The following is a 72,089-nucleotide window of genomic DNA, read 5'->3' as shown; positions in this document are numbered from 1 at the left end:
GGTGTATTCTAAGATGTTCGTGCATATATAATATCCGTAAAGTTGCTAAAACTAAAGTCTCAAACCCAAAGAGAGATATTTACAAAAGTTAAGACTTGTCCCCACCCACTTAAAATGCATCATTTAAACACGGCCCCACAAATCGTAACATTTCTGTGACATGCTTGGGGTGTTCGGCAAACCACAATGCACTGGATCGCTGGCCAATCACAGCACATCGTTATTTTCAGAACAATGAGCTTTGTAAAAATAAATGCATTTCAGAAAGGCAGGACAGAGAGGAGCATAATGTACAGAATGTGGAAAATAAAACCACATAAACACATTGCATTACACCGAATACACAAAATAATGTTATTTTTAGCACCAAAAACAAAAATAATTATAGACACAAAAGTAAGGGAACCCAGATGTCCCATGCAAAACCAAGGCCACTGCACTGACAACAAGGCCAAAAAACTACAACAAAAAAACAAAGTTATTTCCCTCATCAGTCCCTTCTCTTGGCGCTCATGAGTAATAAGCATATTGTGTTTGCTCTCACTAGCTATTTTAGAAGTTCAAGCTGTCTGCTCTGCATTGACAACCATTAATCAATTATGAGCCCTGCTAGTGCCCCTCATAAAGATTTACTACCTCATGTTCCTTTAATTCAGTCTGGCTGCACACTCTAACATCAGCGTCCAATGAAAGCAAGAGCTCTTAGTTTTATGGCTTCTCAGTAACTTTAAACTCTTTTCCCAAAACTCAAAACAAAGCAACAGCGAAGTACCCACTGAGTTAGGGACCATTATAGGTTTAGATTTGCTGAGATATTTTTGTTTTCCATGCTTTCATGCAAACAGTTTGCCAACCTGTGAGAACCTCTACATTTACATAAGGTTCTTCAAGATCTTAAAATTTTGAAGGCCTAATTTAGGTGTCCTTTGGTAGAACTTGTGGTCAACACTTGATTATCTTGTCAGCCCTTCAGTCTTTCACTCCCAGGACACTGTAGAAGCAAAACTGTAAAATGTCCTTGTTAGGACTTAAAAATCAAAACAAAATGAAAGATATCTTCACTTCCTTGTAGTCATGCAAGCCCTAACAAATCAAGTTAATCATTATAGTGTTTTAAAGAACATCATACTATGCTGGGAAAATCCAGGCCATGCTATCTTATAAGATGGTCAAGCTGGATTTTTAAACATGGAAGCTGGTTTAAGTGTTCTACCAGGTCAAAACCAGGTCCATCAGCTGACTAACCAACTTAGACCATTTAGAATCAATGTAAAACCAGCTGCCCCATGTTAAATAAAAGTTCACTGTATTAAAAATAAATAAATAAATATTAGTACACTTGAACTCATCTTTCGTACACTAGTACACTCAAGTGAAACTAAATACATTTTTTTAAATACAGAGATAGTATGTTAATAGCACATTTTAGTTCATATTAATGGTGTCCCAAAATAGCACAGTTGAGTACATTCAGTTGATCTTAAGTACTGAAGAATAATTTTTCGTATATTAAGTACAAAATCAGTGTGCTAATGGAAGTGTACTTTTTTTTTTAAACCCAGGAATACTTGAAAGGAACTTTTCCTTTTCAAAATAAAAAATATAATAATATTAAAAAAGTTTAAGATCAAAGAACATTTCAGTAGTGTCATTATTCACTCAACTCAGTGTCGTTGTAAATTCTTGAGACGTTTTTTCTTCTGTAAAAGAGGATTTTTAAAAAAGAATATTCTGACCATTCTTTTTTGTATATAAGTAAAGTGAATGAGGACTGATAAAATGCTCATGACTCCTGAACTATTCCATGTCTTCTAAAGCCATCTCGTGCTTTGAAACTGACATTTAAGTTGATAACTAAAATCCTTTATAAATAATTCTTTAGAATTTCTTTTCAATGAATCATTCACAGGTTCCCTAAATTTTACTGTGATTCAATCATGAATCAAATGCAGTCAATGATTTGTTTCTTGACTCAATGATCCAGTATGAACAAACCACTGGTGTGTTACGTTATCAGTGAAGATTGACTAAAATTTCCTCTTTCAAAGCTTCAGAATAGCTGGAATATAGCGAATAAGTTGTATTCACTGCTTTTATGGCACTTTTGCATCGATTTTTAAGCATGACAGCCCTGTGTCTCATTTACAATCAACCATAAACAACAAAGTCACAAGGGTTTGGAACAACATAAGAATTAAAATTTTGGGATGAACTATCCCTTTTAAGCTGGTTTTGTCATTTGATTTGATTTGATCTCTTTCCCAGAAGGGTAGGTCTACTTTTTTAGCATCTTTGCTGTGTAATAAAGGATGGCATTTCCATTTATGTGAAGGCATTAATCCTTATTCACTGCTTCTTATTCAGTGAAATGTGTTTGACAGCTTTCTCTTCAAACCTGACCTCCTGCTCAGAAAGGAATGCCTCTGCCCTTCAAAGCAGCTTGATGCGCTTTCCTGTGTCACTCAGTTATGTCCTTACCTTTGATCTTTAATCACATCTTCCACTTTCAGCAGCGGCCTGCACTGCACTGTTAAAATGTATTCTCATCCATTTACTTTATTTCGCTTGATGAGATACAATCAGTAAAAAATAAATAAATAAATATAAATCTCAGCCTTTTACAATGGCAGGAGTTCATGTGCAGTTCCACATTCTCTTCCTGGATCAGCACGGTCTTTGTGTAACCTTAACTGGTAAGCCGGTCTTGGACATTGCCTGTTTTATATGCACCTCAAACCGCCCCTCAGATCCTGCTAAATCCACTGACTTTACCCACCAAAGCACAAGGGGCCTCCGGTCCAGCCCCTTCTAAAGCTAATAGAGTCTTCATAAGTTTAAAGAGATACTTCACTCTGTGACCTTGTAACCTTTAAAGACAGACATGCAGTGCAGTTTATTTAGTGTTTTATAGATTTCCCACCCCCTCCAGAAAATCCTTCAATTTATTAGGCACATGAATGTTGAATGATCAGAGATAAATATGGTGAATAATTTAGCATGGACGCATGGCATGCACGCCTGATTTAGATGAACTCAGTCACTCGCTGATGAGGTTCACGACACCCTTGTGAGGTTGCTGGTAACTGCTGAAAAATTCATCCCTTCCATGAAGTGCAATTAACTCAAGTTTCTAGATATTTCTATGTTTGTGTATTAGTAATGAGATCATAAAGCCTCTTTGTTAGTTATTATTGGCTGTACCAGCATACTATTTTTCAAAACATTAACATTCATCTGATCGCTCTTGGTTAATTCAGTCTTTTTAAAATTACAGTGCCTTTCAATATGCATGTAATTCATGAACAAAGTGTGTGATTAAATCTAGGCCAGGTTCCTGGAGACCCTTTATCTAATAACCTTAAATAAATCACAGAGCAAGATTATTTTAGGCCCCGCCACTGTAGTACGATCGGATGCATGCATTTATTGTTGGGAGAATGTTCACTTTGATAATGTGAAATTCTAACAAAATAAATGTTTAACGCTATGAATAATTTAGGCCTTTCTTATGAAGAGCTAAGTTTTTAAACACCCAGGACACAGTTATATATTTGTAATTTTAAACTGAGGAAGGGATAAGGAGCTAAAAGATAGCATGCCCGTGTGGCTTGCATAAGTTCTGACAGCTGAGAGCACTAAAACAAGAAGCCTTCTTTGAAAATCCCTGGACTGAGAATTATTTGATCACGCATAATAACTTCAGCCATAAATGGTATTAAAGCTTAAAATGCATATCCTTTGGATAGAGAACAAAGCGTGTCGAAACACAGGCGTGATAAATTATTCAGATCAAACTTGTCGAACTTTTCTCCCACCCCATGTTTGAAAGTGCATTGTGCAGAGACGCTTCAAACTCTCATTCTCCTCCCTTCTCTTTCTCGCATATATAAACTGTCCACCCAATTGCACACAATGTAGGGTGATATGTATTGTAAACCCTAAAGAGAGTATTGTGGCTAAATGTGGTAACATGCCAAGGATTATATATATATATATATATATATATATATATATATATATATATATATATATACACTGTATATATGTGTTTGTGTGTGTGTGTGTGTGTGTGTGTGTGTGTGTGTGTTCATGGCTGTGTTACTTGGGGTGTGTGATTTACTGTTTCTAGATAAATTCATCCTTCATAAGGTAAAGAACATTCTGTTAAAATGTTTGAAAAACATTCAAATCATAGTGAAATTAGTGGTTGAAATCAAACTTTGATGCTGGTTATTTCATTATTAGATTTTGAGACTTCAGCCTGGATTTCACAGAGAGAGTCACACACACACACACACACACACACACACACATACGTTTGTTTTTGTGAAAAGTGGGGTCATCCCATCGGTGTAATGGTTTTTACACTGTACAATCTGTATATTCTATGGCCCTACACCAACCCTACACCTAACCCTAACCCTCACAGGAAACTTTTTGTATTTTTACTTTCTCAAAAAAAAAAAACTCATTCTGTATGGTTTATAAGCGTTTTGAAAAAATGGGGTCATTGGTTATGTCCTCATAAGTCACCCTCTCCTTGTAATACCTGTGTATACCCATGTCATTATACAAAGTTGTGTCCTGATATGTCACAAAAACAAGAGCACACACACATATAATGTAACTTACATGGAAATTTGAATACTCAACCGAAATTGGATCAATAACAAAATTAATATCTTCCCTATGTCAGAAGCCTGTAGTTCCCTCCTACACTGAACAGTGACGGTCTTGCTAACAATTTTGTCAAGGATTAAGTGGTCCTGCTTAAGGGGATTGTGGGATTTGGCAGATTACTGCTCTGACATTTGTAAATAAATAGTGGAATTTCAGTTCTTCAGATCCTGACTTGTAATCAGCAGGATGGATTAACTAAGATGCTCTAATCAATTAATTAATTAAAACACGCTGACTGGTGGTACTTTCCTTGTCTTTTTTATTTTATTTTTTACACATATCCTGTTTTTTAGGCTTACGGAATAAAGACTATGGGAACTGTCTACAGTATATTGCCTTATCGTTGCATCATTGAAGCACAAGGTACAGTTTCTGTATGGGTGGTCGGCCCAGTTTTTAAGAGTTTTAGGCAAAGGATATAAACAATCTTGGGAGAGACAATGCTGGCCAGCTTGTCATCAAGTCCTGGGCTGATTTATAAGCTAATACAAATACATTTGTGCTTCCCTGCACCCAAATGTCTTTTTGAACTGTTAGTCCAAGCAAACAAACTGGCAATGCATTGTAGATCAAACAGAGCTCACAATAGACTCCATTAACCATATTTGGGGAATATCATGTGGGAGCTAGTTTTCTAATTTGCCTCTGCTAAAAGGTTTTATGAGATTTTTTTTCTTTTTTAAACCTAGAACTATGCTTTTGTTCAGTGTAACAGCTTTTGCAGTGGTTTTTACTTGCTGTTTAGGGAAGACGTGAAACATGATGGGTGTTCAGAAGATGAACATCTGGTTATGCCAACCCACAAGCAATTTGTTCAAAGGTATTTTCAGCTGCAATTTTCATCAAAATCTTTTGTACCATGTTATCTCCCAGCCTTTCGTAAGACTGTTGTTATATATGCAAGATAGGATTGTAAGATCGTCTGTTTCATGACCCTTTTTTGCTTCTGTGAGGGAGTTGCCTGTGGCTTAGTTACAAAGGAATCTTTTCCTGAGGATATATAAATCAGCTGTGTTTTACAAAGGCTTCGCTCTTCAAAGTCTAGAGCATTGGGTTGTTTTTCCTCTTTTTCCTCCTCCTTTCTATAAGATTCAGCTGCATGCATCAAAGTATGTCTGTTTATGATTGTGCTTTATTAATTTTGCAATATGATCCATACAAAGACTTGCTAGCTCTAGCGCCTCTGTATACAGACAGGTCACTAAATGACAATCCATAGAGATGATGCTTTTTATAGTCTCACATTAATGTTTAAATATCAAGCGTTATGAAACGCTCTAGCTTGCCTCTTGTTTGCTTCTGGAAGTCTCTTCTGAAATCCAAATTTGTGAATGACTGGGTTGCCACTTCTAGAGCATTATGTTTGTATATTTCATGTTTTCTTTTCTTCCTTTTTTTCTATCTCATTCTTGATTTGTATTTATTTCTTGATTTATAAGTATTTTAAACACAGCTCTACTCTGGGTCCCTACTCTGTGTACACTGCTCCCTACACACTCAGCTGGGGATATCTGTAGTTCACTTCACTTGCCAAATTTTTTAATTCCAGGCAATGCCCTACATCATCATCTAGAGTAACACAGAAAAACTTGCATAATTTAAGTAGATGTGGGGTTTCAACTATGGCATAATAATTGTAGAAATATAAATATAAAGATATCAATGAATATACTATAAAAGGGTAACTTAATTTTACTTAATTAGGTAACTTAATTTTCTTCTCATTAAAAGTAGGGTAGTTGTTAGTTTAGGTATAGGGTAGGATTGAGGGATCTAAAATATTGTCATGCAGAATAAGGCATTAAAATGTGCTTTATCAGTACTAATAAACAGCCAATATGATAGTAATATGCATGATAATAAGCAACAACATGTCTTTAACATAGTGTTATAAAATTATGGTCAGCTTTAAGATACTTATATGTACCCTTTAGGAGTAAATAATAAAAAATAAAAAAAAACTTTTGAAAAGATAAAGCTTTTGTACAAAGCTTTTGAGTGTATACCATTTGCAGAGAAGCTATTCGACTAAATGTAAATGCTCCCTATGGTTTAAATGTTCAGTTAAAATGGGCAAATTGTCTAAGAATTCCACTTTGCAGGGCACATTTGGGTGAATGGAACATACCTATTGTTTTCAAGACACAAGCTGAGAGGAGTTGTGGCGAGACAGTGCTGCTGGCAGTTCATAATAAAGTGCACCTGATGCTTGTTCTGCCTCGTCACCACTGCCATAAATCCAGCATTGTGCCTTTTGCAAAGATTTGTTTACCCATGTATGTCCCAGGTGTTGTCGAGGTCCACATATACTGTAGTGTAGCATCGGGACACAAAAAAATGGGATATGAATAGTTAAAAGGAGTTTCAATAAAAACAGAAAATGTATATATATATATATATATATATATATATATATATATATATATATATATATATATATATATATATATATATATATATATATATATATATATATATATATATATATATATATATATATATATATATATATATATATATATATATATATATATACAGTACAGACCAAAAGTTTGGACACACTTTCTCATTCAAAGAGTTTTCCTTATTTTCATGACTATGAAAATTGCAGATTCACATTGAAGGCATCAAAACTATGAATTAACACATGTGGAATTATATATGGAATTATATACATAACAAAAAAGTGTGAAACAACTGAAAATATGTCATATTCTAGGGTCTTCAAAGTAGCCACCTTTTGCTTTGATTACTGCTTTGCACACTCTTGGCATTCTCTTGATGAGCTTCAAGAGGTAGTCACCTGAAATGGTCTTCCAATAGTCTTGAATGAGTTCCCCGAGAGATGCTTAGCACTTGTTGGCCCTTTTGCCTTCTGTCTGCGGTCCAGCTCACCCCTAAACCATCTCCCCTAAACTGGGTTCAGGTCCGGTGACTGTGGAGGCCAGGTCATCTGGCGCAGCACCCCATCACTCTCCTTCTTGGTCAAATAGCCCTTGATGCCTTCATTGTTACTCTACAATTTTCATAGTCATAAAAATAAAGAAAACTCTTTGAATGAGATGGTGTGTCCAAACTTTTGGTCTGTACTGTATATATATATATATATATATATTTTTTTTTTTTTTTTTTTTTTCATATATCTTTATTATAATTATTAAATGTCAAAGTCGAAGACAATTTGGAGTACCTTGTGTGTATATTGTACAGAATCCAACATAAACAAGCTCAACTTGACATGCAGGCTGGGATAAACTTTCACACTCTAGGTACACCTTTTACACTGAGTCAGTTCCATTTCTTTATATTCATGATTTATTTATTTAATTAATAATGTTTAATGTTTAATGTTATGTTACGTTAGCTACCAGGGCCTTTGCCTCAGTTCAAGCTCCCATAAAATCAATTGTACAGCCATAGCATAATTTAAACATCCTATAAGATACAGTAATTAATTAACTGCAGCTTTTTGTAGAATGTCTACTGACAAGTTGTTTGATATTTGATAAAACTGAATCTTGGAATGTTTCTATTTAGAGCTTGGAATGTTTCTGGTTTAAAGTAAAAACAGGTTACAGAACCCTGATGCCAAGCCTCATAAAACAGCAATTGATTTTCCAACGATACATTTTGGTTGGGACTAGATATATTGATGAATGAATAAAGGGTTAAAAAGAGGGATAAGACAGCAATTATGTAACTGTTATTTATAAATCAAAGAAGTTGTATTTTTAGGTTTTAAAGCATTCATGGGAGAGTCTGACTTTCAGTGACAAACAATAAGTGAGGCCAGCTATTTTTTTCATTATTTTAAAATATTCAAATTATGAAATGTAAATCTAAAGGTTATTTTCTCGTGCAACACAAATGGTTCTGCCACCGTTATCACAGATTAACAAAATACTTAAAAAATTATGCATTTATATGTATGCTGGTTTTCAAAAAAATTGGATTTTTAGAAGATTTTTAGTCTCTTATATTCATCAAAGCTGTATTGTTTTGATCAAAAATACACAATAATAAAAAAAGTAATATTGGGAAATATTATTAGATTTTAATGTTCGTTTCCTATTTTCATATACTATAAAATATAAGTTAATTCTGTGATGCAGCACTGAATTTACACCGGCCATTTCTTCAGTCTTCATTGTCACGTGATCCTTCAGAAATCATTCTAATATGCTAATTTATTATCAGTGTTGAAACTGTTGTGCTGCTTAATATTTTTGTTGGAACCAGTGATACTTTTTTTGCTTCTTTAAAGAATAAAAAGTAAAAAAGAACAGCATTTATTCAACAATAAACGTCTCAGGTTACGAATGTAACCATGGTTCCCTGTGTAGGGAACGAGACACTGCGTCCTCTAGGGGGTACTATGGGGAAACACCTCGTCGTGACCGGTGTCTGAAGCATACATTGAAAAAACACCAACGAGCTGGTGACAGCCTCTGACGTCACTACCGGCGCGACTATAAACAGGCACCGGGAGAACACGTCATTTACTTCTTCATCTGAAGCTTGCGTCCGAAGCATGGCAGGGAGCTACAGGACGCAGTGTCTCGTTCCCTACTCAGAGAACCATGGTTACATTCATAACCTGAGACGTTCACTTTCAAGGGATCTTCGAACTGTGTCCTCTAGGGTGCGCTATGGGGAACAGTATACCCACCCCGCCATGCTGAGGGGAGTGCAGGCCAGAATCATGGTGAACACTAAGTACCAACTCTACCATTTCCATGGGAGTTGCCCCTGGGACGTTTCGATGGCTGTCTGTGACAGTACCCCTTACGACCAAAGGCCTAAGCTACATGCCCAACTTAATGAATCAGGAAAGATTCCTTTAAAGGGATACGGCTAAGAACCTAGCATTTTATAATAAAATCTTGCCTGTGACACAGGGGCTACCACTTGCTTTCGCATAAGCTTGTTGAAGGAGCTGTCTCAACAGATCCCTAGTGGCAACACTCTGTTTAGATAGGTATCCTAGGATACATAGGTGGAGTGGCACCCAAGATGAACTGGGCTTTTACCAACTCAAGAAAGGGCACGAAGCAACCGCGCGAAGCCCTCACCATATAGGATTTTAGAAAGAACGCAGATTACTAGCGTGTGAACTTACCAAAGTGTGGATTTCAGAAAGTATGCAAAGACTTCAAGTGCACACTTACCATGGCATGGATTTTAAAATACTGTTCTAAGGAGGGGCTCTCGTGGCACTCTGATAGAGCAGCTCATAGATGGAATGGTGCATCTCAAAACAGTATGTTTGAGAGTCATCAACTCGATCTGTGGAAATAATGCTGGAGCGCTCTGGGGAAAAAACAGAGAACTCGGTCTCATATGAGAGGAGAACTCAGAACTCAGAGTAGTGCGCTCATAGGCGACCCTTCAGGGGAGTGCTGCTAAATTACCACGAGAATCGCCCAAATAGCCCCTCATGTTGAGGGAAGCGATGCTTGAAGTGTATAAACAAATACACACTGGCTGAATGGAGCCCAAGGAACCAAGGTCTAATCATCTCAAGAAATGGAACGAGGCGAAGGGCGTAACCCTTACTGTAAAGGATTTCAGAAAGTGCACAGTCTTGCGTGCACACTTACCACTTATGTGGATTTTAGAAAGTGGGCAAAGTGTTCACATGCACACTAACCACCATGTGGTTTTCAGAAAGTACACAGAGCTTAGCTTGTGTACCTAAAGGTTCCTAAGCATTGCAGAGGCGCTGAACCGCACAGGAGTGGCAAGCTCAAATTTTACAAACCTTTGGCGAGGGGAGCATCACCTGAGGCAGCATATACAAGAAGACATTTCTTACTGCCACCTCCACTTCCCGCTGGATGCGACAGCACAACTAAGCGGCCAGGAGACCCCCCTCAGGGTGACCTGGCCGGACATCCATGAAATTCCCTGCAGTGCTGTGCCAGGCCTGATGATCAAGGAGGCTCCCGCAGAAACCTGTGATCTCAGCCGCCAAATACCGGAACATGAAGCCGGATGTCTGGTGCTGACGAGTGTTTAGTAAACACTGTAACTGAACACTGCAAAGGAAACTCACAGAGTTTATTAGTAGACACATAACCACCAGCAATTTAATACACATAAGTATATACAGAAAGGGTTACATACTCACCCACCCTCCTGCGCTGGAGCCCCGCTCAAGGCACGCCTCCTTTTAGTCCGGACCATCAGTAGGGTGGTTGCTATGAACATAGAACCAGCCAAAAACATTATAGGTCCCGCATAGGAGACTGTTATGTGAAAGGTTTCCACCTAACCTCGATCAGGTGGAGAGCTGGTGGTTACAGGGGAATTAGGAAGGGGAGGATAAAAGCAGAAGTTAAAAATCCCTAAAGGGAATGAGTAAATACCTCGGTATCGCTCTGATTCAGACGAGAACACCGCTTTGTCTGAATCACACCCCTTAGGTTCTGCTTACCTCCTTGTGACCCATGATTCCTCTTACCCCTCCCCGGAGGTAGGGGAGGAGTGCAAGTCATGACACCAGCCTTCTGTGCCCATCTTTGATCCTCAGATCAAGACAGACCAGGAACCCTATGTAACCCTATGAAAGCACCACCATCGTGTGTAATAAAGCCATTACTTTCATGGCAAGTCCAACTTTGCTGTGGCGCGATCCATAACCTCCAACAGCTCTACATACGCAGGGCAGGATAATTGAGGAGGCTCAGCCTCAGCTTTTTCACCATCCTCAAATATCTCCTGCTTCTCCTGGGTAAAAACCCAGCAGAGCACTAACCTCAGTATCAGAAAGTGTTAAGAAAGCTATAACATCATCTTCTCGAAGCTCTTTCTCGTCCGCCGCCATTACGAGCGCGAAAGGGAAAGTCCCTCTCTAAACCATTCAGACAGATCCACCTGAAATTCTCACGAGCTCATTCTCCTCCGTGCCTCAGCAGTGGCGAGTCCTGAACCCAAACAAATGACGCAAAGATTGTGTGTGTCACCGGGTGTCAAAAAACGCCGACACAGATGCACACATTGTCTAAACGCTTGCTAGTAGTCGCCATGATAGACAGAGAAAGATCGCTCTTACCAGTTCTTTCAGATGCACGCTTCAAACAGAACAGTCAGTGAAGACGAAGAAGAGAAAGACGTGTTCTCCCGGTGCCTGTTTATAGTCGCGCCGGTAGTGACGTCAGAGGCCGTCACCGGCCAACTCATTGGTGTTTTTTCAATGTATGCTTCAGACACGGGTCACGACGAGGTGTTCCCCCATAGCGCCCCCTAGAGGACGCAGTTCGAAGTTCCCTTGAAAGGGAACAATATATATCTTTAGTCTTTATTCATTTAACACATCCTTGCTGAATAAAAGTATTAATTTATTAAAGAAATAAAATAAAATTACTGACCCCAAACTTTTGAATAGTAGTGTACATTTTAACACAAAATTTGCTTTACAGGAATACATTTTATTTTAAAGTATATTAAAATAGAAAACTGTTTAATTTTAAATTTCATTTTTTTCTTCGTATTTTTTTTATAAATAAATGCAGCCTTGATGAGCATAAGAAACTTTGAAAAACATAAAAACCATACTGATCCCAAACTTTTGAATGGCACTATATAATTTTAGTAAAATCATACATAAAACACAAAACTTGTTATTATTAATCTTCTGTACATATCACTTTATCACAACGGAAAGCAAACAAGTCACATGACTATGATTTTAGTTGCTATAGTTACAATACTTTCTCTGGTGAAGTGACTTCAAAGTGTTTGTTGGCCGACAGGTAATTACGCTGACTAAATTGTTTATCATTACTGAAATGATGGAAAACCTTCCATTTTTGGTTTGACTTCTGCAATGGGGAGGGTTCAAACCTGATTTAATTTGCACCCTGATGGAAGATCTCTGCAAGTCCCAGCATCCATATCCCATGATCTAATGGAAAGCCTTCCCAGAATGGAGGAGGACCAACTCTCTTATAAGACATTAGGGTGTCCAAATATAGTACTTCTGATCATATAGCGTATACCCACCTATAAAAAATTAGATCTGATAAATTGACTCATAACATTCAGGGAGTATTTGTTTGTAAAAAAGGGCAATTTTTACCATGGGATCAGTTGGTAGGCAGACAGATGCAGAGAGGCCACATTACGCTCATTATTACACTTGTAATTTCATTAATCCTTATATGGCAGCACTAAATGGTCAGCAACAGTAAACACAAACTGTTGGAGTTAAACCCCCCACTAAGTCGAACAGCAGTCAGGTGTGCTGGGGGAATGTGGGTATGAGCGAGAAAACATGTTCCTACAAGAAATCACATCCGGACAAGAATTACCTTGACCTTTCAGTTGCTAGGGTGCACTGTTAATTCTAATATGTAACTATGACAACCCCCGCCTCTGCGAGCTGCTATGATGCACTGGCCAAATCGATAGCACGTTGTTCGTAAATGTGCCCTGTTCTCCCATTTATTTTCATTCACACCGCCTCACACACACATGGAGAGCCAGACAAATCATCACTTAGCAGTGGCTTGCTTTTCTGCTCATCACAGACATTATCTCAAGGATGTTTTCTGCAGCAATCAGAGGCTCAGCGTGCGATTGGTTCAGTCCTATTATTCAGAGTTATTGTAACTCACCGACACAAGTGGCTTCCTTTTATTTTTGAGAAGTCTTCGTACAGCCAATCAATATGCTGTAGAGGGAGATCCAGACATTGAAGCCACAAATCTCTATTGTTTTTCAGTTTCATCCAATGCTTTGAAATAGAATGCATGCCATTGATAGTGAGTAAAACAGATGAAAGAAAGCGAGTGTTTAATATTGGAATCTTGACTGAGCCTCTTCAGTGCCACAGCTTTAAAAGATCCAAATCGCTTCATGCCTTGGAGGTCACGCTGTCAGCATTTCAGAAAAGACATGCTTAAATATTCCTGACACCTTTTATCCTGCAGACAAGAGTGCATCTCTATGTTCTAAAAGGCTAGCTTCAGCTGCGTTACGTTGGGTTTGTGGGAACACATCGGATCTTGTCAAGTCTTGTTAATTATTCAGCTGACGAGTGAAACAGCATCATCTCAGTCCTCATATCTTTCTGTCCTTCTTTTTTTTCCATCTTCATCCTTGAGTCACGTGAGCAAAGGTTTGTCATTTATGTAATTAGATTGCACATGAAGTTGTTTCTTGAGCATAGATCGATCATTTGATCTGTTTAATTGGACATTCACTGCTTAAAATCAACTTGGCAGCCATAAGCCCCCTGAACCCCTTGCCCTGTTAAAGTTTAATGGTGTCTCTGGGGGTGATTCTGATTTCCGTGTTGTGCTGGTTACTCGTATCCCATGCTGGCCATGCGTGTTTGGCATGCTCCTCATCTTCATGGTAAATCATTCAGAAGCTACATGATCAAAGACATCTGAAGATATAGAGAGCAGTTTAGGGTTTCACAGTAAAGTGTTTCATTCATCTCTTATCCCAGCAATGTGGCAAACTCCACACTTAAAAACCAATAGTGTGGATTAATCTTTACATTACACCTACATCTTAAACATTGTTTTAACAGTTGGAAATAATTATATACTGTTGTTTTGGGCAACGAAAAATATGGCACAAATTTGCAAGCTCACAATTTCTCTAGCTCAGCCCTGACGTGTAACAGTCACTTTTCCAATCCAATTAAATTCCCAAATTAAATTCCCCCATTCTCTCTCTATCTCTCTCTCTCTCTCTCTCTCTCTCTCTCTCTTTGGAAATGTATTTTAAGTTATGCCTCAATATATTCACAAATAATTTTATAAGAAACTCATCGTGGGTTCCTTAAGAACACAGTTAATTAGTAAGTAATTTTTCTTATTGGATATTGTTTTTCTCTCTTTTTCTCTTTTCAGGAAACGTGCTTAGAAATTTATGCCACAAATAATTTTGAAAGAAACATATTATCAGTTTCCCAAGACTGCAGTTAGTAATTATTTCTCGCTGAGTTCATAGACATTACTTCTACACAAATAGCAGATGTTTCACATAAAGACTGAAATAAATAAATATTAATAATTCTCAGCTCATGCACATGTATGTATGGAATGCATCACATCTGTTTGGAAGGTTGCCTTCTGTGTAGTTGCATAGGCTGAAATATTTCACCAAAGCCAAAGGCCCTTTATTTGCAGATAGAAAATCCCCCTTTATTTCTTACTGAATGTTTTCATTGAGTTTTCCTCTGAAAACCCTCAAATTAAAGAAGTAAAACTGGTTGCATGTGGCAATTTGCATGTCTTCCTTTACTTATACTCATGTTGTTTCAGAAATCGTCATTTATTCTGTGAAACACACAAGAGGATGTTTTGAGAAATGTCTCTTTTCTTCTTCTTCTTCTTCTTCTTCTTCTTCTTCTTCTTCTTCTTCTTCTTCTTCTTTTAAGAAATGAGCACCTGGACTGCTACATAATAATACAGGTTAGGGATGATGTGAGGGGGAGTAAATGATGGCAGAATTTAGATTTTTGGATGAAATTTTCCTTCAAGTGAATTCAAGGCACTAACTAGATATGTGCACGTTTACTTGTCTAATATATATATATATATATATTTTTTTTTTTTCTGAGAACCTTGATTTACTGTTTAATCCCTCACAAAAGATAATTTTGAACATGACTGTTTTCATGTTAAACAGCCTTTGTTTTGTATTTACTAACATCTCATGGAAGGGTGTTGTGGAATTCCTCTGATGTGAACTCAGAGTACCTCTTCAATGATTGGTTGTGTTTTCTGACTGAAGTTGCATTTTGTCCAACAGGATGAAAAAAAGCGCTTCAGGCTGAAAGCCCGGAGGAGGATTTAAGTAAGGGGTGTATTCCAACACACTTGCACTTGTATGCGTATGTACCCTGGCATTGGGCTCATGTCTTTATTTTTGGCCTCCAACGTTTTGGGAGCAAGCTGCATAAATAATTTTGTCGGAGAGTTGAAGAAGAAAGAAGAACTGTTGCTGTTGTGGACAAGGAATGAGATGTTGAGTAACAGTCTAAAGGTTAAAGTAATAAAAAGAAAAGAAATCATACATTCTTAATGACTCATCTTTTGTGTATGAGTTGTCAACAACAGAGAATCATTTCTTTGCCAATGTATTGTTCTATTTTCATCCGGATCTCATGATGAAAATATACCTGTGGGAACTTTTTCGCAAGATGCAAAATACATACATCATACATGTATGTTTTGAGACATATTTGATGTGAAATGTCCATTGTTTTGTACTAGTAACTAGTAACTAGAAATGTCTGTTGAGTGGGGCTATAACTATAATTTTTTTCTTGATGTTTTAAAACTACACTTAAACCTACCTGATAGTACATACAAAAGCGAATATGATGTTCATGCTCATCTTTCAGCTCTCTCATCCTGAGTCATGTTTTTCAAGGTATTCGTAACACAAGGATTCCACATCCTAAGTCAAATTTCGTGCCAGCTGAGCTTGCGAAAAAGTTCCTAAAGGTACGTTTTCATCATGAGATAAGGTAGCATGTTTCTGTATGTTTGTTTTGTTGGTGACATACCTCTTGTAATTGTTGGAGTTCTAAATCCACTCAGTCCTGTGCTCAGTTCTGGCCTTGCTCCAGGGTGCAACTTGTACTTGGCTTTAAGCAATGGCTGAACTGTGACATCTATAAAACACACACAAACCATGCAGCCAAAATAAAATGAGAACAGTAAGTTAAAAAGAATAGTTCACCAAAGAATGAGATTTCTGTCATCATTTAATCACCCTGATTCATCTTTTCCTCCTTCCCTTCTTTGCAACTGGCCAGAGCTGGAAGTTGGGGACAGTTTTTCAGAAATTATGCATCACATGGTTTGTTATTCAAAACTTCAACACAGGAATAAGAATTGTATTCAGGGCTGTAACAGGGGCCAGTTAAGTGTCAAAACATTTCTTAAAAAGAATATATAATAAAAAAAAAAAATTCTTGAATTCTTTATAGTTCAGTACTTGTTTTTACCATGTGAAGCTTTTAAGTAATTACACCATTCCTAATTGTTTTCAACATCTTTATGAGATGATGTTTTTTTTTGTAAATGTAAACGTCAAATACTGAAAACTGTCTTTCCTGTTGAATTCTTGGTCTATTTGCAGCAGACTTAATACAATTATTCCCCTGCCGTGACCTATTTAAGACAAGACTGCTGCCAGCCATTAGTGTTATGAGAATTCACTAAGTTGCCACGTTGATGGGTTCTGAGAGGTTGTATTTTTCAAGTACACACGTAGGTGGAGGTTCAGAGACCTACTGTTTGTCATCATTTAAATTGTTTTTTTTTTCTGTTGCTATGGAAACATGCTTCCTTTTTTTACCCCTTTATGAAATGGATTTGCTGCACCTCAAAGCATCTTTGTTGCTGGATGAGAATACAGGTATGAATTATGTCTGGTTCAGTACTTGTCCTTTGTTTTTTTCAATGCAATATTAATTGGTTAATAGACAGTAGAAATGTAGATTAATTGCCTGTTTAAGGTTGAAATGATAAGGTATAGAACTTTAACTTTAGGGTGATTTAAATGATTGACTCATCTTTAATGTACTAACATACAAGGCCTTCCTTTACGTGTGGTCAGTTTCTCTTTTAATACCTCACCAAATCAAACTAAGCCTGAATAATATAGAGCCGATTTCCATGGAAACTCAGATCACCTAACGAACATTGATTGCTGTTGCTGTAATTAAACAGAAATCATGGTCTCCATTTGACTTTATTTTTGTTTACAACCTAGTAAGATTGCTCTAATTTCAACAGGGCGTCATTCTTGGGATCTTGGAATTAATAATGACTTATGCTTCTGGAAATTCCCAGTCCTTTATCTCCTCCCAAAGGGCACAAACTGGTCAGCAGATGGTTTCAAATATAGCAACATGGGTAGATTCTTGGTTTATTGCAATCATATTTTGATTTAGGCTTTGCTTTGATATTATATGACTCATACTGACTAAAAGTCACAGTAAGAAAAGAAGAAAAATCAGATACAGATTATATGACCTTCACTCAATGAAAATCCTATGTAGCTATTCAATTCTGCATCAAGCAAACTTAAATAGCACTGGCAAAATACAACATGGTGAGATGGGAGAATACTTAACTTTCTGTAGTCCTGTCAGACCTGTTGATGGGAAACTTTCAACTTCATTCTGCAAAGAGCATTACTGTTCTGCTTCTGTGCTGTTAAATCAATTAGAAATCAGATGGGTTTGTAAGTCTATTCTTTCTTGTGAATGATATTCATTAAAGAAAAAAGACAAATGGTAAACTAAACAATAGCTATACTTAAGAAATATCACACAGCTGGAGTGCTGTAATCACAGTTGCTATTCCATTTAATTACTTTTACACAAAATAAGTAACATACTTTGCCAATTGAGTTTCTTATCTGCTTTTGTTCCGGCGATGAAAATTCCATACTTGCAACATGAACTGTTGCATCTACAGTATGCAGCACTGTGATATTTCAATTGAATGAATCAATGAATGCTTTTAAACAGTGGTGTGAATGAATCAACGAGTCACTCATGAAGAAGTCTATCTGGACCAAAAACACTGACAAGCGAATACAAAGATTAAAAGGTTCCAGTGTTGTTAGATTGTGTAAGACTATAGATAGAACACATATTCTTAATTAACTAAAAGTTTTCCCTCAGGAAACTCATAAATCACGGCTTATTGACAGAAAGTAGGGTATTTGTATTAAAGTTATGCTTAAGTATGGGGTAGGGTTAAGGGATTTAGATCAGAACAAACTGATTTATAATGTATACTATTGTTTGATATACAGTTGTGGCCAAAAGTTTTGAGAATTACATAAATATTAGTTTTCAAAAAGTTTGCTGCTAAACTGCTTTTAGATCTTTGTTTCAGTTGTTTCTGTGATGTACTGAAATATAATTACAAACACTTGTACACTTGCACTGACAATTACATGACATTTATGCAAAGAGTCAGTATTTGCAGTGTTGGCCCTTCTTTTTCAGGACCTCTGCAATTCGACTGGGCATGCTCTCAATCAACTTCTGGGCCAAATCCTGACTGATAGCAACCCATTCTTTCATAATCACTTCTTGGAGTTTGTCAGAATTAGTGGGTTTTTGTTTGTCCACCCGCCTCTTGAGGATTGACCACAAGATCTCAATGGGATTAAGATCTGGGAAGTTTCCAGGCCATGGACCCAAAATGTCAACATTCTGGTCCCCGAGCCACTTAGTTATCACTTTTGCCTTATGGCACGGTGCTCCATCGTGCTGCAAAATGCATTGTTCTTCACCAAACTGTTGTTGGATTGTTGGAAGAAGTTGCTGTTGGAGGGTGTTTTGGTACCATTCTTTATTCATGGCTGTGTTTTTGGGCAGAATTGTGAGTGAGCCCACTCCCTTGGATGAGAAGCAACCCCACACATGAATGGTGTCAGGATGCTTTACTGTTGGCATGACACAGGACTGATGTGCTCACCTTTTCTTCTCCGGACAAGCCTTTTTCCAGATGCCCAAACAATCGGAAAGGGGCTTCATCGGAGAATATGACTTTGCCCCAGTCCTCAGCAGTCCATTCACTATACTTTCTGCAGAAGATCAATCTGTCCCTGATGTTTTTTTGGAGAGAAGTGGCTTCTTTGCTGCCCTTCTTGACACCAGGCCATCTTCCAAAAGTCTTGGCCTCACTGTGCGTGCAGATGTGCTCACACCTGCCTGCTGCCATTCCTGAGCAAGCTCTGCACTGGTGGCACGCCGATCCCGCAGCTGAATCCTCTTTAGGAGATGATCCTGGCGCTTGCTGGACTTTCTTGGACGGCCTGAAGCCTTCTTTACAAGAATTGAACCTCTTTCCTTGAAGTTCTTGATGATCCTATAAATTGTTGATTTATGTGCAATCTTAGTAGCCACAATATCCTTGCCTTTGAAGCCATTTGTATGCAATGCAATGATGGCTGCATGCGTTTCTTTGCAGGTCACCATGGTTAACAATGGAAGAACAATGATTTCAAGCATCACCCTCCTTTTAACATGTCAAGTCTGCCATTTTAACCCAATCAGCCTGACATAATGATCTCCAGCCTTGTTCTCGTCAACATTCTCACCTGAGTTAACAAGACGATTACTGGAATGATCTCAGCAGGTCCTTTAATGACAGCAATGAAATGCAGTGGAAAGTTTTTTTTGGGATTAAGTTAATTTTCATGGCAAAGAAGGACTATGCAATTCATCTGATCACTCTTCATAACATTCTGGAGTATATGCAAATTGCTATTATAAAAAATTAAGCAGCAACTTTTCCAATTTCCAATATTTATGTAATTCTCAAAATTTTTGGCCACGACTGTACTATAATACTATTGTATTATTATTATTATATTATTTTTATTTACTAGTTAATTTACTCCATAACAAAACTACAAAGTGTACATATCAACTAGACCCTGTGACACTTCACATTATTTTGTTTTGGCATTTTATTATGGTGGCTGAGAGACCTCAACGCGCTGCAAATGAAAAACGCATGCAAATAGAAAGAAAATCAACTGCAAATTAAGAAAACGTCAGTTTGACAAAATACATGCTGCAAATTCAAACTCAAAATATGTACAAAATACATATTTTATACATACATAACAACACGTAACCAGATTAACCATGGTTTTGCTACACTAACCATAGTTTAACCATGGTATTTGTACAACTGTGGTTACACAAAAGGTTACAAAAGGTATAAGCAATATTTGCCCCCAAAAAATGTAAATAAGTAAAACATGCAACAAGTAAAACATTAACTACACTTTTACTATAATATAACCATGGTTAATTTTCGTAAGCATTGTTGCAGTATTTGCAGCAAATTTTTGTATTTGGTTGCATTGTATTTGCTGTGCGTTTCTGTTTTTGCAGCACGTTTCTGTATTTGGTTGTCTTGCGAGTATTTGCAGCACATGTGCTGTCAAACTGATGGAGATGTTTGCAGAATTTGCTGGTATTTTTTCTATTTGCACGTGTTTTCTTAAGTTGCAGCGCGTTGAGCTCTCTCTGCCACCGTATTTTATGCTATATATTAAAACCTCAGGGCCTTCCTTAAACATAAAAATAGGCAAGCATGTGAAGCACATCTTGATGTTCAATTTTGTCTTTAATTAAATAACGCAATTTATGTATGATAGTAAATGTCTTAATTTCCACACAAATCTATTCTGTTTGTGTTTCACACATATAAGACAATACCTGCAAGTCCCAGCATCCCCTGCTGTTGTGTTACCAAGAGTCATGTCATTGAGAACAAACCCTTGGGGCTGTGTGTAAACACGCGCATGTCAGAATATCTCAGCCCAGAGGGGCAATGAGCGTTCCACTTTCCTGACCTGCCTGTTGATTCGACTCGTTTCACTATCAAATCACATGAGCAACCGAGGGAATGAAAACTACAACAGGAAGCAGTCCATCTTCTTGGAGATTCCCCAAATAAGAAGCTCATTTCATGCTCGAATCATTTAAAATGCAGTGTTACGTTACATAAGCCTACAACTGATTGCTATATTCTTGGGGTTCTTTTTCATCTCCACATCCTGGATGTATCCGAGTCGCTCAGGTTGACAGGTTGCATTTATTAACAACAGGACTAAGAAAGAGTGAGGAGGACAGAGAAGACCGCAAGAGGTGTCATTTTTCATCTCCCGTGGTAACCTCATCGGTCAGAACAGAATCCGACAAGCATGTCAGAGCAATCTCCTCAGTGCCTATATCTCTGACTTCCCTTTTACTACTGCCCTGCTCCGTGTCTCAACGCACATCAGGTCCCAGAGGGGAAAAAAAATGTGGAAACACAACAACAGTCAACAAACACAACCCTAGCTGGCTGATACACCTGTCACAAAACCATTCTGCCTCCTGTGATTCTTCATCGCGAGCAAAACTAGTTTTAACTATCTAATCTGATTTCCCAAATAAACACTCGGAACAATTTTGAAGCTTTTCTTGCCTTCTTGTTCATTTCAAGCAAACAACACACATGAATCCTAAAGGAAAAGTAGGTCACCGGTATGTTATTTTTAGAGCCTAACACACTCTCCTTATGAATGGGCAACCACAGATGTGGAGTTTCTGTACGAGACATCAGCCGAATGTATCAGGTGAACATACAGAGTCAAGATTTTCAATTTACCAGCGAGTCAAGTTAGCTATTCACCCGGTTTCAAATTTTAATGCACTCCTGTGGGGATGAGAGGTCAAGTCAGAGCATAGCGTGTGTGCATGTGCTTGTGCGTGTGAGGGGAGAGCCGCGTGGATTGTCTTTGATAATCAAGGGACGTGTAAGGATTTGTTAAACCCTCAGTTCTAAGTGGACCCCTGTTTCATCAGCCTCTCTGCTCTTTTCTTGCTGAGGCGTTGTACTTTCACTTTGCTTTAGGAGGAGACGCCCTCAAATGTTTGCTGTCTCGTCCAGGTTTTTAGCTGACTGATTAAGGGTGAAGCAGGAGAGAGTCGGGCAGACATGCTTTACAATTTGGCTGCCCAAATGCAGTAATGCCACTGTCAGAAACATAATAGGCCCTATCATATACCAGCCGCAATGCAATGCCAGGTGCGATGCAAGTGTGTTTTGCTATTTTCAGCCCGACACAGTTATAATTTTCACGTCCAGTGCCACGTTGGGTAGATAGCAAATGCATTGTACCCATCTGTTCGCCCATGGGCATGCTGCTCTGAAAATGGGGTCTGTTACAAAAGCTTTTCAATCAAGAGTGAGTGATTTCTTTGTTGTTGCTGTTTGATTAATATAAAGATGCAGTGAATCCAGTGCACTGATACAGTAGGCCTACGTTCACCCGGCGATATCTGCTGTAGGATACTTACCAAGACGCATTTTGACATAATTTTTGTGTGAATTTGTCCACTAAAGCACAATACTTAAGAGAGAGCTTAATATTTGCGCGCGGCAGGTTTGCGCCCTTCGGATAAGCGCACGCACAAATTCTCTCACTGTGCACAAGCTCAATTCCTCTGGATCATGTTTAAACTGGCAAAGCTTAAATGTTTTTAGTTTAAACACAGATATCTGTGCTGATCAGGTATCAGCTATGCGTGCGCTGCCTGGGTGATGACGGAATAAATGACTGCTCTATTAAATAGCAAATGCATTTGTACCCATTTGTGCGCTCATGGGCGTGCTGGTCTGAAAACAAGGCATGTTCAGTAGCATTGTTGGCGCGTAGCTATTTTGAGGCAAATTAAATAGACTGCACCATTGACCAACTAAAGCCTGGTCTAAAGTCAATGGCACAGTATTTTATATTTTTATTTTTTGTTATTTAAAGAGCGCATTAGTTATATGAGCCTAGACGGATCAACAACACGCATAAAGTCTGCTTATTACACACACAGGACACGCAGCAGCACACAAACATGCCAAATATTACAAATGAAAGGATTACAATGTAAAAGATTGTATTGTGTTGGCTACATACTGTAAATATAAAAATGCCTACATGTGATAATGAAATGTCATTGCATGCATCAGAATTAGGCTACCTATTTGCTCGCGCACGAGCAGTTCGTTTTCCTCTCATAAGATGCGTTAATTCTTTGCTCTTGCAAATTCCGCCATGTAAATAGCGAATCCACCATGTCCGAGCACAACTGGCTCTTAAATGGAATGGGAGATGAGACTCTAATTGGTTTATTGCACATTATGCCCAAAACACATCCATTACTCATTAAGAAAATAGGGACAACCCTTTTAGACCATGCGCCTGGAGCACCAACAGTTTTTCCCAACATTAAACTAGCAAGATTCGGACTTCGCCCTGAGTGCACCTGCGCTTTGCGCTTTAGAACATGCACTTAGATCGTTAAAGTAGGGCACCTAAAGTCAATAGCGCTAATAGCAATAATAAATTATTTATTTATTTATTTTTATTATTATTTAAGGGGTGCATTCCTACTCTGAACAAGTGCCATGGGTGCAAAACATGCATACAATCTGCTCACAGATAGCAGCACACAAAATGCCAAATATTAAAAATTAAAGGATTACAATGTAAAAGAGTATTATTGTGTACACTTTGACCTCGCGCACGAGCAGATCCATTTCCACTCTGGAGACTCGTTAAGTCTTTGATCTTTCCGCCATGTAAATAGTGAATCCGCCATAGGATTTGAAGACGCTGTAAGTGCACTTGCAACATGCGCTTTAGACCATGTGCTTAGATCATTAAAATAGGGCCCAATATCTCTCCTAGGTGAGAGAATCACTTTGTTGTACAGAGAAGCCCATCCAGTCATCCAGCACACTGCAACCCCTCAGTTACATACTCCAGCTCTGCAAACACATAAGAAACCAAGGCCCAGTGAAGCGGAATGCAAGTGGGCAACTAGGCTGAAAATATACTTTAATCCTATAGGCATTGCATGGAAAAAAACAAGCTTTTGCCGTTAACTCCAAAAATGCCAGCGAGTTAGCCTTATTCGAACCATTTGGAGAAATTCTTGGACTGCTGAGCATTTACATTTCCCATTTGGAGCTTCCTGATGTTTTTGGGAAATGGATGTTTGACTGTAATAAAGGAGAACATTGTTCTTTTCTCCATTATCTACACACAGATCACCTCAGATGAAGTGTGAACAGAGAAAACCTGTTTATTTGTATGTTGTTCAAGCACACCGTGAACAACAGGTGCAGGTATGTTTGTAGTTTGCCATTGCCGCCGGTTGTGCATGCACATCAATGGTGTTTAACAGCAAAACAAGTGCAGAGGTGCATGGGAACATCTGGACATAGAAAGAGGGTCAGTACACTCATATAACCGCAGGGTAAATAAACAGATCACCTGTGAATGAAAGAAGTCGTTTATAAAAGAAACTTCCCAGAAAAACACAGTCGTTAATTACTCTGCACCTCGAAACTTGTTGGTTTAGACCACCTGACTAGCAAGAGGGATTTTCTTTTGTTTGTTCGTTTACTTCAGGCCAAAAAAGGTCAAGTGGAGAGATGCTATGTAGGCCATGCAGCCGGAGTGAAATGAGACAGAAATGCAAAACCTTAAGACGGATTAGAGCAGATCCGATCAAAGTTTTTGGACTTCTTGAAAAGGGTCAAAATGTCACTCCATCACCCAGCGCTGACCTCAAAAACAGGCCAGGGTTACAGCAATGACATGGCTCAAACAAATCAGATGTGCCGTGCAACACAGCTTTATTTTCTTGGGACAGAAGCTGCCCCGATTATTTAGCACAAGGTGCACAGCCTCTAAGGTCAAACCAGGCATATATGATATTAAATCAGATTTGAGTTCATATCAGTTCAGCAATCGGAGGATGAACATTTTCTGCCTCATCAAATCTTATTTTCATCATCTGATATTTTTAAGGGCAGGGATTAATCATCATGAGGGATTTTCATTAGGAATGTAAAGATATGTGCTTCATGGATAGATTTGTTTGACCCATGTCCCCCACAGCAGAGTCCATACCAAACTTCTAATAGTAATCAGAAAAGATCAGCTCAGTGGAGGCCTGATCCATTCAGGTCAATGAGAGTCAACAACAGTATATTAGTAGCAGCAGCTCCAATTCTCTCTCTCTCTGCAGTGTCTGTGGTGTGCCATCATATCAAACTTGTGAGAACACTGCCACCCTGTGCCCAATGCAAGGACTGCTCTCAGATCTGCTTCCTATTTAATTCTTGTAATGTGTGTTACAATTGTGACCAGCTGCAGTTTTCTGACACTGCAAGTATTTGTCTTTGATGAGTGCTTGCTTACAGGGGTTTTGACTGGAGGTCAGCGTTTGGAAAATAATAAAAGTAATAATAAAAAGCACAAAGCCTGGGTGCTATTCACCATTGATGTTTTCAGTCTCTATCTATGGAAATGATGAGAGAGAAAAAGTATGTCAGGGTTTTCTATTCTTTAGAGGCATAAATAGTAACAGATGGTTCTTTTAACAGCTTGATGCCTTAAAAGGAGGTTCAGTTTTGGTGTGTAATATTTAAATAATTCCTATCTCCTTTTCTACAGTATATATCCTAAACTAGTTATTCCATTTTAAATTCCTTTTTTTCCTTTACTGTAATGTGAATGAATTTGACTTACAGTGTCAAGTCAGGTCAAATTAATTTATAAAGAACTTTATACAATATTGATTGTTTCAAAGCAGCTTCACACTATTAAACAGGAAAATAACAGTGATGATGTTGTAAAATTAATTAATTATGAAGCAAATTCTATTTCAGTAATAAAACTACTCTACAGAAGGTAATAGTGCCTTTATTTATCTCGTGTTGTCAGTAAAAGCAATTTAGTTTCAATTTAGTTTCAATTTAGTTCAATATTTTGTTGTGTTGCAGAGTTTATCAATTATGAAACAAGTTCAATTCAACTATATAGCAGCTCTACAGAAGGCAATAGTGTCATTATTCAGCTCAGTTCAGTGTTCGGTGTATTCATTTCAGCCGATGTTGCAAAGTGTCATTATAGAGCTTGGTTAAAATTTTGTTCTCATTTGAGGAGTTAAATTGCTAAAAAGACAACAATGAACAATGAAAGTTACTTATAAAAAAAATATAAAACTATATATATAAATATATACAGTACAGACCAAAAGTTTGGACACACCTTATCATTCAAAGAGTTTTCTTTATTTTCATGACTATGAAAATTGTAGAGTAACAATGAAGGGATCAAGGGCTATTTGACCAAGAAGGAGAGTGATGGGGTGCTGCGCCAGATGACCTGGCCTCCACAGTCACCGGACCTGAACCCAATCGAGATGGTTTAGGGGTGAGCTGGACCGCAGACAGAAGGCAAAAGGGCCAACAAGTGCTAAGCATCTCTCGGGGAACTCCTTCAAGACTGTTGGAAGACCATTTCAGGTGACCACCTCTTGAAGCTCATCAAGAGAATGTCAAGAGTGTGCAAAGCAGTAATCAAAGCAAAAGGTGGCTACTTTGAAGAACCTAGAATATGACATATTTTCAGTTGTTTCACACTTTTTTGTTATGTATATAATTCCATATATAATTCCACATGTGTTAATTCATAGTTTTGATGCCTTCAGTGTGAATCTACAATTTTCATAGTCATGAAAATAAAGAAAACTCTTTGAATGAGAAGGTGTGTCCAAACTTTTGGTCTGTACTGTATACTTATAAAAATAATAACAATAAATAACATTAACTTAGATAATTGAATGCTGATTAATTGTTGTTCATTATTTTAAAGTGTCACCACCAGTGACTCAAATTGTAAAGATTTGTTGTTGATTTGCAATCATTTGTCACAGTCTCTCACAGTGCAGCAGACTAAGTGCCGTCACATCAGCTTGTGCAACACTGTCTACCTTCCTGGACATACTGGCTGACTCTGAGGAGCTGCTGTCAGGAGAGGAGCTGTCAGCAGTTATTTGGAAGAGGTCTCTCTGGACTCTCCGGTCAAATGTTCTGGCCCTCTATGTACAGGGATACTGTACCGCTGTGTGCAGTAGCTTGTCTGCCCTTTACTTCTCTTCCGCTCTGCTCTAGTGTTGATGTGATACAGTCAAGTGGAATACAGATGGATGAGCAGGAAACCATACCCTCCAGACATACCAGGACAAGGCCAAGGTGCTGAAGAGGCAGGTTACTGCATGGTCAGAGCACTGGGAGAAGTGATGATATGGGTGAGAGCGTTACTAGCATAATCAACATTGAGTTTTTTAGAAGTTTAATCTAAATGCAATTTTGCTACTCTATATATAATTCCAATGTCTTCTTTTTTGAACACATAAACCTAAACACCAACCTAACATGAGCAATATAGTATAATATAGAACAAGGATGAGTTTTTTTTTTTTGTTTTTTTTTTTACAATTTACCTTGTATAAATTAACATTTTAAATTTAACACTTTAAATTAACACTGTACTTAATTTACTATAATTACTATTACTAATTAGATAATATACTATGATTAATGATCATAATGTAAAATGTCTGTTGAGTGTTGAGAAAAGTTGTATAATTTATGTGAATGCTTTATTAATATAATATTAATACATAATAATACAAGAATTAACATTTATTTAATTAGATTTGTTAGAAAAGTAGTGAAATACATTAAAATTAATAAAGGATAAAATAATAAAGAAAAGAAAAATACATTGTGGTCCTTGATCTTATTCCAAATGTAATGAATTATCAAAATATTAATAATAATAATAATTATTATTATTATTATTGTTTTTGTTGTTTAATTAAAATATGTAATGTAATTTCTCATGCTCTTTAAAGCTTTATTTATTTAATATAAAATACAATGGGAACTGTAATTTTGCGAAATTATTAAAATCTTAAAGAATTGTTTTCTGTTTCAATATATTTTAAAATGTGATGGCAAAGCTGAATTTTCATTAAATTGGTGCTCAAGAAACATTTATCATTATTAACAGTGTTGAAAGCAGTTTTTAATGTTTTTTTACCATTCGAAAGAACTAAAGAAAAGAAATGGAATGAAATGAATGATCAAAGCTTAAAACAAAATAATGATCAAAGCTTATCAAAGTGTATGTTTCAATATTTTTTTATGCTATATAAACAAAACTGTACTTATATACTTACTAATAACAGCCTATCCTGTGGAGGCAGTTAATGCTGAATAATTTTTAAATGTACTCTGAATTGGAAACCCATAAGCATGTCTGAAATAAAACAGCACCTCCTAAATCTTCAGAGAAGGAAGTGCAGGGTTTATGGGTAGAGTTGCATCAAAGAGGAACCATGTGACACGTACGGCTAAAGAGGGACTGATTACTGTGTTGCGCATGGTGTTACTGCTAGATATCATCCAGCTGAGTGATCAACTGCAAAGTTAATGAGGCCTCATAACTATATCTTTACACTCCTACACAACAAACCAGTGACAAGGGTCACTCTGCCTCGAAACCCGGTACACACTCACACAAGCTTATTAATCATCATATCAAACAAGAAATACAGTCACACAAATGCAAACAATGCACATTACCACCACACTCATGCATGGCCGTGAATACACAGCGCGTTCAGCTCATTCTTGCTAAGTAAACACAGCTGTGGATGCCCTGGGGCGTTTAAGGTTGTACAGCATCTGCTGATCAGGCACACTGTCCTGAACTTCATTTAAGCTTCACTGGCATTTGGCCCAACAAAGATAAATGCAGTCATATAATTGAATTACAGCGTCTCCCCCCATACAGGGAAGACAGAAGATCGCCACATGCTTGCGCTGTGCAACGAGGCATTTGAGCAAGCATTTAAACACATGGCATTTGCAGAGGTTTGTTATTGTCAAAATAGCAGTTGTACACAGTGAACACAATATAATATACATTGGCACATATGTGAATGCACATATACGTAGGGGTCATGTGATCATGCAAATGTCTTTTTGTGACAGTTGAAGAGCCACATGAGGAAGGGCTTGTTTCCTGCTCTGAAAATGCATGACCTCATTTGGTTTGGTCATATTTCTCATGTGGTGGTCTGGTTATTTTGACCCAAAGAGGAATTTCTTGTTCCCAAAATTGCTAGTTAATGTTCTTGCACTAAACTAAAATCTAGTGACTTTGCTCTCACAGGGTATAACATCTTCCCCCAAGATTAGATCATTTTTCTATTTATTTATTTATTCTTGTGACAAATGTTGGTGTTTTTGGTCAAAAATGACCGTCCAAACAAAAGAACTGCTTAAAAAGTCTTTTTATCAAATTGTTTTCTTTTAGCACAGATTTTATTCATTCATTTAAAAGAAATACAAAACCTGTGCAAACTGAAAGAAAAGATTTACAAAAATGTTTTCTTCACCAAATGACCGATTTTCAGCACAGCACAAGGGATACACACAGCTTTTATGTAAATAATAATGCTGCTATGGTATGTAAACTGTAGGAAAATTAACAACTGTGTTGAGCAGATGGTAAAACATGGCCCAGTGTTTTTGTTAGAGGTTATTATTCAGCTGCACTGAGCCTGTTCATTTCAATTAAGCTGAATTTACAATGTTTGACAGTCCAGAATGAGATGTCACATTTCCTCAAGTTCCCTTTTGCGTTGTTTAAACCGCTGTCCTTTACTCGACCATATAAGTATAACTTATAATGGTTAATAAAGTTGTTTTTACTTAGCTCCTGGGAAAATGTCATTGCTTTATAGGTAACCAAATCTTAGTAGATACACAACAGGATACATTTAAGTTCCCAAAAGGGTTCAAATGACATGATATGGCAAAGCAGAAGAAGATATGAGTGCCCTACTTTTCAGTGACCCTTAAGATCTTACAGGAATACAGTAAGGATGCACAAGATGCAGTTTGATCTAATGACCACAGACAATATATTGCAAGAATGCTCCGTCACTTTTCTTCCTAGAAAGCCAGAGTAAGTGCTACTTTATTAGTCAGTCAACACAATATTTAGTTTGCAAGCTAAGAGTTTGTGACAAAGCAATCTGGACTAGAGCTTAATGCGAAAGTTGCTCTGCGGTGGCTGCTGAGTTTATTAAATTATGCATCTGAAAATAGAATTTTATATTGTATGGTGTGGAGGTGTAAAACAAACATTACAAAGTGTATTTCTCACATGCACGCAGTTAATATGCTTTTGAAGGGGAATTGTTACTGCGCAGATTTCTCTTTCTTACACACACACACACACACACACACACACACACACACACACACACACACACACACATATATATATATATATATATATATATATATATATATATATATATATATATATATATATATATATATATATATATATATATATATATATATATATATATAAAATCTCATCGAGCAGGTTGAATAGCTTTCTCTAACAGGCCAGTTAAAGTGCGGCGTGTGGCCACGAAGCATGTCGCGTCAAAAGCGATTAGCAGGAATGGAAATTGACACCTGAATGGTGAAGCCTTTTGATGCATTGTAGAAGGCTCTAATGCTCGAGAAAGCAATCCCCAAACATCCCACTCAAATAATTGTTTGTCTGAATATCTGAAGGCTTCGATCGGCAGCTTGAATTAGTATTTTTGGGAGGACGCATCTAAGGTGGAACATAGCTAAGCATAAAAGAGGAGTAAACTGCACAATGTATCTGTGGCCAGTAGGCCTATGTGTGAAAAGCATGAGGGACAAACATTTTTCCCATGCCCCTCTCTGCCAGAAGATTAAGCGTAAGTGTGAAATCCTAAATGCTGTCGAGAAAAATACAGTTGCAAGTTTTCTCATTGTTTGCTGGGAGAAATGTGGGTGGCTTGGGCTATTTGAATTGATGTCAAAGATGGAAAAGTAAAATAACCACAGTTTTATTGGTTATTCAAGGTGACCAGAATGAGATATTGAAACGAAGAGATTTATAGACTAATTTGTTCTGTTTAAAAGGCTTGTTACTTATTGTTGGAACAACACGTATTTCCTACATAGCCTACTCTGCGAGGGAGCTGCTGTGGTCTTAGAGAAGTTTCGTTTTCTGGTCAACGCCCATCTTCACATCACAGATACCACGGAAGCAGGAAATAATAGGTTCTCGTGCACCTGACGCTGAGTCTAACCGTCTTGTTCGAACATAGCACGTTGATTTAATTCTTGCAGCCAGCGGTAAGATATTTCCTGCCAGCATTTTATTACGTTTAACTATTTTAGCGAATACAGCAGTTTAAAATATGTATCAAATATTTTGGGAGGATTTTAGGGATGGGAATTGTCAGGGCTATGGGTACACTTACTGAGTTTGATTGAAAATTCTAATAACGATTATTTTAGTAGGCTACTAGGACGGAAAAAAATAACTTTCTAGGCTTTTATTGTCACCAGCATGTTGCCAAACGATGAGATCTCTGCAAAGAAGAAATAAATGTAATAGGCCATCTACAGTTTTGGCCAAAGATTTGCGTAAATTAACATTTTAATGACTTTCCACAGCATCACAGTTCTCGGTTTATTTAGGATCTGAGTGAAACCTCAACGATTGATTCATTAGTGTTTCGATTCATTAAAATAGAATCGGTTCATAAGAATCATTTGTTCGGATATTAAACTACACTTGTTTATTCTCTAAAATGAACCGATTTAAACGATTCGGGAATCGGACTACTCGATCGTTCACGCTGATTACTGTAGAAGCTTAAACAATTCTTCCAGTTTAGGCCTATTTATTAATTGTTTATACTTTATGGGTGTTTTCAGCATAATTTCACTGAGAGCTTTGCAAACGATCTAATCTATTTAGGTCACTATGTCAGAGAAAGACGAAGAGACATTCAAATCTGTGGATTTGGAGCAGCAAACCGAGAAGTCTCCGGAACCAGACATCAATCCTCAAGAATCTCCAAGTGAAAAAGAAACCGATAAACCCAGCACACCTTCTACAGAAGCCAAGGGAGAAAGCACCCCCTCTACACATGCTTCAGCAGCCAAAGTTAAATGGACATCATCTGCGGAACAGTTTAAACTGAGAAGATTTTTTGTCCTCAGGGTAATGTCTTTACTAGCCTATTTGAAGTCTCACTGAAGCCTCAGTTTTCTGGGTTGACCACAAATTGGTGTTCTACTGTGTTAGTAATCATTTCTGAATCTACGTTTCTTGACAAACCATGGTTGCTCTGTGGTACAATATAGAGCTGATAACACCTTTTGTAAATATTATCCTCAGTCACATGTTAAGCAGACAATACTCTTTACTTGTCCAGTGCTGCCTGATAATATTCAGTCAAACATATGTTTTAACCTCAAGAGATCACCAAAGGCTATTTTCATGTTTTCTATTTCCTCAGTCTACCTGAGGTCATTTGATTAACAAATAGTGTCTGTTGGCCAGCTCAAATACCAAATGTTGCTATATGAGAGTGGTGAAAAGGCATTACTCATGATTTAAAACCATTTCACTTGCATAGCTATAACTCACATAATTACAAACATTTCTATGCATGTAACTTCTCTTATTGTTTAACTAGTAACGGGACAAATGCTACATAGTGTAAATTTAAGGAACACAGAACACATTTAGTTTGTGTTATTCCATACAATCAATAGATAATCTAGCATTTTAGCATCCTCTGGTGGGGTCTATTCCCTCTAGACCCTAATGTACAGATGCCATTGATTTCAATATGCCTTGATGAAGATGAATTGTGTTTTGTCATTTTAGCCTGGAACACTGGACCATGGCATTGAGGATGTTAAAGCTCTGGTGAATCCCACAGAAGATGGTCCGGTCCAAGGTATCTGGCTCATGGCTGAGTAAGTTTTCTTCTTCTTCTTCTTCTTTCTGTAAAACAACAAATTATAGTTAAAGTATGTACAGACTGTTCTGCAAATATGCAATGTTCACATGGAGTAAGCAAATCACATTCAGGTCTTTTGTCACATAGCTCTCATTCCAGGATGCAAACCATTATCTCACTCCGTGTTCTGTAAACAAGTAAAATGTGCAGGAAATATTTAAAGAGAAATCAGCAGGCAGCAGAATGCAGCTGCTAGAAGATATTTGGCTAAATGTGCTGGCAGATGTCAGCTTCTATCTGTCTCTGCACAGGCTTTCAGAAAACAGTTTAAAGCCCTTGCTATATGATAATTAATAATATATATTATATTTCCCATGCTCCAATGTCTGGGCAGTTCTGTGGTTTGAGATTAGGATTGAAACAAAAGATGAAGTCCATGCAATTCATGCATTTTGACTGCTATAAATTTCTTATGGAAGACGTTGTAGGAAATAGCTTTTTGCTGTCAAAACAAAGACACCTGAAAGGCGTAATATATAGTTTAGTTGCATTAAAGTAGCTTTAAATAGTCTCATATGCCACATTTGTTCATTATCAAACATTCATATAGCTTGCCCTGTGCATGTCTTCGCATTATGTGCATAATTTAAAATCAATGTAGAATAATTAACTTTTACAAAACTCTACAGTACCATCTACAAGTTTAAATTAAAACAGATGTAAATCACTGTAACACATTCATAATATATGAAGCAATACATTTTCTGTGCATTTTTAATGGATATAATAAAAAGATACACAATTGTCATTGAGTTTAACCACAAAGCCTTGAATGTAAACAGTCATCCAACTCTTTGAAAATCTAGTATAATCTAGCAGAAAAGGAAAAGTGTTGAATTCAACAGGTCTTGTGATGCCAAGGGCAACTCATGTTTACAGTACAAGATTCAAAGGCCCTAGGGCCTGTGAGTGTGTTTGCGTCTATGTGGTGTTTTTGTGGTCTTTCACACCTACCACCTGCCCCCAGGCCCACATACCCAGCCAAGGTAAAATATTCCATTTACGTAGTCATAAGTTTCTCACCAAGTGAAAAGTACCTACATCAAACACCATAATGCACCCATAACTTGTAATGTACTAAGATTCCCATGTGCTATTTCTGTCACTGTCCAAATCTGAAGAAGCTCTACATAAATTAACTTCTCACTGCCCAGTTAAGGTGAGAGCACTGACAAAAATAAAACATAACTCTTAAAAAGTGGCTTATCCATCAGTTATTCATTTTCTGAATACACATCTTTGTTTTGACATGTCTTTGAATCTAAAAATATAGGCATGAATATTTGAACAAGTATACCAAAGGCAATTGATTAAATTGTTGAAGCTTTTAGATTATTTAGGCCTACATAATTTAGACCCACATGCTTATACAGATGCATCTAAATAGATTAGAATGTTGTGGAAAAATGTTAATTTATTTCAGTTATTCAACTCAAATTGTGAAACTTGTGTATTAAATAAATTAAATGCACACAGACTGAAGTCTTTGGAAAATTATAGTTTAATTAGAAGATACGGCACGTTTCTTTATTTCCGTTTTGTCGCCCATCTATGGCGTCATATAAACTTTGACCCCTCTAGTTTATCTAACTTACTGCGGAACCGCCAAATACAAAGGTGAACAGAAGCAAAGAAGAGACGAAAAAGAAAAAGTAGTAGCTAGCCTTGATCGAGACTATTATATTTTGTATTTATATTCGTATTTATACCTCAATCAATAACTTAGTTATGGATCATGATTATGCTTTGCCTGCACGTTCTGTGATTCGCAAACGTACGGGTGAAATAAATGACCTGAGAAGGTTTTGGGACGAAGAAGAAACGAGACACGGGTAAATATTGGAGTTGCATTTCCAAGATAGAGAGAGCTTCGTGACAAGCTGAAACTACAGAGAGATGCTTGCATTCTAATAAACAGGTATGCATCCATTCAGCTAACGTTAACTATATCTATCCGTATATTTTGTGAAACGATGATGTCTTGTGTAAAACGCAGACGGACTAGCTCTAATGTATAGTATAATGTAAATCTACATGTGTTCTATATCTAGCTGGATAAAGTAGCTTCAAATGCAGTTCACTATCTTGTTCGATATCATAGTATAAACGTAGCCTAATTATAATTATTAACGAAAGGCAACCGTGTTTTATTTAACATATATTACTACTAGCTAGATGGAATATTGATTTGATAGGGGTCTGATAATTCATATATCTCTCCGTTCGAAAATACGTGATTGTCAAAATACTAAGGCCGGTGACACACTGGCTGCGTGGCGTCTCTGCTGCGTGCCAGAAGCGTGGCGGCTGCCTCGCGTTTTCTGTGTCTTTATCAGAATCGTGCCTGACGCGGCATGGCGCGCTGCTGTAGGTGACACAGAGGGAGACCGCTGACAGACCAGGCTCTTGTCTTCATGACAACAATATCTATACTTCATGTTGAACATAAATATAAAGCCTACTGATAAAGGACACCGTCAACAGTATTGACGGCAAAATAGACTATGTTTGATAGGTGCAATATTTGAAAATCGATAATTATTTATTTATTTTTTAAATTTTTGTATCTGAATTTATGTCAACCTATAGACTTTCAAACATCAAAATGTCATGAATTAATATGTATTTGTGTACAAAATTACATATAAACATATTTTCCTATTATATTTTGCCTGGAAACGCTTCCAACACACGTGCGTGTCGCGTGAAAAATAGGCGTCGGTTCTATTTCTAGCATTCACACGTTTTCTGTGTGGCTCGAGCCGTGCCTGAGACACGCGTCTCACGCAGGCAGTCTGCAAGCTCTAACCTATTAACATGGGAGCCGAATTAAACTGACACACCACACAGCTGAGACGCTTGCGCCACGCATCCAGTGTGTCGCCGGCCTCAGTTAAAATGAGTGAGGAATGTGTGGAGCGACAGAGCGCGTGTTCCAATGAACAACAACTCCCATGAGCCTACGCTCTTTCCCGACGTCATCAAAGTCCGTCTCATGTTATTATTTTGATTGAGTGACCCCTGGTGGCCAAAAATTCCATACTGCACGTTTAACAAAAACCCACCAATTCACTATCTCAACAAATCAGTACAGTATACTTCATTGAATTTCATTGCATTAAATTTATTTAATACCAAGTTTCACAATTTGAGGTGAATTACTGAAATAAATGAACTTTTCCATGACATTCTAATTTATTGAGATGGACCTGTAGGCATTTTTTTTATAAAATAACTCAAAATAACTCACAGAATTCACAGCCACTGCAGCTAGCTATTGATTGATTGGTTGATTTTCAATAGAATAGCCTTTGTAATCTATAAAATGCACTGTGCTTAAATAATTTTCAAAAGATTCCACAAGCCAGGAGTTTTCAAACTGGGATCTGGCCCATGCTAGGAGGCCTATGGAGAGTTTGAGAGAGAAGATCATTTGATTTGTATATATTTTTTGTAGAAAAGAAAAAAAAAAAGATTCTCTCTTCTTACTTGGCCCATAAGTTAAAGAATGCTTGCTTTTGTTATCCATGGGATTTTAAAGACAGTATATTACTTGGATTAATATTTACACTTCATTGTTCATCATTAAATACATTTGAATTAATGTACATTTAACTGTACTCTAATATTGGGTAGAAAAATGCACACTGATCCACAATTTAGTACAAAGTAAATATTTTCTACATTTATCAAGAGAAAGTTTGAAAAAGCCTGCCATTTAGAATAACTGGAATAGAAACAATACTGCAGCAAGATTCATTTGTCTACATGTGCTAAACCAATCTGTCAAACTGTAAATGAACATATGTCCAACAACTTGTTTTAGAATCCTTCTGTGCTTGATCAGAGCTGTGGAAGAATTGTGAGCAACAGATTTGTGAGAATGTAGGCCAGTTCGGGTGTAGTTACATTGATGTACTGTAGCAACACAGCAGAGGTCTGCAGTCGGGCCCAGTAGGGGACCCTTGCTAACATGATCCAGAGAATTAAACTCGTTTTGATTAAAGATGCTGTTAATGATATTGTCCACTCTGGAACTCCTGCCAGACCACAAACATACCATTGTACCATTGAGATTTTCGAAGCGAAGAGCAATAGCAGAATTCCTGCACAACAAACTAACAACTGACAACTGCTTATGATGTTGAATATGTTGCTTGAATGATTGATCCGCTTCAACTACCAAGTGATATTTCAGAACATCTAATTCAGACATATATTACAAGAGCCATTCCACACACACAAAAATAAAAATGCATCGAGCACTTCTAAATATTATTATTATTATTATTATTAATATTTTTTTTTTTTTTTACAAAACTGTGATTGAATAGCATTTGTAAATATGCACAATATTATAGGTTTCAGTCAGTATTGGATAATACAATAATTGTATATGCTCATTTCTAAAATTGGTAAATTTGGAAAGTTTACGTTTAAAATCTCAAATTTATTATTATTATTATTTATTTTTTTATGTACCATACATTATGATTTCACAATGCAATTCACTTGTAGCATTTAAGACAACTATGCTTTAGACTTTTCATTTATTTAGAAATGTTTTAGTTTTTTCTGTCTGTTTAGTTTTTCAGTTTTCATTTATCAGATATTGGGCATAACATGAAAGTTAGGAAGTTATTATCAGGCTATAGAATTGGCCAGAGATAGATAGATTAATTGATTGATTGATTGATTGATTGATTGATTGATTGATTGATTGATTGATGGATGGATGGATGCACTGTGTACAAGGCTATGGTTCTGACATTGGCCAGAATAGTTTTTTTCAACTATTACCAATAGTTTAATACTCTCTCCATTTTCCTGTTACTGTGTAGAGTTGATCATTGGAACAATGAGAAAGAGCGATTGGTGCTCATCACAGAGAACACCCTCCTCCTCTTCAAATATGACTTTGTCATGCTTAATTGTGAGCAGATTCAGAAGATTCCACTCAACTTTATCGACCGCATCTGCCATGGTATCTTCTGCTTTCCACCACGCTCCCTCCTGACGTGAGTAGCACCCATTCTTTCATCAAAATCGCTTTTTTTTTCACTTTCCAAAAAGCCACGTCTCACTACTGCAACAAAAAAAGTCTCTGAAATGTTCATTTGCCTTAACTTCCTCATCTTTTACCACACATGTATGATATTCATAGTGTTTGCTCAACTGTGAACATCAGAAACAAAAACAGAAGTTCAAAAAATTGTCTACGCTACACTGGTTGCTTTTGTGCCACCTGTTGCCATGTGTCAGGAAGGCTTGTGCATTCAAGAACTTTCAGAACTTGTTTTTCTAAGAAACATCTTCCATACAGTTCTGCAAATCAGCTACAAATTCCTCTTCACTTTTTGCACGTCTTGGTTAATTGCACAATAAGTGTAAAGTCTGGGGAGATATAGAGCACATAGATGACAGCCTGGCAGGGATTGTCGAGGATGAGAGATAGACTTATGTTCTGCTTCAGTAACAACATTGTATTTCTGAGAACCGAATGTAAACACAGGGAAATAATGATAGCTGTTAACAATATTATGTTAATATTAATACCAGAATAATATTATTCTGTTAATAATAGCTGGACACCTGGTTGAAAATAACATATTTTATGTGCTGTTGAAAGATGTATCAATAGAAGAACACTATCGCTCAAAGGTTTGGGGTCAGTAAGATTTGTAAAACTTTTATTCAGTAAGTATGCATTGAAATTACTTTACATTGTTATAAACAAAAATCAAATTAATCAAATTAATTGCTGTTATTTTGAACTTTGTATTCATCAAATAACTTAATAAATGTAGCACAAATTTAATTTTAAGGTAAAAATGTAAGTACAGTATCGATAATAAGAAGAAATCTTACTTCAGCACCAAATCCACATATTTAAATCATTTCTGATGGATCATGTGACACTGAGGACAAGAGTAATGCCATAACAGGAACAGCTATTTTAATTGTAATAATATTTAACAATACTACCGTTTGCTGGATTTTTGATCAAATAAATACAGCACTTGTGAGTGTACAATACTTGACTTGTCAGTAAAAGTCTTAACAACCCTAAACTTTTGAATTATATTATATTATATTATATTATATTATATTATATTATATTATATTATATTATATTATATTATATTATATTATATTATATTATATTATATTATATTATATTATATTATATTATATTATAACGAATTAAAACTCCATGATCAAGGGAAGAAGGAGGCGGGAACCGGCAGACAATCAAACAGACTTTTAATTACAAAATAAACACAAAACAGCGCATCAGCCCCTCACGGACGACTGACGCGCACAAATAAAAACCAAACAAAACTAAAACCCAGGCCTGGTCCTCTCTCGTCCGTCACTGTCGTCGCTCCGGTTTTATATCCCTCCATCTCCTCCGTGGAACTCGAAACCGGTGGGTCGAGCAGGTGTCGCTCATTTCCAATCACTCCACCGGCCTCGCTCCTGTTCCCACGTCTCTCGGCCCCGCCCCACTCGTCACATACCCTCGAGACTGCGCTCTTCACATCACGGGCGGCCGGCAGCGAGCTCGCCCGTCCCTGGCAACTCACTCCAGCCCACCGCCTCGAGCGTCATTGGCGGCACACTTCCTCGCCTGCTCGATGGCACCGCGGATTCACCACAGCGGCGAGGGATCTTCAGCAGCGCATCCCTCCTTCTCCTGGGCTTCGGCACCACTATAATGATAAAAAACTTCATAATCATTGGGAAGAAGGAGGCTGGAACCGGCGGACAATCAAACAGACTTTTAATTACAAAATAAACACAAAACAGCCCATCAGCCCCTTACGGACGACTGACGCGCACAAATAAAAACCAAACACAACTAAATCCCAGGCCTGGTCCTCTCTCATCTGTCACTGTCATCGCTCCGGTTTTATATCCCTCCATCTCCTCCGTGGGACTCGAGACTGGTGGGTCGAGCAGGTGTCGCTCATCTCCAATCACTCCACCGGCCTCGCTCCTGTTCCCACGTCTCTCGGCCCCGCCCCACTCGTCACATATATTATATTATATTATATTATATTATATTATATTATATTATATTATATTATATTATATTATATTATATTATATTATATTATATTATATTATATTATATTATATTATATTATATTATAACGAATTAAAACTCCATGATCAAGGGAAGAAGGAGGCGGGAACCGGCAGACAATCAAACAGACTTTTAATTACAAAATAAACACAAAACAGCGCATCAGCCCCTCACGGACGACTGACGCGCACAAATAAAAACCAAACAAAACTAAAACCCAGGCCTGGTCCTCTCTCGTCCGTCACTGTCGTCGCTCCGGTTTTATATCCCTCCATCTCCTCCGTGGAACTCGAAACCGGTGGGTCGAGCAGGTGTCGCTCATTTCCAATCACTCCACCGGCCTCGCTCCTGTTCCCACGTCTCTCGGCCCCGCCCCACTCGTCACATACCCTCGAGACTGCGCTCTTCACATCACGGGCGGCCGGCAGCGAGCTCGCCCGTCCCTGGCAACTCACTCCAGCCCACCGCCTCGAGCGTCATTGGCGGCACACTTCCTCGCCTGCTCGATGGCACCGCGGATTCACCACAGCGGCGAGGGATCTTCAGCAGCGCATCCCTCCTTCTCCTGGGCTTCGGCACCACTATAATGATAAAAAACTTCATAATCATTGGGAAGAAGGAGGCTGGAACCGGCGGACAATCAAACAGACTTTTAATTACAAAATAAACACAAAACAGCCCATCAGCCCCTTACGGACGACTGACGCGCACAAATAAAAACCAAACACAACTAAATCCCAGGCCTGGTCCTCTCTCATCTGTCACTGTCATCGCTCCGGTTTTATATCCCTCCATCTCCTCCGTGGGACTCGAGACTGGTGGGTCGAGCAGGTGTCGCTCATCTCCAATCACTCCACCGGCCTCGCTCCTGTTCCCACGTCTCTCGGCCCCGCCCCACTCGTCACATATATTATATTATATTATATTATATTATATTATATTATATTATATTATATTATATTATATTATATTATATTATATTATATTATATTATATTATATTATATTATATTATATTATATTATATTATATTATATTATATTATATTATATGATATGATATGATATGTTGTTGCAAGTCAGGCTCATTGGAAAATTGTGCCTGTGATGACATTTCTGCAAATTGATATTACGCTGCTTCTTGCACATTTCGCAATACTTTTAAAGTGAATTGTCCAGAGCAGAGCTGTCTAAACTCTGTCCTGGAGGGCCATTGACCTGCAGAGTAAAGCTCCAACCCTTATTAGACACACCAGAAACCAGCTAACCAAGCTCTTACTAGGCACAGAAACTTCCAGTCAGGTGTGTTGAGGCAAGTTGAAGCTAATCTCTGCAGGACACTGGCCCTCCAGGACCGAGTTTGGACAGCCCTAGTCCAGGGAGTGGCCCTAAAAAACAGCATCAGTTTTATTTGAAGCAGTTCAACATGTATGTGGCAGCATTATGTATTCTGCTTGTTGTTTGTCTTACAGCAGTTTAAAAATGTAATGTCCGATGTGTGACTCAGATTTTAATGATGTATTGTGACTGAAAATATTGTACCACCTACACTAAGCCCTACCCTATACCACACCAGTAGTAGTCATGCCAGTTAGCTTGTGATTCATATTTCACGGGACTTCTTTCACTCAGCATTTCGCATCATATGTGCAGTGCTACACTAGGTGTGCTATCAAGCAAGTTTATAACATTAGAACAGCTATACATATTGCGCTGGTCGCACATCAAAATGAATTCTAGGGCTACCCCCTAATAGTTGACTAAACATTAGTCAACGAATAGAGGCTTTCTCAACTAAAATTGTATAAGTCGGTTAGTCGATTAGATACACTATCATTCAAAAGTTTGGAGAAAAAAAAAGTAATCTTGTTCAAGACGGACTGATCATTAACGGCTGGTCCTTGGGGTAATTACAGTATATCAGGCAGGAAATCCTAAAATTCGCTTATCATTCATCAACCTCAAATATGGCTTATCATTGAAACATGTAAGTAGTAGCAACTTTACATGGCCAGTTGCTCTAACGTTACCCTAGATAAATGTGCACTATTAGGAAATATCCATTTGTTTGGATAACAAATACTCTCTAATCCATATGAAAGGTGCGTTTCTCTCTGAAGGTGCGTCCTGTACCTGCGGTCTTCTTAGATGTTGAGTCAGCATCGTCAACTGACTAAGAAAACACTAGTTCATTAAAAAATAATTAACCTATGTGTCCCTGGAGTGGACCAGAAACCAGTCACAAGGGTCTATTTTTTTAAACTGGGATTTATACATCATCTAAAAGCTTTCCATTGATGTATGGTTTGTTAGGATAGGACAATATTTGGCCGAGATACAACTATTTGAAAATCTGGAATCTGAGGATGCAAAAAAATCAAGATATTGAGAAAATCGCCTTTAAAGTTGTTCAAATAAAGTCCTTAGCAATACATATTTCGAATCAAAAATTAAGCTTTGACATATTTATGGTAGGAAATTTACAAAATATCTTAATGGGATATGATTTTTACTTAATAACCTAATGATTTTTGGCATACAAATAGATACAATGTATTGTTGGCTATTGCTACAAATATAACCGTGCTACTTATGATTGGTTTTGTGGTCCAGGGACATATATCTCCTTGCTATTTTTACCAACACACAGTCTTTACTTTGGCTGGTGCTTTGCGGCAAACTTTATGCATGCGCTCGTCGACTGGTGGATTGGAACAATCTTTAGATAGGGACAGCCCTAATGAGTTTATTGCTCACTTAATTGCAGTCTTGGATGCATGACAGTTACATTGTCTTAAGATTGTAACCTTGAGTGGCCATGTGTTCCAAATTGGATCAGTAACCTATAATATTCTCATAATAAAGTGTTTATATGTTTGGGAATATTTATCCAATGGCTTTAGACTCTTATTCATTCCTGTACTTTTCTCTATCTTCAATGTGCTGCTTAAAGCCTTAAACAGACAAATGAAGAAAATCTGAGACCATGAGTCATTTTTCCTAACCGTATTAACAGTTTTTACAGGGTGATAATACCCACAATGCAGCAGGATTTAACAAATGGTATCAGAGGGGAAGGAGGCCCAAACCTCTTTTCTTCTCTTAATTTTTGTGTGGAGGGATTATGTGAATGGAAATGGGATGTAAAGAGGACTTTATAACACAGGGAGGAGAGAACTGTCAGTACAGCTCTTGTGTAACCGATTAGTGGTAGAAATTAATGTAGTTCTTTCATCCAAACCTTTTAAAGCTGGCTCGGGGGACACCAACCCAAGTAAAACTAATTTGATGAATAAAACGTAATGTGGCGTGAAGTGCTTAGAAGAGGCAGGCCGTATTGGGCTGACTTTATCTCCCCACATTACATTCAATTATAAATAAAACGCCACTGAAAACCAGCCTAGAGTGATGGAGGAAAAAGGCAAGCTTTAAAACCACTCTCTTTCATTTTTTCTTCTCCTTCCCTCTTTTGCTTAATAATTTCTTTCCTTCTCCCTCATTATTTTTTTCTTGTCTCTCTTTCAGTCTCATGCTCTGTCTGCACTTCTCTATTTTAAATGACTACATGCCGTTCTCTGCTTAATGTTTTCCTTTTAACTCTTAAACGTTATTCTTATTGATCTCCAGTCTGTCTTTTCCAATTCATTTTTTTTGTCTCATTGACTTTAATCACTTCAATGATGAGCTCTTCATCTTGTTATGCTTAGACACCTCAAATGACACTTCAAATGTTTTTGTTCATAACCTCACTTACAGTACAGTAGTGGCACAGTATAATACAGGATAGTAGAATACTACAGTGGAATTCCCTAAAAAAAAATATATATATATATATCCACCTTTTTTACATTAAGATAACATTTACTGTCATCTAGTCTAATAGCATTGTCATATACTGCATCATTTTTAGCAGATCTCAATATGAATATCATCATAGATTTTTAATCTATAGTACATTACAAATTTATGATACCTCAATTAAATTGTAGCATTTAAAACCATTGATTTTATTTAAATGTGTATTATTTTCTTACTTTTGTTTTCAAAGTAGTATAAAATGTCATTAATAATAATAAAATAATTCCCAGCATATCAGTATAAGCCAGAATTTGAAAATGGTGCCTTCCTAGTACTTTCAGCTCTGTCCAAAACATTTTGTCAAGACGTGAAAAAAGTGTGCTGATTATGTGTGGACTTTTGCCATTCGTAGTCATTACAGTGATTAATGGTTGGACTACTGGCTTTACCAAGGACAAGAGAGACCTGTAACTCTTTCTACAAATTCTGTTTACGATTATGAAACATTAACTGTACACCTTTTAAGAAAGAGCATTGGATGAGTATTCAACTGTCAAACAGGGAAATGTTTTCACATGATAATGAAATGTATTTACTATACAGCCAAACAATGCAGTACACCATGGCCAAGTTTTATCATGGTTTGCTCTATAGATGTCTGTATGGCTAGTGATAAATTCTCTTAACTGCAGGGCCAGGGAGTATGGTTTATGGTGGTTTTGAATGACAAAGACAGTTTAAATGTGCAAAGAGCTTTCATTCAGTGTGACTGGATGGAGTGTGCAATGTTTTCAAAAAGTGCTTTTCGACCCAGACTGTCTAGACAAGGTAATTACCCATCTACCCTGCACATCTCTCATGTGTTCTCCGTAGCTCATGCTGACAACAGGTTTTTTTTTTTTTTTTTTTTTTTTTTTTTTTACATTTTCACGGAATGTTTCTATTAAAAAATATATATTCAGTAAGTCAAGTCTAAAAAGGATGTTTATGAAACATCACAATGTGTCATACTTGGAGGCAATGTTTTCAGCTATCTGTCAAAAACAAACATATAGAGAATAACATTTGCAATTAACCACAGAAGATTGTCATTACACAACTTGGATAAGCAGTAACATACATTGACAGAGAAGACAGAGAATAACTGTTTTCGGTCAGTATATTTTAAAATGTAATTTCTACTGCTATAATATCAAAGTGGAGTTTTCAGCAGCCATTACTGTAGTTTTCAGCGTCACATGATCTTTCAGAAATCATTCTAATTTGCTGATTTGTTGATCAAGAAACATTTCTTCACATATTTTTGAAACGTGATTTATTTATTTTTATCAGGATTCTTTGATAAACAGTTTAAAAAGAACAGCATTTAGAATTTGTTTTAATAAATTATATCTTAACTGAGACTTTTGATCAATTCAGTCATTACTGAATAAAAGTATTAAAAAAAAAACATATGCACATATACATTATACACAGCCATAATATGTATACAACCTCATTTTTTTTAATTAAATTCATTATTGCAAAGGTTTTTATTTTTATTTTTTTTGGTTCAATAACTAAACAATTCCACACATATTTAATCATTCAGGTTTGCAGTCCGGTCAGCAGAGGGGGCAATTTCACACATTTAGAGCAGCATCAGTACAGTACACATCTTCCCAAAACGGCGCTGTATCCAATACCACCTTATAAATAATACCTTTTTAAGAACCAGGCTGCCGATATAACTTTTAAATCACTATAAGCTTATTAGTTTAGCAGATTTTCTAGACCTAGGAATCTATCTGAGCTGTTTCCATTAAGTGCTCTGGGTGGGGTATAAACTGCACAAACGAAAGAACTGTATTGCAGAATTCATTGTGATTGACTTCCTGGGGTGGATTAGCTCAAATTTACATAAGGATTTGTTAACCATTTCTTAACTACGTGTCAACATGCTAGTGCTTGTCAGGTCATTCGCTGTATTGACTGTGTCCACTGCGCTCATATAGATTAATGTGTCAGCATTGTTTGGACCTGAGAGACTCAGGAAGCATAATGTTAAATCTCTAAATCTTGTGTGTTTTATATGGAGAGCGCTGATTTATTTCCGCTTGCGGTAAAATGTTGCCTACAGTGCTAAGAAAAAGTATGTGAAACCTTTGGAATTGGTGGTTATATGCATTAATAGGCCATAAAATGCCATCTTCATCGGTATACAAGTTTTCTACAAGTATAGAAAAACACAGTGTTCTTAAGGTAACAAAACAAATACAATAATATTCTTGTTCTTATTGAGCACATCCCATTAAACATTCATTATGCTGTGGAAAAAGTCAGTGAAATGACTTTTTGTCATGAATTTCACAAGTTATTGATGAGTCCCTTGAATATCTGACCCCTTTACAACAGCAGTTCTTTTTTTTTTTTACATCCATCTTTTAAAATATTAATACAACGCAATTAGAGCTGGGAGGTGTTTGATCTTTATGAACAGGATAATATAGGTAAGTTTTGCTTATTTTGTTCTCTGAAACATGTATCTTCTGAAGGTCAGTACTAAATGACAATTATGATAAAAAAAACAAAAACAAAAAAAAAACATATATATATACATCATTGTCATGTAAAAAAAATAAAATAAAAGCCTTTAAATGTTCAACAAGTAAATTGGATGAAAATTCGATGACATTACCAATTCCAATAAATGCTCATACTTTTTCTTTCTACTGTATATTAAACAGAAGGACTATGATGTATCATTTCTTGGCACTTGCATCCCTGGATTTCATATAGGAAATGAATCACTGGATGGAATAAGGCCCCACCTGCCTTTCTCTCACCTTCCTCTCTCATCTGCTCTGAGATTTGTGCTTGAAATTCCCTGTCTCTATCTTTTGATCATGCAATTCTCCTTTCAAGTAAAAGAGTGGCTTATGGATGTATGCCATGTGTGTTGTAAAATCTGGCTGTGCTGTTCAATCGTAGGAACTATTGAGCAATCTGAGGATTTGTTTGTTGGCTCTGGCACTTGCGAGCCACTTGCCCTGACAGCTGTAGCAGACCTCTGATATTCATCTAGTGTGTTGACTTGCCAGTCCTCAGTCATACAAAGTGCAGTCGACCGCTACAAGAATTTCAAGATGCTGCACCAAAGCTTAACTAAGAATACACTGGAGTCTGTTTCTTGTTGCATTTATTTTTGAGTCAACCTAGAATCGCGGTGACATTTCAGTTTGGAAATTGTTTAAAAAAAGGGAACTTCTCAATCCTACTTTAAACCTTCCATGCTAACTGTATATGAATGATCTTCTTTCTCTTGTCATTTTATGTTACACTAAATGATTAGAAATTGGGGGGCAGAGAGTCAGACTTGTAACCTTAAAGGTCCTTTCCCTTTCCCTTTTTTCATTTAAAAAAACAACAACAATTTACTACGTTTGTTAGTGATGCTGCTCTTAATTAAAGCTAATGGCAAGGAGAATCAATATGTAACACATTCAGTCAGTAGCACTAACATGATATTTAGTCTAAGGAATGTGATGTGTTTTTGCATAAAGGTAATTTAGGTGTTTTTGTATTTTACACACCAGATTCTAGTAAATGAGGAAATGGCATTTGAAAATTTTTAACCAAACAAGTACCTGGTAAGCCATTCATATAATGGCCCTCATGTCACTTATAACTTTCAGATATTTATGTCAGCCAGTCACCATTTGCAGATACCACAGAAATAAAGTCGGGGTGTAAAATTAATCACAGCTGTTGCGTAAGTGTCTAAGTTATCTCAGAAAGCAGCTGTTTATTGATAACAGACTACGAAACATTTTTAAGCAAACATGTCATGCAAATGTAATGAAAATAACATGACATTCCATTTTTTTTATTACACAAAATCAGTTTACTCTGACACTTCTGACATTAAAATTATGGTGACCATACAATCCTCTTCTTGTCCTGGGTGGGATTTCTAAATTTCTTAAATTGTCTAGGTTGTAAGAGCTTGGCTTCAAGTGGTGTTACGCAGACCAGTCAGTGTTGGACATAAATGTGGCATGAGAGCTATAGAGAGCAGACTCTCTGCATGCTGTCAAATCTCTCTCATGATACTTTATCACACATCGATCAATCTGCACAGCCGCTTCGAGCCGAACACACCTTTAGACAATTTAGAAATCTGGCCAGGACATGTCCAGGAAACAAGGGTGTATGGTCAACCTAGTTAAAATGCACTAGATTCTAGTATTAAATGAGGATATGGCCTTAGAAAATGTATCCAGTAATCCAAACAAGTACCTGGTAAGCCAATATACTGACCATGATTTCACTGAATCATTTTCAGACATTTATTTGCAGATACCTTATAAATCAATGATTAGTGGTGTAAAATGAATCACAACTGAAAATTTGAATTGAAAATTTTCTTCAACATTTTCAAAGATGTGAGCTCCAGGACGTCAGCGGCCGATCTGCGCTTATGAAGCAACCCGAGAGTCAGATCTTGTGGAATATACAGCTGGTTCTGATGTCTCTATAGTGGTTAAACTTGAGATATAATTCACTTTGGGTAAATCTCATGGGTAGTCTTCAGTCTCATTAATCTTTTATTTGTTCCAAAGCAAATAGTTTTGGCAGAGGGCAAAATCGCATAACGTTATATGTAATATAACTTCTATGCTGTAAATCAGAGTACTGCCTTTGTACTTTTAACTGAATTTGCCAAGCAGCGTTTATGATGACTGTTGTTGTTTGCTAAATATTATTCATCAATAAATAATATTTTATATACATAATAGTAGTATTTAGTATTGGGAAACTGTGTGTGTTTGCTATGGTGATTTTAGTTGTTCCTGTTTTTCTTGGTGTTTAGTTATTTAGTTGTTGTTTCATTGTTCCTTTATTAGTTGGCATCAAGAGACCTTTTTAGAGTCAGCGGTAAAGACTTTTATATTGAAATAGACTGAAAAGGAATTTTGCAGACATTCAAAGTAATGTTTTATTGTGAATATGAGATTGAACTGAAGAATGAATGCTGTATCAGATGCAGGTAATCACACTCACTCACTCAGTCTATCTCTCATAATACTTTACATAATACACAGCTTGTAATATAGTAAACCGACGTTTAATTAAGCAACTCAGTGTTCCTTCGTTACTAATTCTACATTGATGTTTTGGAATTAGTAACAGAGACTTGGACTTGGCTGTTAAATTGTCAAATTTAGATTTGAATCTGTGGTGTAAGGAAGTAGTTCAGCACAAAATAGGGTTTTTAAAGACACTAATTTTTTCCTAATTTATTTACACACTCGTGTCATTGAACTGTTGTATATACATAATATTAGGGATGCATCAATCCGATACTTGGGATTGGTATCGGCTCTGATACTGGCATTTTCTGCGGATCGGGTATCGGTCAGACGAGACCGATCCAAAAATCCGATATTGTGCGTATACTAGGGCTGCACGATATTGGGAAAAAATGACTTTGCGATATTTTATTTTTCTGTGATATATATTGCGATATGAAATCTAATCAAATTTTTTCTCACAAACAAAAATGGGGTGAGCACACTTACATTCTCATTTTAAATGATTTAAACATCGACAACATCGTGTCAATTGATTAATATGCACGAGGGAGAGAGAGCAAGACAGCGCTCGTGTTGTATGAAGACGGTGAGCGTGAGGCCGCGGCTCGCTCGCTCTCGCTTTCTCTCTCTCTCTCTCTCTCTCTCTCTCGCTCTCTCTCGCGCTCTCTCTCTCTCTCGCGCGCGCGCGCTCTCTCTCTTTCTCTTGCGCTCTCTCTCTTGCGCTCTCTCTCTTGCGCTCTCTCTCTAGCGCGCACTCTCTCTCGCACGCGCGCTCTCTCTCTTTCTGCCCTGTTAAACTCACAGGACTTAAAATTTTAAAACTGCTGTGCAATTAATCCACAAATCACATTCATCAAGGGCCGTACAGTTAATGAATAACGGATCAACTACGACAGCCTACATCGCACATTCTGCGATGTGACTATCGTGGATTCGTACATCGCGATATCGATGCTTAAACGACACATCGTGCAGCCCTAGCGTATACTATTCTGTGTTATTGTTGCGCTCCACGAAAGGCACAAAAACATTATAAAGGACCAACACGTATTTGTGCACATGTTTCAAGTGTTCTGAAGCTGTTCCATAGATCAATGTGAGGTACAGATCAATATTGAAGTCATTGAATTCGCGTTCACATAAACTTTACTTTCTGCTGTGGCTGTCTGTCATCCTCCATTCAGCAATCAAACTGCATGTCGCATTCGGATACTAAAGTCAAAACGATGAAACTCTCTTCAAGAGCACAAAGTAACTGAGATTTAAAACTGTTCAAAGAAAAGGCTCAATAAACTAACGCATGCATTTAATACATGAGTTATCAATATCTCTTCCCTTTGTACTAGTGATGTCCGGATCATGAACGGATCGTTTGATTTAACCGGTTCTTCTTGAACCAGTTCACCAAATCGGACTGAATCGTTTGAAACATTTTCCGTCTCCAGTAAGCATTAATCCACAAATTACTTAAGTTATTCGCTTTTTTTACATGGCTGACACTCTCTCAGAGTCGAAATTAACCAATATCTCAGAGTAATTCATTTATCCTTTAGTATTATAATACTTTTCTGCACAATCAAAGACTGTGCTATACATTTTAAAAGAAATGTCTTTTATATTCCTATATAAATATATATATACTTGTTTTTACATTAATGTAATTTACAACAATACAAAGAGCAATGTGTACATTTTACCAGATTTTATACTTATTCACTTTTATTTGTGAATAAAATATTTTACTAGATGTTATACAATTATTGTGCAGCTGTGTGCAGCATTTTTCCAGAATCTAGAGTATCTTTTGCTGCTGAATTATCTACTAAACTAGTTTATAAAAGTATTTTTGTCATAGATTATGATTATATATTTTTTCATTTATTTTTCAAAAAAAAATTTTTTAAGAAGATTGTGTTTAACACACAAAAGAGTGATGATCAGGTCAACACAGAGAAGTATAGAAATTCTACATTGATTAAAAAAAAATGGGTAACACTTTCTATGAAGCCCGTATTTATAATACATTATAAGGATATTCTTAAGGTGTTATAATGATTGCATAATGCATTATAAAAAACCTTATAATATGGTGTATAAACAACAAACTGTTGTTTTATAACCGTTATTATTACTTTCTTTGAATAGGAATATTGTCTGCACTATGAAGCAATAACAATTTCATGATTAAAGTGACTTTTAAAAATAAAATGATATTATAAAATTAATCTATAATTTTTTTATATCATTAAATATTATAAATAAGGTATGTACACGTGTGTGTGTGTGTGTGTGTGTGTGTGTACACTATCCAACTATTGTTTTTTGTAGTTGTAAAATTGAGTTACAGCTTGGGCCAACAACAAAAAAATTACTCTTATGCATTTAAAAAATGTTCCTTAAAATACTGTACATAATAACTGTACATACAGTTTTATGGCCGGCAGGAAACATTCAATTTACTGTGACTTTATTTCTAGGAATGCACCCCTGTGTGTAACGCGTCTCAGAAAAGCTTGTGCGTCATGCATGACAGATCTTAGTATTCATTTTTCACCTTCTTTTCATCCCTCCCTTTCCCTACCCTTCTCAATCTTTTTCAATCATGTAGAGTGATGGAATGAAATAGTCTGTATATATGTGTGTGTGTAAGAGAGATAGAGAGACTCGTGGCAATGATCAGTGAAAGCTCAAGTCTGTACCATAAACAGTGAATGTCCCAGCCCGCTGGCTGCTGTAGCCCAGCCCTCTGCCTGTCTCAACTGGCCCTCACGTACTGATAGCTTACCTCTGGAATCACCTGGAATCAACTCTCTCACACACACACACATGCACACACGCAGAGTAAAACACACAGTTGCTTTCTCCCAAACAATGTATGCATGTGTACTTGCTCAAGTACACACAAAGCACATTTTACGCTTTTAAGCATACATACAAAAACCTTATATACTCAGTGAACAGTAAAAAAAAAATCAACCTTTTCTCTGAGTCAGGATTTGTGCCACCCCATAATCACCTTTCCTCTCTTTTTCTCTCAACACAACAGTTTATTCAGCAGGGTGTAGCCAGCGAGACCTCAGCAGCCATTGTCAAGGTCTGAGAGTGTTAGTGTAAACATAGGCAGGACCGGGAGAGCTAGAGACACAGCCTTGCCCTGTAGTTATGTTTTTTCTTTTTTTCTATCTAAAGAGTCCCTATTTCTCTGTAGCTTTAAGGTATGTGTGTTTGGCAGGAACTGGTCCTGCTTAAGGTGTGTTCTAGAGTCTGTAGGTTTTGCCAAATTACGACACACCTGGAAATGCAACATGCTCATTTTTAAGCAACTGTACACAGGGTCAAATATATTGTCTTGTGTTGAAGATGGGGTTATGTGTTCTTCATTTACACATGTAAAAAAATTCCAAGCACTGACACATCTGTGTCCATTGAAAAAATATGTACTTTATAAAATAACCTACAGTAAATGAAGAAAAAAAAACCCTGAAATTAAACATTCTCAAAGAAATCATTTACAACCCCCCCCCCTCTCGTCCAAACACACACACACAGACACAAAATAACTAAGTTTGAAGGAAAATTGGAATGTTATAGGAGTAGGAAAAATAAAAATAAAAATGGGTCATTATTTGCTTGCCGTCATGTCATTCCAAACCTGTATGCTGTCATCCATGGAACAATGGAACACCAAATAAGAATACTAATATTAACAACTTGATGTACAATTAACTATTTAAGTTAAATGCATACTAGTCATTCTAATTTGTCCCTCCTTAATGTATGTGCAACATATGCTTGAAATTGTAGTTAGTTAAAAAGTAGTAACTTGCAACTGTTACCTTTAAAGAGCAATTTCTACCTGTTTTAACCAGTCGTAGTATATAGTTAATATATTACAAGTTACATGATTTACGTAATCAGATTACTTTAAGTAATTATTAAAGTAACACTAAATTTACTTTTTACTCATTGCTTTTTAATTTAAAAGGAAATATCTGAGTTACTTTTTCAAATAAGTAACGTCGGTTACTGTTTCCAGTGTCTTGGCTGAAAGCTCTCATTTTGCCATGTTGAGAGAAATCGGGAGTAAGTGCAGAGGCATTGTGCAGACTGTGTGAACATGATGTTACTGTAGTTCTAGACTAAATATGAACATGTATTTACTCATCTCACCTGCTCAAAAATAGATTTAATATTCCTCAAAATGCAGAAAAACAGTCAAATGGAAACCCGGAATATTATACAAAACTGCAATAATTATATTTAAAAAAGACAAATATAATTTATGTATTTAATCCCATTTTATTAACCAGTGTCTTTTCTACTGACTTTCAATCATCCAATTAAACCATTCTAAGCAGAAATGACACATTTGTGTTTCATTTTTGTTATTGCTGAATAGTGTTCTTAATTTTTAAAACAATTTGTTTGAGTTGTGCCCTCTACTGAACAATGTATTTACATTTCCTTCTGCCTGAGGTGTATTCATTTCACTTTTGTTGTGAAAGGGCTTTTAGATTTGTAAAAAACTTTTTATATTAAAACAAACAAGCAAGCCCTGCTAAGATTTAAAAAGTAACTCAAAATTAACGTAATATATTACTTTCCATAAAAAGTAACTAAGTAACGTAATTAGTTACTTTTTCAGGGAGTACACAATATTGTAATGCATTACTTTTAAAAGTAACTTTTAAAACCAACACTGGTTTTAGCCCATACAAAAATTTGTTTTGTTTGTATAAATTCCTTTATTTAAGTTGATTTGAGAAATATTAAATAATATTTGGTACTTTAATTAAACAGTTAATGTAGATATTACCATTTTAGGGAAGCTCTTTTTTTTCAGTCTATGTAAGCACTGTGTCATAACTTTGAAATATATAATTTGTAACAAATGCAGAGAAATCATAAAAAGTGGAGAGTGTTGGGAAAATGTGGAGAGTAACCCTCAGGCTGAATGTATCCATCTCAGAAATCAGCTCAGAAAAACAAAAAAAGGACAGTTAACCTCCTGCGGCTAAACACTGAATGCTTTGTAGTGATTACAGTAGATGCTTGACTTTACCTGGAGCCCAGTCTGTCTGTATGAGAATGAAGGAGGACCACTAGGTCACTGGTTACGTATGATTAACTGCCATGGTGTTGTGCTGAAGGGCACATCAGTCTCAGCGAGACACACGAGAAGTGTTCTTCTCATGCCACACGTTTATCAAATGTTGATAACAAAATATAACTTCTTTCTCAAAAAACTCTACACTCTTAAAAATAAAGGTACTTTACTGACATGGACTAAACTATATTAAGGTTGTTTTGGGAACCAAAAATGGTTCTTATGTGGCATTGCTGAAAAAAAAAAAAAACCTTTTGAAACCTTTATTTTTAAGAGTGTATCAAAGATGAAGTTCCCAAAAATTAATTTACACCATTCCATTAAAAGTTCTCTCTACATTTCTCAGATACCTCAATTCTATGTAGTAAATACTCATTCTGCGAACAAATAAAAATGTCAAATGTTTGTTATACTTCCTTATTCTGTATATTGTAAACATGCACCATTTTCTGGTGAAAATGCAAAAACGCAATGTGTAGTACAATAACAGCCAATCAGAACACATTCAGTGTTTAATATACATTTATGAGGAGCGTGATTTTAAACCAATTAAATTTCACTGTGGGCGAGGCTGCCTGGATCAACAACACTGAAATAGAAACCAAGCGGTCCATAAGCACGATTAAAACTTAAATTTACTTTGAAGAAGCTTTATTGCTTTTCAATTTATTTTGTTGCACCAATACATGATGCAATACTTAAAATTTGTATTAAATGAAGAATGGTGATAAGTCTATTGATAGAACTGTATGGACGATTGTAGAAATCACAGCCTTTCATACCATGACTAATGGAGAAACGGTACATAGTCAATTGTGAAAGATGCTTGTAAAATATGGAATGGTGCCAACACATTTCAAAGAGTGAGTGTTTGGAGGTTTTAAAGTCCTGTGTTTGCTGCCAGACGCTCTCTTGTCTTCTGAGGTTTCATCAGCCTGGAAAATAAAGACAACCCCTCTAGGCTTTTCATTAAAATCTATTTACTTAAATGGCAAAAGAAAAAGGCAGGGGGAATGAAAGAAAATCTGTTGAGCGGCGGGAATTGCCTCTAAGCTTAGTAAACATTACATTGGCTTGTGCATAAAGGAGGCGACCTGAAGAAAAATGGTGGCAGTTTTGCCAGGGAACGAAGCTGGGGGGTCTGTGGGGTCAATTGAAAGCATGAAATTGTGAATCACTGAGCAGATAATGCACTTGTTAGTAAGAATTTGCATATGTTGAAACAAAAGATGTTACTACTTGTTTTTTATACTGCTGAATGATTTTTGTGCATGTTTTATATATATATATATATATATATATATATATATATATATATATATATATATATATATATATATATATTCGTTTCTTTTTTTAATTTCTGCATTTCCTTGTCTTTTTTACTAGAAATGAAATGAGATGTTGAGTTCCTTAATCAAGTCCCCTTTAGAGATTAATGTACATTTCTCTAGAAATTATTTAATTTCCTACATTGTTGTGTGTGTGTGTGTGTGTGTGTGTGTGTGTGTGTGTGTGTGTGTGTGTGTGTGTGTTTTAGGAGAGAAGGTGAGGGCGTGCGGGTGTATTGGGACAAACTCAGGGAACCATCTTTCACTTCCCGTTGGAATCCTTTTTCTGTTGAGTATCCTTTCACTACATTCACCTATCACCCTGTCAGTAGTGCCAATGAGGAGCTGGGCCGCCTGTGTGATGTGAGTATTACAATGCAACACAGAGAAAACTTTTATAACAGTCAGGTTTTTCTAAAATATGTATTATTTTTTTGTCAAATTATCAGACTTCATAAGGACAAACCCAACCATCATATTAGCTCCCTTTGGCATTCGTAAATGCTGTTACTCACAAGTATTACAGAGGTGCTGCCAGAGGACTTGTAGAGGTGGAGTAAGAATCCACAGTTTACCTTTGGACTTTGGACGAAATGACATGTTCAGTTAACATGCATGCTGGCATATTTATTTCACTACATGATAAAGATTTCAAATGAATACATGAGGCTGAGGCAAGGTTACTTAAAGGGTTTAAGTTATGAGTTATTAAGTTATTAATGACAGAACTAACCCTTTAAGGCAGCCTTTCTTCAACTGGGTTCATTTTAAAGCCACAAAGTCAGGAGAAATTTCCTGAATAAATCTTACCAAAAATCATGACACAAAAACTACTGAATTAAATTACTGATTGAAAGGCTTACTAGTTTTAAAAGTGGCTTTCTGATGCACTGCTAGTGGAAGGTTAAACAAGTTCAAATTCAAGTTTATAGTTTATCTGTGTACATACATGCCATTAAGTTATGACGTGCCAATTAAAACACTCATGAATCAGGTTTATGTAAGAGGCCAAGCACTGAAAGTTGTTAATTTAGATGTCAATATGGCAATGGTTACAGTTTAATGTATTGAAAACTACCATTGCAAAAAAATAAGTCTATTACCAAAAACATGTTTTTTCACCATCTGCGTACCAAGCACATTTTTATTTTATGTGTGCAGGTATTTTTGTGTGATTTTGTTGTCTCATCTTTGTATGCATATAAAAGCAACTGAATCATGATTAATCCCACCTAACATTTAACGTTTTTAAATATACTTTTATATTGAAATAATTTCACATTCAATCTTTAGATAGTAACAACATAAAGACAGTATATTTTTTATATTTTTTTTATTTAATGGCATCTTTTTTTTATGACTGAAGGTGAGTTTTACTGATGCCAACACTACTGGGCCCGTATTCACAAAACATTTTATCTTACCACTAAGAGTTCTCCTAAATAGCAGTAAAAAATTTAACTAAGTTTTTTCTCTTAAAACTAGAGACAAACTAGGAATAGACAAAGGAATAGAGAGAAGTCTTAAGCTAAGAGTAAGGGCAGGGTTGACCTCGTTGTTATGGATGATGTCATCATGCTTACTAACTATGCACACAGTGATTGGCTGATAGGTTCTGTCAGAGATTTATTCATAAAAATATTGTAGAGCACGATACGTTGCCGTATTCAAAAAAAAAGTTTCAAAATAAAATTGTAAATTGCCACATGCAAACAAAGATTTTAAGTGTCACTAATTAAACAAGTATATGTCCAGCTAATTGTCAGTCTCTTACATGTGTGCTTCTCAAAAACAATTAGTGTATCTGCATATTAACAGCCTTTTAATTAACAGAGTAGAATAATCATGGCTGATAATACATGTAAATATAAAACAACAGCAAAAAAAACTGATGCAGAAAAAGCTGTTACTTCTTTCCCAACTGGTTAATTAAAACAAGGATATAATCAAAGGAAAATTTGGAGTTGGGATAAACACAAAAACCAAAGGTGATACCATTTTAAAAGTTTATTATCATCAAATGTTTCTAAAATGTTTACATTCAGAGCATGATTGCCGGCCACAGCCATTTTAGGAATAGTTTGTGGCTTACAGTCGTGGCCAAAAGTTTTGAGAATTACATAAGCAGCAACTTTTCCAATTTCCAATATTTAAGTTTTTATAATAGCAATTTGCATATACTCCAGAATGTTATGAAGAGTGATCAGATGAATTGCATAGTCCTTCTTTGTCATGAAAATTAAGTTAATCCCAAAGAAACCTTTCCACTGCATTTCATTGCTGTCATTAAAGGACCTGCGGAGATCATTTCAGTAATCGTCTTGTTAACTCAGGTGAGAATGTTGACGAGCACAAGGCTGGAGATCATTATGTCAGGCTGATTGGGTTAGAATGGCAGACTTGACATGTTAAAAGGAGGGTGATGCTTGAAATCATTGTTCTTCCATTGTTAACCATGGTGACCTGCAAAGAAACGCGTGCAGCCATCATTGCGTTGCATAAAAATGGCTTCACAGGCAAGGATATTGTGGCTACTAAGATTGCACCTAAATCAACAATTTATAGGATCATCAAGAACTTCAAGGAAAGAGGTTAAATTCTTGTAAAGAAGGCTTCAGGGCGTCCAAGAAAGTTCAGCAAGCGCCAGGATCGTCTCCTAAAGGGGATTCAGCTGCGGGATCGGAGTGCCACCAGTGCAGAGCTTGCTCAGGAATGGCAGCAGGCAGGTGTGAGCGCATCTGCACGCACAGTGAGGCCAAGACTTCTGGAAGATGGCCTGGTGTCAAGAAGGGCAGTAAAGAAGCCACTTCTCTCCAAAAAAAACATCAGGGACAGATTGATCTTTCTGCAGAAAGTATAGTGAATGGACTGCTGAGGACTGGGGCAAAGTCATATTCTCCGATGAGAATATTGTCCTATTGTTTGGGGCATCTGGAAAAAGGCTTGTCCGGAGAAGAAAAGGTGAGCGCTACCATCAGTCCTGTGTCATGCCAACAGTAAAGCATCCTGACACCATTCATGTTTGGGGTTGCTTCTCATCCAAGGGAGTGGGCTCACTCACAATTCTGCCCAAAAACACAGCCATGAATAAAGAATGGTACCAAAACAACCTCCAACAGCAACTTCTTCCAACAATCCAACAACAGTTTGGTGAAGAACAATGCATTTTCCAGCACGATGGAGCACCGTGCCATAGGGCAAAAGTGATAACTAAGTGGCTCGGGGACCAGAATGTTGAAATTTTGGGTCCATGGCCTGGAAACTCCCCAGATCTTAATCCCATTGAGAACTTGTGGTCAATCCTCAAGAGGCGGTTGGACAAACAAAAACCCACTAATTCTGACAAACTCCAAGAAGTGATTATGAAAGAATGGGTTGCTATCAGTCAGGATTTGGCCCAGAAGTTGATTGAGAGCATGCCCAGTCGAATTGCAGAGGTCCTGAAAAAGAAGGGCCAACACTGCAAATACTGACTCTTTGCATAAATTTCATGTAATTGTCGATAAAAGCCTTTGAAACGTATTAAGTGCTTGTAATTATATCTCAGTACATCACAGAAACAACAGTAACAAAGTTCTAAAAGCAGTTTAGCAGCAAACTTTTTGAAAACTAATATTTGTAATTCTCAAAACTTTTGGCCACGACTGTAGTCTTAGTGACTTCTTCACTACTTATGAGCTACTTTTATCCTTAAGATGTTTTGTGAATTCAGCCCCTCTTTTTTCCTAACCATTGACTACATGTAATGTTAACTATACTAACATTACAGTATTATTGAGAGCTATCAATTTTAACATTTATTAGACTTTCAAAAAAAAAAAACATTCTAATTTAAGTGAACTTAAAACAATCTTCACATAAACCAATTATAGTAAATGTCATATTTACCTGTGCCCTTCAGCAAGTAGGAAATATAAAGCAAATGAATAAAGTTATCAAACACTATATTCTAAATTAAATATAGATAAATCCTTAGAGCAACAAAAGTGATTGATTTCTTCTTTTTTTGTTCTTTTGATTAACGCACATCAGAGCACCTGGGCTTTTACATTATTTGGCTGCTATTACATTAAGAGCTGCTGAACATGATGTGGATCTGACATGCATGCTCATAGTTTAGTTTCATTAGTGTTTTAATATAAAATGATACAGGCTACTGAGCATGCCGCTGCATGTTTCACATGACAGGAACATTTATTTTTCCTGACAATATCTCATCTGACCACAGTTTACTGATGTTCAATAGTTCCCTCAACACGTGTACCTTTTCCACACTCATCTGACTAGCACATGGCACTGAGGTGAAGTTGGAGTGCTCGTCTAAAATGTCTCCTGTTTGATGCTGTTGTAAAGATGTTCAGCGCTCTCTCGAGGACCATACAAGACTGTTCAGCCTGTTAGCTACCACCACATTCTATGACGCAAGCTTGAACACCACAAGCATCATCCGAGTTGCCTTCTAGGAGTGGACTCTGGCGTGAAACGGATTGCCATCCTATCCTGTGGATGATCTCGTCCTATCCATTCCAGACCCAGTGCTCAGCCAACCATCAGCTCAAGCCCACGGTGACCAAAGAGGCCCAGAGGCTCACAAATACCTGCCCTCCCACCTGCTTCTGCCTCCTCCACCTCTGTCGTCTGGCAGCCCCTCTGCTCACCCTCTGCCCATCGTCATTACGGTGTGAGCTCCGCTGGTCTGCAATCCTCTAGCGTTGCCATTGCTGGAGAATCCCTCACCTCTGCTTCCAGCCTCCGAAGCCCGGGCTCACTCGTAACTCCGGCTCCACCTTGGTCTGGCATCAACCATCCTGCGCCACATGACTCCACTCTTCCAGCTGTGCTTCGTCCCTCCGGCTCCGTCAGACTCCTTCATCCCTTCAGCTCTTCAACAGTCCTCAGTTGCTCTGGCTCCGCCGTGGATCTCTGCCACTGCCTTGGTTGCCAGAGCCCTCAGCTCAACCCTGGATCCTCGGCACCTGCCTGGTTTGTTGGCTCTCCATCTCCACCCCGGGCTCCTCCGCCCCCTGCTCCGCTGCTGTTGGCCAGCCCCCTGGAGTCAGTGAACATTCCTCCTTCATGGCTCCTCCCTCCGTCAGCTCCACCTTTGGTCGACATTATGGATGTGGCCTGGGTCCAGCTGGGCTCCTCCTGCTGCTAGCCCCTTCTGTATCCTCCCTGGCTCCTCCTTCTATTGTCTCCTCCCTGGACTCTGTCTGCTGGCCCCCTCCTGGATATCCATCCTCCTCCTGAGCCTCCTCTCAAGTTTCCACCCATCCCTCTATCCCTCCCTCTGTTGTTTCTATGGTGTGAGGACACACATTCTGGGAGGGGGGAGATATGTCAGGACTGTTCTGTGCCCCTGTTTCTGTTCTTGTGTTCCCTTATTTGGTCATGTTCCTGTCCTCATTTATTTTAATTAGTCATTCTGTGCACCTGTGTTTGGTAATCATCCTGTGTTTAAGTCCTACTCTGTGCAGTCTGTCTCTGTCGGGTCTGCCAGTTATGTACGTGTTTCAACCTCCTGTTCCCTCTGTTGGATGTAATTAATATCACAATGATTTTTGGAATAAAAGAAAAATCAATCATTTTGACCTATAAATTGTGTTGGCTATTGCTACAAATATACCTGTGCTCCTTATGACTGTATTTGTGGTCTAGGGTCAAATATTCAATATAATTGTGCACTTATTTTTCGCAAGGAGTATAAGTGGTCACTGCTTTAGAAAAAAGCATAAACCCTGATTTAAGGCTGTATTATTTAATTGCAATACAATTTAGACAACAGACAAGGGTCTTATGCAGGTGACCACACAGATCACATAACCAGTCATTTGGACTTCAGAGATGTCAAATCCCACAGCCACATTCCCATTCCTTACATTCCACCCCGCCTACTGAGGTGCACAGCAGGTTCAAAAAAATGAAGAATGGTAGATAAAAAGAGAAAACATAAACATTTTTGTTTTGACCAGCAGAAACCGCCAACCTGACAAACTGGAGTTGAGTCAAATAAGTTTTCACAATATGTTTTTGCTGTGTTTTACTACTGAACAAATTACTTTTCCATATTTTCCTTCCTCTTTTAGATTCAAAACTTCAGGGAGCAGCTGACTTCAGCAGCACAGAAAGCCCACAACAAGAATCCTGTACCTGGGAAAGCCAACGGAGTTCTTGTGCTGAATCAACCCATCCTAATTGAAGCATATGTGGGTCTGATGTCTGTTATAGGCAATCAAAACAAGTTGGGCTATTGCTTAGCACGAGGCAATATTGGTTTCTGAGGGCACTTTGAGTCTTACAATGATGGTTTACACAAAGTTATTCTCTTATACCAGCTGGGCATGTGTAATTTATACTTGTATAAGATAATAAATATTAATATGGCTATTTTAAATCAAGGTGAATGTATAATTTGTATTCTTAAAATACATTCAATGTCCATCAAACCTTTTAGTTTCATCTAGTTATATTGCCACAAGATCTTAACAATGTCTATCAGTCATTTCCTTTGGGTTGTGTCATAACAAACAAGAATGTTGTCCCTCCTCCTACGACTTCCTGTGTAGAAATATCTTGTTTTTAGTTTTCTGTTTTAGTTATTTCTCTGCAGAAACTGATTCTTCACAATGTCACTGGCAAAGTGCCTTTCCTTTCTTTCTGTTTTATGCTGATATTCTACCTTAACACAAGCCTTCTTACAAGGCAATTGATGCATGAAGGTACACAAATCATATTTGTTTGATGGTTTAGGGTTTATTATTACAGTAGAACACAGTTCTGGATTTTCCCTCATCTTGTAATTACTACATTCACTCAGTCATCTTGATTTGTTTCTATAACAGAATGTCAAACATATTGTCAAGTCTTTTTGAAAATAAAAAGTAATACAGAAACTTGGTTCATTAGTGCTGAATACAATATATTTTCATTAACTACATTTAGGAACAATAATAATTAAAAAGTGCTTCATTTATCTGAGTAGTCTGCACGATTTTGATTTTTAGGGCATTTCTAAGGTAGGGCAAGTGGCCAGTGTAACCATGTCTTGTTGAAAATATTGTTATATATGTTTTATACTTGTACATATTCAAAAATAAAACAAATGTACTGTATTTGAGTAATTTATACATTTAAGGTGATTTAAATTATCCCCTTAAAAAATTGCAAAAATAAATTGCAAAATGCCAGTAAACGTGTAGAAACATGGTGCTTTTCATTTGTCATTAAATTGACAAAACAAATTGGGCAGCATCTAACCTTGGTATATGATCATTTCATTGATTTTGTATTATCACATTTCATAGAGAATTCACACTTGCGGTAAAAAACAAAAAACAATTATAGTAAAGAAAGATGTTAAGTATATAAATAACTTTATAAAAACACTTAATTTGATTCAATAACTATTTTATATATAAATTGCAATTTATGTATAATTAATTTATTTATAATTTATTAAATAATAAACGCATGCAAACATTTAAATTTGTTGTGTGATGAAATGTTGAGCAGTTATTCAACCAAAATTACAGTCTTGCATAGTGAACACTGAGTTGTGCAAGAGAACATGCAAATCTGCTTTTGAATGAATGGAACAATTTGTACATGAATATATATTATAATACATGCAAATTATTTTATACCTTAAAGTATCTTATATGAATATATATATATATATATATATATATATATATATATATATATATATATATATATATATATATATATATATATATATATATCAGTGGTGTAAAAAGAACACCCACAGTGTCAAATTTAACACCAGCAAAGTATCTATATGTGTCCACACTATAGTGTAAATGTTACACTTTTGATAGTGTTAACTTTTTGACACCATTTGTGTGTAAATTCAACACTCATTATTGTTAATTGTTTAACCTATTCAACAATATTCATTGTTGTTTCTGCACTACACCAGTGTTATATTCAATTACAGTGTTAAATTTTAACACTCTCCTTTTAAGATCAACACCAGTGTAATGTGAATATAACAATGATGAGTGTTCAAAATACTTATTTATAATGATACTTTTGCGCTTTTATTAATATTTGATTGTTTCTACAATTAAAAGGCAGGATATATTTGCAGAAAATACTGTAAAAACTTTATTGAGGTACACCACATTTAACATTCAAACACTGCATTTCACTGCATTAAAAAAATTACAATTTGCAATTAATTCCAATCTGAAACAAAAACACAAAAGGGAACAATGTAAGTTCTCTCGTCACTGTCATATGAAAACTGCCTGTCATAAGGTCTATAGTATATCAAATCATCCACGCAAATGAGAGTGAAAATAATTCCCACCTCCTCAACACAGAATGCATGCACCTGCTCATCAAAACACACTGTAATTACATTACTGGCCAAAAGAAAAGCTTGCCCATCTTTTACAATAATACTGATTATCTTATTAAAAACAGGCATTTCATTTTCAACAGCAGAGTAAACATACATTCCAACTTGGTATTCAGTTCCATAGTTTTTTTCCCAGGTTGTAGTGGAGAGAGTGGGTAAATTCCAAGTTTCAGTTAAAAGCTCATTACCCTCCAGAGTGCAAGTAGAGACTTCATTAAAGGGACCAAACTGAAATCTTTTAAAATAAAAACTTTCCCAATGAAAAGCCAACTGATGTTGATGTTTCTTGGCCAGTGTTTTGGTTATGTTGTTAAAGTTCTTCACAGACTTCTTAAAAAAGTTATGCTTCGTATCTCATGCACCACATGTGTATAAGTGATCCACTTTCCTAATGCATCTAGGATAATGGATCATTAGATGGTGCTTTGGAATCAATCCTCTTTCAGGAAATATGGACTTAAAAAGTTTATGATGATCAGAAATTAAATGTTTCAAAAAATAAGTCATACCCGGTGTTACAACTGGTGAGAATACAATGTTCACTATCTGAATCAAAAGTAGTATCAGATTCCAGTAACCATTGTCCGTGTCAACTAGATCTCCAAAGATTAAGGGGGTATTGCGCAGAAGGCACCATGACTGAATAGCATTGAGGCCAAGGTCCTTGTTGCCATCATCAATTTTAACTCCACTTGGTCTATTCTTTCTTTCACTGTATCCATAGTTGAAGCTCTGAATCCTTTCCAAAAGTGTGTCCAATGAAATGCAGTTTTTAACAAACTACTGAAAAAGTTTTAACTCATACTGCACAACCCCTTCAAGCTAATCGTGCATAATGTCAACAGCATAATTCTCCGAAGAATGAAAAAACTGTAATGAATTGAGTGGACAACTTCTCTTAAGGCCAAACAGTGGTGCAAGAGTGGGATCTTGTGCCAGAGCATTGCAATGTTCTGAATATAGCTCCTTTGTTCGAATGATCAAATCTGGGTCATCCTCACTAAAGACAGACTGCAGCTTTGTTTTGTCAATTAAGCAAAACCGACAGTAGGTTGCACTGAACGACTCAACCATACCAAGAAATTCATGTAAAGCTAAATTGTCACCAGTAACCTGAATGACAGAACCCTGTAACATAGTATCTGAGAAGGGAACATTAATTCCCTTCAACTCGAGAATTTTTAGATCCTCTACCAGAGGCTGTAAGATTGGTTCAAAGCCATATTTTTTCAAGTCTTCTGAATGGAAAAGGGCCACAAGATTGATGTTCATTAAAACAGAATTGATCTTGGGGGGCAAATTTCTTAAAATAAAATAAACACAGCCAAGTTTGTGTATTCCTTTTTTGGATCCATGTGGATTCAATCATTTCCATGATCGATCGTCGTTTAAATTAACGATCAATTAATAACCTTAATGCTGCAAAATGCGTCTGCAGCGGTATTATTATTATGTGTAAAAGCCACTTGGAAAAAAAGCTTTCTCACCCAAATTAAAGGGGTTTTAGTCTGAATAAAATGCTAGTAGCAGGACTGTAAAATGAATAGATGTGATTATGATCATTTGATAAAATGAAGAGAGCGCGCCATACGTTTTAGATCATGTTACTTTGTTGACTGTTTCCCGTCAAGGAGACCGCTGAATGCACCTCTTTAAATGGTTTCGTGGTGCTCGTTGTTATATTTTAAAACGCAATTGCAATGTTTTCAAATGACACTATTGCATTAAAAATAAAATTATCCCAAATCTAACTGTGGCGCTTGTGGCTGCGCAGTCAGTGAACCGTTTTTTTTTTCACATAAAACATTTTATGCAAGTATTATGACCAGTAGCCTACTTTTTTGTTTGATCCTGTTCTGCAAAATGTTCGATTTTGAATTTTTGCGTTCCGCTAGGCCTATTTGTTTAAAAAAAAAAATCCTGCATTTACAGTGCATTAGATCATGACAGTGCATGAGTGCTTGCATAGCCTACGAGGATGAGCGAGCGCGGGTTTGGATGTATTTGGAGGTTATTGCTCACGTCTCGTTCTGCACATATCCAGATGTTTCTATATTCGCAATGCATCAATGTTAAACTATAATATTTTTAATTAAAACTAGACGGAAAAGATCATCCTCTTCACATGAGCAAAAACATCCATGACATATATCCTTATATATGTCACATATATTAAAAACCTATATCAAAACCTATATTGAAACATATATGTTTATATAGGTTTTTTCCATGTGGGTCTGCCTGTCCTATATTTTTGAACCTGTATATGATGACTACGCAGATACACTTTCAGATTACACCAACTAAGTCAATAGACTAAATGAGTAAATCTAACAACAACTTTATTTTACCTTAATGAACTTTACAATATGATCAGCTGCTTCAGTTGCACTGATTTTCCCAGTCTTCCTACCTTTTACATTCGGAGGCAAGAGATGAATGAGCAGAAGAATAGCTGCCACATCACTGTCCCATCCTAGCAGAATAGAGTATAAGGTTAAACCTTAAACCAGTTTGTATATATATATATATATATATAAACACTTTACACTTACCACAATCACACTCCTCCAGAGCAGACAGAAGGTCATCCACATGTGCACCAGGGTGCAGGTTTCTTCAGTCAGCAATTACTCTTTGCTTGTAGAATGTTGGCCATTTTGCAATAAATTTGCTTGAGATGTCATCTCCAAAAATCATAGTAAAGTCTTGGTCAATCTATCACACAAATAAATCATGTCAATAACGAACATTAAAATTACATTTACAATTAACATCAACATTTTAATATTTCTTACCAGGTGTATCCAAAAATCGGGGAAAGTAATCAAGGATGAGTGAAGATTTGTCTGGATCATGTATCAAATTCTGCCTGTACTTGAATGTTGTCCTCATTTTATCTGTTATAACTGGTGTGTCCGTTGAATGCTTCATCATGGATATAGCTTCTGTGCATTCGTCACCTGACAGCTGCTCAGTTGCTGAAGATGTCTTGCGAAAAGTCTTTGGACCATCTTGGTAAACCACCTTGGATGCCCCCTTTAAGTTATTTACAGAGTTGCGCTGAACAGTTTTCAATCTGTAGGCAATGTAACCCTGGCCACTGCGTGGATCATAGTAATGTTCCTGTAAAACAAATGTTAAGCATCAATAAGTCAATGTATCAGTATCAGGCAGTATAGCATGCACGCAATTTTGGAGAACATATTGTTTACATAAGTTCTATGCATGACCCACTATACACAATGGACTACCCAAACTATAAAATATTTATACTTAATGATTACAGCTACCGATAATTAGAGATAATTTGATTGACTCATGCATTTGATATGTGCTGAAATAAAGAGTACAGTTTCATGAACTGCATGAACTAGCTGTATAAATATAAAAAAAATTAAGTATGAATGCAAATAAACCGGTCTTTGATATACTAATGTTGGTAAGATTATTGGTAAGGTATCAAAACTTATATCATTTATGGGCAAAAAATAAGCATAAGAGGGAAAATAACTGACATCTTTTGACGCATTGCAGTCAGAAGGTTCTTCTAAGAATCGCTTTTTGCATGCCTTTGAAGATTGTGGAATCACTGTGGACTTTGAACTTTCTGATTCTACTGATGAAAACGATGACTCAGGGCAAGAGGGCTCAGAGAGATTGGTCTCAGCTTGTGGAACATCTTAGAATCACATAAAGGACACAAGACAATCTTCATTGAGTTCATGAGTCATGAGTTTCTTACCCGATTTATCGTTATCACCATCCAAAATTTTGAAGGACACCTTAGATGTTCTCACAAGCTCATCAAAAATATCAGCATCAACATCAACTCCTGCAGAGTCTTTAAGAGGTAGAGGTAGAAACAAATACAATTCAATTTCATGTTTCAACATACTGAAATGATAACATTTCAAATCACTTGGCATTATTTTCAAATGCAAGTAATACATTAAAAAATATATATATATAATTCAATAAAATAAGTATTCAGATAGTAGGATATAAAGTCTCATGTATTGAAAGATTTTCTAACATTGTGATCAGAATATTATTTGGGATTAAGCCCATTTATAATACACATTGGGCCTCATTTACGAAATGAACGTACCACAGAAAATTGGTCAAATGGTCGTTTCAGTGCAAAACTTGTAATTTATCAATATGTACATGAGCTGTGTCTACTATCAAATCTCACGTCTGGTCTCAGCTCATATACACAAGTGTTTGAGTTGCCTGAACTTGGGCACAGCACAGTAAATATGGTGGAGAATTGTAGAACGATAGCATTTTGTTCCTTTTTATTTTCCTGACCACTAGGGGTGGGATCGATACAGCATAGTATCGCAATATTTTCTGCGACAGTAACGCATCTATGCACGGATGAAAGGTATTGAGCTTTAATTATAATATTTGGTAGAATAATACAAAAAAAAAAAAGCACAAAGCCGAAAATAATATTATATACGTGCACGCCCCGCCCGGCAGGGGCGTGTCACTGCGCAGTTTGATGCTATGCTCAGTATTCCACTCTATTAATGTGCTTGCGTACCGCTCATGCTCACCAGTAGGGCTGTAGCAATCGAACATTTTAGTAATCAAGTATTCTACCAAAAATTCCATCGATTAATCGAGTAATCAGATAAAATGTGTTTTTGCTTAAAGTGCAATATTAATTATGCAAGATAAAATAAAACTCCTGGGTCTCCTGGGTAAAGTGTTTTCTGTGAGTTTGTCCCTCCACATGTGGTAATGGTGCTGGCCACCAGTATAAATGTGAATGTCTTGGTAATGGAAGGTAGTCTGTGTTTGTTTCTGCAGTGGAGAGTGTGGCCTGAGGGTTGCAGGTATTTTATTCACTCTCTGATCAATTATTACAATAAACTCTTCTATCACCAAACAGTCTCGGTGAGTTTGTGCATATTAACGTCCATGTTGAACGTGCGGTCCCTCCGTGACCGTCACAGGCCTCTTAAAATGAACTAAGTTTCCTTTTTTAGAAAAAAAAATATTTTTATTTTTTAAATGCATAGAATGCAATGCATACATCCAAAAATAAACATTTAATTATTACCCATTGTTTCTCTGTATGTACTTGTACTGTGAACAATGACAAGAAAGTTGACAGATGAATTGTGCATTTAAATGCCATTCAGTTGGGGTTTTAAATAAAGCATTTTCTGAGATGCACATTAAACACATAAAACATTAATTTAATTTATCTTTTAATTATTGAAAATTAACTTAACTTTTTGTTAAACAAAGGGGATTTATTAAAAATAAAATATGGAAGAAATGTTGTGTGATTAAACCTTAAAAAAAAATTATGTTTGATTTTTTTTAGTGGTAGGCAATGTACATTCTGCTCAACAATAGTCTTTAACCAGACTTTTATTTTGACGGGTTGACGTACCTTTACAGTTCTGTGTATGTGATGTGACGCTAGTTTTACTCAAATCAAATGGTCAAATGCTCATGAAGTGATTGTCAGAGCAGTTCTGGAGATGTTGTTCATGTGTTCACGTCCTTATTTAGTGAGACAGCAGATGCTGAAATTACCGCGAGCGTCACACGCGCTTCAGTGTGTGTAAATAAAGGAAGTCGCGCTTCTGCTCCATTCATTAACACAGACATGCAGAACATGCAGGATTCATATTTAAATAGATTGTTCCGGCTTAATATTTACAGATATTAGTCCATAGCGTAATTTGATGTAAGTGCAATGACCTATTTTTGATTAATTCATTCAAAATTTGGCAAATTACGTGCCATTCCGCATTAAACTGTAAATTCCGTTTTTATGACTGTGGATTCCGCGATTCCCTCCGCGTTTTCTGCATCACGGAAATCATAGGGCCCTACTTGTGGTATTCTCGAGGTCGGACAACCGGGACTTTTACTGCCATAATGCACTGCGCGCGCATAGCAACCGCAGCGAAGGGTAAAACAAACAAGTGCTCGCCATTAAGCAACACGAAGCGGAAGACAAACGAGCGCAGATCTGTCGAGAAAACTGCCGAGAATCATGCCTAAAAAATTAGCAATGATTCGGCAAATCAAAGAATAACAAAATAATACCACTGCAGAGATGGCCACTCAATTTTCTGTTGCTATGTTATGACATTGCTATGCATAATGGTCGGCAGCTCTACACTGATAAGCAACAATGAAATGCACTAGTTGTGTGGGGAATAAGATACGTTTCTGCAGTTAGTCTATTTTTGCTTTTTTGAAAAAACTGTGTCCCTCACTGACACTGTACAAGCTGTGCCACTGACAGACTGAACTTAACAGCCATTGTGTAACACAGTGCTTTTGAATAAACATCTTTTTTTTTTCTAAATGAACATAGTTAATGTAATCGATGCTTGATGGGTATTTAAACATGACTGCAAGTGTAGGACACATGGTATGTACGCATGGTGTTCATACCAGGGGATTTGATGAGGTAATTGTATATGTCTGGATACTCGAGCCTGGGCCATGCCTTTGGGTTGTTGCTATGCAGGTCACATGATTTGTGACGTAACGCCGACCAAGATAATGCCAGCTCTATCTTGCAATGGACGCACGCCACTACGTTCTCTTTACGTTTGCCCGCGTCCTCAAATCAAAACACTGCAGACTCCTTGCAGTTTGCGATTTCAGACTCGGCGCTTGTGTCTCCTTCCGCTTTGTGGGTGACGTAAACGCGTTGTGTTACATTAAAAAAATAATTGCAAAATAACCTGACGTGAGATTTAAAATAAATTAAAAGAGGCTTCGAGGCAGAGGAATTTGCCTCGATCATTTTCTGTAATCGAGTTACTCGAGGAATCGTTTCAGCCCTACTCACCAGGAAAGCAAAGTCCGCCCAAACAACGCTGACAGGGTATTTGTATGCATTATACTTGCTCCTGTTTGCAGTAGCGCTACTGTGATATAGCATGGTGTACAGCTGTACTGGGCAAGGCTGATAAAATGATACCTTCAGTGGCACTCTGCTCATGATAATAATAGCTTTGTAGGACTATAAATTATTTGAATAATTAGTTCAATAAATAACTTGTATCTGATTATGTTACATAGAAGTGAATATTTAATATTAATATTATATTTAAAAGTTTTGATATTTAATATTAAGGTAAAACTTTTCAATAAGGTTCCATTAGTTCATGTAAGTTAATGTATAAACATAAATGAACAATGAAGAATACATTACAGTATTCTTAATGTTAATAAATGAAGAAAAGAATACAGTTGTAGAATACATATGTTCATTGTTAGTTCATGTTAATTTAGAGTGCATTACCCTTAACATTCATTCATTCAACCTTTATTTTTACAGGCAAGTCATTAAGAACAGGTTCTTATTTACAATGGCGGCCTGACAAGTGGAATGACCACTTAGGGAAAGGGAAGTAGGGCTAAAATAAATACAGAACATTAGAAACACAGGTTAGCATTTACATAAATACATATTAAAACATCAAACATCAATCTATTTACTGTAAAAAAATAAAATAAAATAATCATAGTTATAATAGATAATTATGTAGTGAAGCAACTGCATTTGTCCGTGAACAAGTATGATATACTAGTTTTGAAGGATGAAATTGGAATTAGTTTATCTAGTTTGACAATGTTTTGCAGAACATTCCAATCGCGAGCGGCAGCAGATTGAAAAGATGTAAGACCAAACGCAGAATTAGTTTTGGGAATGCTTAGTTGAAGATTAAGTGAGGACCAAGTGTTATATGTGACGGGCTTTGGCTGCAGCAGGTGACCAAAGTATGGAGGTGAGCCGAGAAGTGTCTTGTAAATGAAAGTGAACCAGTGAATTTTACGGCGATTGTGAAGGTAGGGCCAGTTAACAGATGAATATAAAGCACAGTGGTGTGTATTGAAGGGTGCATTTGTGGCAAACCTGATGGGAGAGTGATAAAGAGCATCAAGTTTTGAAAGAGAGGACTTGCAAGCAACCCTGTATATAGTGTCTCCATAGTCCAACATGGGTACATTGGTCATTTGAATGAGAGTAAGTCTGGCAGAGGTGGTGAATGAAGAGCGGTTTCTGTAAAGGAAACCAAACTTGGCTTTGACCTTTGATTGCAGCTTTGATATGTGAATGGTGAAAGAAAGTGAAGTTTCTAACCAGATGCCCAAGTAGTTATATGCTGTGACTTGTTCTAGAATAGTCCCCTTACAGGTAGTGATGTTAAGTGCAGGAGGAGGCGTAGTACCCTTACAGTAAAACCACATTATTTTTGTTTGGAGGTATTGAGAGTGAGTTTGAGATGTGTAAAAGACTGCTGTAGTTGGTAAAAGCTATCTTGCAGGGTAGCTTGAACAGC

At 36.9% G+C, this 72,089-nt stretch overlaps 1 protein-coding gene across 1 annotated transcript; it reads left to right on the top strand.

The window, feature by feature from the left end:
• Window positions 1-31,132: 31,132 nt before the first annotated feature.
• On the top strand, window positions 31,133-62,485 carry LOC132161218 (tumor protein p63-regulated gene 1-like protein). The gene is made up of 7 exons (XM_059571113.1): window positions 31,133-31,289; window positions 31,921-32,166; window positions 32,839-32,930; window positions 37,816-37,992; window positions 55,583-55,736; window positions 61,460-61,779; window positions 61,817-62,485. The coding sequence occupies exons 2-6, from the start codon at window positions 31,927-31,929 to the stop codon at window positions 61,652-61,654; spliced, it is 858 nt and encodes a 285-aa protein (XP_059427096.1). The 5' UTR covers window positions 31,133-31,289; window positions 31,921-31,926; the 3' UTR covers window positions 61,655-61,779; window positions 61,817-62,485.
• Window positions 62,486-72,089: the final 9,604 nt, after the last annotated feature.

The sequence above is a fragment of the Carassius carassius genome, chromosome 17 (genome assembly GCF_963082965.1).
Source record: "Carassius carassius chromosome 17, fCarCar2.1, whole genome shotgun sequence".
Lineage (NCBI taxonomy): Eukaryota > Metazoa > Chordata > Actinopteri > Cypriniformes > Cyprinidae > Carassius > Carassius carassius.
This window is presented reverse-complemented; position numbering and strand designations above follow the sequence as displayed.

Excerpts from the sequence above, each read along its gene's own strand:
- LOC132161218 (XM_059571113.1), top strand. The coding sequence starts at position 31,927 with ATGTCAGAGAAAGACGAAGAGACATTCAAATCTGTGGATTTGGAGCAG. Across the intron at positions 32,167-32,838 it reads GAAGATTTTTTGTCCTCAGG|CCTGGAACACTGGACCATGG; the intron begins GTAATGTCTTTA and ends TTGTCATTTTAG. Across the intron at positions 32,931-37,815 it reads GGTATCTGGCTCATGGCTGA|AGTTGATCATTGGAACAATG; the intron begins GTAAGTTTTCTT and ends GTTACTGTGTAG.